This window comes from Malaya genurostris, chromosome 2, assembly GCF_030247185.1.
Source record: "Malaya genurostris strain Urasoe2022 chromosome 2, Malgen_1.1, whole genome shotgun sequence".
In the NCBI taxonomy this organism is placed as follows: Eukaryota; Metazoa; Arthropoda; class Insecta; order Diptera; family Culicidae; genus Malaya; species Malaya genurostris.
Genome location: NC_080571.1, coordinates 327,690,743 through 327,762,831, shown reverse-complemented (window position 1 = coordinate 327,762,831; position 72,089 = coordinate 327,690,743). Strand labels below are relative to the sequence as shown.

General features: G+C 38.0%; 1 protein-coding gene across 1 annotated transcript; it reads right to left on the bottom strand.

Moving 5' to 3' along the window:
* Positions 1-38,607: 38,607 nt before the first annotated feature.
* LOC131429338 (uncharacterized) lies at positions 38,608-45,242 on the bottom strand. The gene is made up of 5 exons (XM_058593411.1): positions 45,060-45,242; positions 44,858-44,983; positions 38,987-39,222; positions 38,812-38,922; positions 38,608-38,746 (listed from the first exon to the last, which is right to left on the bottom strand). Exons 1-5 carry the CDS (start codon positions 45,240-45,242, stop codon positions 38,608-38,610), a joined length of 795 nt encoding a protein of 264 aa, XP_058449394.1.
* Between the last annotated feature and the right edge of the window lie 26,847 nt (positions 45,243-72,089).

The window sequence follows — 72,089 nt, the reverse complement described above, 5'->3', positions numbered from 1 at the left end:
AAGTTACATATTTACGACACACAAAAACGCTCCATTAATTACCCTTTTACAGTTTGATGATTAACCAATAGCATATTCTGGCAGGTATCAAAGTAGTCCCTAACGCTACAAATCACGATTGAAGTATAGCAAACACCGAAGAAATGTGCAGTGAAGACAATTCAAAAAGATTCGACATCTTTCTTATAAGCTTTATACAGGAATAAAATTTTATCCTGGGCGGTCATTCAGTTGTACCGCCATACGTCGCAGAGAACGAATCACCGTGAGTAGAAAATTCGACTCAACGCGAGTTATCAGCACCGCCGAATAGCTTTCTACCTAAATGCTTCGAAACGAACTCACTGTGAGTCAACAGAGTGCATATAATACCCCTGACAGACATGTGATTTCCGTACAATGATTTCTGTACAACGCTGTACGCGTACAACGACGAGGTGACAGACATGTTTTGCGCTCAGAAAGAATATGCAGCGAAACGAAACAACTCAATACTTTTCTTAATTTCCCAGCTCCGATGATCGATAATATAGAAAACAAAAATATTTGCGGTTTGAAGTGTATTCCTAGTAACTGATTTATGACAGATATAATCAAATGAGAGTGGCAATTAAAACTAATTCTGTGTGTGAGTGTTCTTTGGATGACAATTTCACTCATATCAAATTTTAAGGTTTTAAAATACATTCATGACTCGTTTGTTCTGGGATACATGATTTTTACCTTCATTATTTAAATGTAATTAGCATTAGGGAAAATTTGATGTCCACAATTTTGATGTTCCACCGTAAAATCAAATAAAAAAAAATGGAGGAAGTATGAAAGGCTTTTAGAACTAATTTTCGGAACACTAGCACTATCTTTTATGCAACGAAGCTGATTTGTACCGAAAAGGTGATTAATCACCAAATTTTGTTTGTAAATCATGCCGACTTTTGCAAAATCCGCAAAAATTTCGAGTTGTTCAGTAATAATTCCTTTTTTACCCGCATATTCACAATAAAAATAATAGCGCATTAACTTTTTACATTGAGCCTCAAAATAGTAAATAAATTTAAGATATTCTTATTATGTAACCAATGAAAACTGCATGGCGCAAACATATTGCAAAAAAATGCAGTTTATTCATTACGAAATTTTCTTAAAAAGGATTATGTATATCATAAAGCTGATTTTAAAAACTTCTTGAATTTGAAATCATTCCGAAATAGATTTGACATAGGTTTGATACTTCGTTTTACTTCACGCCTATGAAAAATGGTCTACTTGGCTGTAGGATTTTGAGGAGTTTAAAGTTGTGACTGCACAATTGGTTTATTGATGTATTTATCGTTAATTATTACCATATGTGCACTCGAAATATGAATCATTATGTGTTCTATATCCATTTCAACAATAAATTTACTTGTTATTGAAAAGAGAACAATAACTCAATTGTGCTAATTTTATGTACAAATATGAATATATTGTTTTCCTTATTTGTATTTAAAAACTTCACCAAATTTATGAACATTTCTTGGTTTGACTGCTTTTTGAAGATAAGCTAAAACGTTGATAAATTGTATAAGTTTTATGCTGCTGGTTAGCATTTTACAGAGATTGTTTTTTCAAAATAAAACAAAGGTTGTTTATTATTTGGTACTCAGAAGAAGGAAATATTGTTTCGTGAGTTCACCATCGCTCGTCATTGGCACTGGTAGCAGTAAACAGTGATGTGATTTTGCACAGTACAACGATAAATGACCGTAGTACGGAAATCACCGTTGTATCATGATGCTCGCGTGATACCACCGTGATTCAGGGTGACAGACATGTGATTTCACGGTGTACAGTGATTCCGATATCACATGTCTGTCATAAGCATAAGATGCTTGCTTGCTTTGCCAAGCGGTTCAATTCTCTGAGTGGAAGGAAAGAATGAATAAAGCAGACACGGAATATATACAAACTGCTCGCCGCACGGGTAGAGCATCGCCGGTGAAAAGAATAGTTCACGAGTAATGTTTCATTGATAGGATCAGCAACCTTGATTAGTATAATTTATAACAATAAAAATAGTTTTATTGTAACTGAGAATAATAAATAAAATCAAAATTATAAAATGCTAGTACTCAAGGTAGAGCAAGGATGTGAAGATATACAACAAAAAGGTGAAGCGTGACAATGGTCATTTGAGCAAGCAGAAATCTTTTAGTGACTTAACTTTTACCTTCAACCAAAAGGGGTCGAGTTTAAGCTTCTCATTCATTCAAATCACTCTAGAGTCTGGTATGCCGGAAAGTACCGAAAAAGGTCTTTTACCATTTACTATACAGTTTCAGCGATTACCTCTTCATTGTTTCTAAATTTTTTACCAGCGACCATTCTCTTGAGGTCTGAGAACAGGAAAAAGTCACTGGGGGCCAAATCTGGAGAATACGGTGGATGAGGGAGCAATTCGAAGCCCAATTCGTTCAATTTCAGCATGGTTTTCATCGACTTGTGACACGGTACATTGTGTGGATGAAACAAAACTTTTTTCTTCTTCAAATGAGGTCGTTTTTATTAAATTTCGTCCTTCAAACGCTCTAATAACGCTATATAATAGTCACTGTTGATGGTTTTTCCCTTTTCAAGGTAGTCGATGAAAATTATACCATGCGAATCCCAAAATACAGACGCCATAAACTTACCGGCCGATTGTTGAGTCTTTCCACGCTTTGGGTTCGGTTCATCGCGTGCAGTCCACTCAGCTGACTTTCGATTGGACTCCGGAGTGAAGTGATGGAGCCATGTTTCGTCCATTGTTATATATCGACGAAAAAAAGCGGTTTTATTTCGATATAACAGCTCCAAACACTGCTCAGAATCATCAATTCGTTGTTGTTTTTGATCGATTGTGAGCTCACGCGGCACCCATTTTGCACAAAGCTTTCTCATGTCCAAATATTCGTGAATAATATGTTCAACACGTTCCTTTGATATATTTAGGGTGTCAGCTATCTCGATCAACTTCACTTTACGGTCATTGAAAATCATTTTGTAGATTTTTTTCACGTTTTCATCGGTAACAGCCTCTTTTGGACGTCCACTGCGTTCATCGTCTTCGGTGCTCATATGACCAGTACGAAATTTTGCAAACCACTTACGAATTGTTACTTCGCCCGGTGCAGAGTCAGGATAACACTCATCAAGCCATTTTTTGGTATCGGCGGCACTTTTTTCATCAAAAAGTAGTGTTCCATCAACACACGAAATTCCTTTTTTTAAATTTTTTTCACAATAACAAAAGTAGCTTCACTCAAAATGCAATATCTCACAAACTAATAATCAGACAGCTGTCAAATTTATACACGTATTTTTTGAAGGTTGGTACTAACTGAAAATGGTATGGATTTAATTCTAGTGGCGCCCTCTCATAGAAACGATACGAACTTTTCAGCCGATCTGGTAACTAGGAAAATAACATTTCTTGAGCAAAATTTCTTTATTTACTATCTAAATTTTTCTTATCATACTTATAGAATGATTTGTCCATGGGCTTGAAATAGGCTTCAGTTGCGGCGATTACTCTCTCAGATCATCAAATGACCAGTAGTCTCTGGGGGCTAGGTTATTGAGAATATGGTGAGTGAAGAAACAGATCGGTGCCCAATACGTTTAATTTGGCCATTATTTTCATTGACTTGTGGCACGGTCTTGGTTAAAGGTGATTTTTTCTGCTTCATATGAGCCCGTTTTTTACGATTCCGTACTTTAAACGCATTAATAACTAAAAACTTTTGTTGGTACTTCCTTTTCAAGATAGTCGACGTTGATTATACCTCGAGCATCTAAAAACTAACGCCATACTTGTTGCAGCTACCTGTTGTGTTTTCCCCGTCTAAATGTTGAAACAACTCCGGAGAAAAAAGATAGATCCATGTTTCGTCCATTGTTTCATACCAACGCAAAAAAACCTTTTTATTGCAACTAAACAGTGCCTACCAGCTCTCTGGATTGTTGATGCGTTTTTGCTTTTGATAGATTGTGAGCGAACGAGGCCTCTATTTGGAAAAGATTCATTCCATGCCCAGATTTTCGCATACGATCATAAAAGCACTTCCAGTTCAGTCGGACTTTGATTTTGTGTTCATTCATAACGATTATCAAAACTTGCTCACATTTTTTTCCGGATGACTGCTTAATTTGGTCACGTTAAAATCAGAAAAACAAAATATCGAAAACGTTTCAAGCTTCGAATTTACGTGTCTCATGCAAAGTTATATCGAAACAACATATTATTTAAAAATCGATCAAATAATACTTCAAAATAGTAGGTCGTTCTCCCTGCTACGAAAAATTACCCACCTGGGCTTAACATGTTTCATCGGCTCTGGCTGAATGAATTTAAAAAAAGAGCATCAAATTGCAAGTTCTACAATTTTTGGATTTTTTCCATTTCAACCACACTACGCGCACTGAACATGCTCAGAAAGCATTTTACAAAGGGTATAACGGATATGAATACTCATTTCCTAAAAATCTTCTGTTCGAGAATCATATCTATCAATATTTCATGCGCGAACTTCTTTCTAAAATATCATCGAAGATTCTCTTCGTTAGTGAATTCGCTAATAAATTTTTTACAGCTGATTTTTTGTCAGCAGTAGTGAACTTTGCTTCAGTGAGTTTTCAGATTGATGATTTTTTGACCGAAAAACACTTGCGAAAAGAAAAATTTCAGTCATGATTTTAGAAATTAAGATTTTTCGCCCAAAATGGCTTTCGAGTAGTACGTCTTGATCTACGTGAGCCCAAAACAGGCTTTAAAAATGGAATTATTTTCTGCGTATATCACTTAGACTGAATAATCCGTATTTTTTCGTTTTATTTAGACTGTGTCTGGTTGGAAATATTCCCAGTTGGTCATAAAGACATTAGACAAAGCTTAACTTTTATCAGTACCCATCGGAGCAACAGTTTGGAAAATGACTGACGAAGGGAAAACAGAAGTAGAATTTTAAGCAAAAATTACCACAAAACGGATCTCGAACCGATAACTTTTTTATATCCGGTAATCGTTAACTAATTATGGAGATCACAATCTTTCTTGTTTGCTGATGATACTGTTCTGTTCATTACGGCTAAAGATTTCAATGAAGCTGTTGCACATTTGAACGAGGATCTAAGTTCGCTGGTTCGATGGTTAAAATTTAAGCAACTGAAACTAAACGTCGCGAAAACTAAATATATGGTTATTTCTTCTGTTAGCACCGGTCATGACGCCAATGTGGAAATTGATGGTGAAACTATTGATCGCGTTAGAGAAATGAAGTATCTTGGAGTCATAATTGATGAAAAGTTAACATTCAAATCTCATATCAATAACGTCATCAAGAAGATTGCCAAAAAGTATGGTGTATTATGTCGTTTGAAAAATGACTTAACGACCCATAGTAAGATTCTTTTGTATAAAACAGTCATTTCACCACACATTGACTTTTGCCCATCCATTCTGTTTCTTGCTAATAACACACAAATCTTGAGATTACAGCGACTGCAAAATAAAATCATGCGAATTATTCTAAAATGTATTAGATATACCTCGTCAGGTTTTTTACTGAACGCATTACAATGGCTTTCAGTTAAACAGAGAATTTACTACTTAACCATGGTATTTATTTTCAAGATATTAAACGGCATGCTGCCTCGATATTTGTGTGATCGAATTGAAAGAGGAACTGATTTGCATAGGTACAATACTAGAAACGCATCTGATGCTAGAACACCAAGCTTTCTGTTAGCCAGATCGCAAAACTCATTGTTGTACAAGGGAATAAGTTTTTTCAATTCGATGCCAAGAGAAATCAAACGCGCAGCGACATTGGTGGAGTTCAAAAGGTTATGTATTTCACACATAAAGTCCGCTTTGTAAGCAAATATTTAGTTAGTTAGTTCAAATTTTTTAGATTTTTTATTTTTTTTACGTATTACGAAGATTGTATTTTCTTTTTCTTTTTGTTTATATATATATATATATATATATATATATATATATATATATATATATATATATATATATATATATATATATATATATATATATATATATATATATATATATATATATATATATATATATATATATATATATATATATATATATATATATATATTATTGTGAGACGAATTAAGTTACTATGTTCGGTATGATGATGATGGATTTTTAGTTTGTTTGAGAGTTAAAAATAATGAGCAGTCTACAAACGTTTGAGCCTCGCGCGCGAAGCAGGTAGTGACTATTTGGAAAGCGAATAGGACTGGCCGAAGAGCCTTAGCATTCAGTGTGTTAAGTTTGCTCTTGACCTTGATCGCAAGGTTTGATTAATAATTTAAGGAATTGATTCGGGAGATTAATTGGGATCGACAGTTGTTGATGGAATTGGGCTTGGCTCTGCTCATCCGCAGTCTCGTTACTCCATCGTAGCTGATGTGTGTAGCGATGAACTGGTCCGGCGGGAAGGGCCAGGTGAATTACTGTCTGATACTGGTAAAGATATCGGGTTCGATTCCTGATGTGATCAAGGATCTTTCCGGGTTGGAAATTTTCTTGATTAACCCTGGATAGTAAATCCGAGATATTTGAATGTTATTTTGTGGTCAGTCGTTCTTTTGAAGAAGAATCAATACCTGCTAGATTAATCAGATCGTTTTCTTTTGTTTACTGGTTAAGATATGTGCAAAAATATTAATTATCATTTAGATAACTCGTTCTGCTCACACCTTTGTAGGGGTATGAGGTGGGACCATCATCATCATCATCATCATCATCATCACTGCCACTCTCACATATCGAACGAGATCATTTAGATAACAATAAAATCAATTGGAAAACGATTCCCCTCTGATAGAAAAAAAGGTTTTAATCTGGGCAAATTTTCGCTTCTGTAATATGTTAATCTTTTTTCAAATTGTTTTCTTCCTTTTAGCGAAGATAAAATTTAATATTGATAACCAATTACAAACAAAAAAAATCGCCTAGTATTAAAACAGATAACAAATTTCGAAAATAGTGAGCATTCAAAAAGAAAAACACATCAGAAACTGATGAGCTCATTCTTACAACAAAGAGAAACTGCAGAAGATTTGAGAGAAAATTGCCTAATATTTCAACAGCTATATATTCGAATGCAGCAACGATTTGATCGGCACCTATATGCTATATTCGACAGCACACCAGCTATCACCCAACGATCGCACATTCAAACCGTCTCAGACCGCAAGCATTGAAATCAAAGGCTTTCACCGGTGTCGACATGATGTACTTAACTTCGAGTAATCCTCCCACCCATCTATCTACTAATTGAAATTGCGCCCACGGCCCTCGGCATCAAGCGATCGATAAATCACCATATTTCCTAGCATATTTGCAGGTGTTTTCCCTTTTTGCACAAATGCAGCAGTCCCGACGATGGCAGCCACCGACCGATTTTGTCGGGGCAGTTTCGAAGTTATTAAAGCAAAAGAGAAACCGCGTTGTTGGTGGTGTACGCGGCGATCCGTCCAATTCGCTGCTGGAACTGAACTCATCTGTTTCGCTTCGGTGCTCACCCACTGCCATTTTCCAGTAGGACACATCGGGCGCGGCTGACCACCATCGCGGCTTGCAGCGCATATCAAATAGAGTATCCGAGCTGGAAAGCTCTAAATTAGCATAATGATATTAATTATCTTGCTGCAAACGACTTCGAGAGAGAGAGATAGATCGTGTAAAAGTAAAAATAAAATGGCGATTCCTGACGGGCGAAGTGCTCCAGCCGTTTCGAAGTGGTTACTTAAAGTGCAGACATTAGACGATGCTTGTGGTGGGGAATCACAACCGTGTCGTTTCCAAAAGCGATTCATCGGCTCGAGTGGAAATCAAACAAAGCGAAACCGGACAATATGTGTGTGAAGGATGGTCTCGGCCAGCATCGGGCAATGATTACGTATTCCGAGCGTATCATCAAACGCGGGCTCGCTGTTCGTTGGTGTTTCAAAGCCTCCTCCCCCTCCGTTCAGTTGAAGCTTTGCTCGTCTAGCCGAGTGTTGGTGGTTTCGCTGTCCGAGGCGCGTCTGCGTGTGCCGTATGTGGGTAAACACCTGTTGAATTTTTATTTCGATTTTTTCCCTCCGCTCGGCCTATGCTCGAAGACCATTGGTCAGTCGGAATCGAAACGAAATAACGTACGACCCACCAAAAACTGAGCGGTATTGCACACGCATGCATCAACGACTGCTGGAGGTGTAGTTTCCAATATTCACTGTTTGTGGACGTCGGAACGGTATGTGTTTTGTGTATGTGCAAGCATCTTGTTGTTTGTCCATCGCATTCGCGACAAACCGTTTCATGAGTAAAATTAAACAAAGTTGTCAAAAATATTATGGAGTGTCACTTTGCTAGCTTAGGGGTTATATACAACTTTAGAGGGTCCATATAAAGTTGTGGATAAAAAAAATGTACGGGTGTGTAATGTCAGAGACATAACTGGACGTCGTGAATACGTATAAAACTGACACTCTTTCTTTATACTTCCGAATATCAGTTAGTTGATAGATTGTGTGGATTGTATCAGCTTTACCCTTCTTCACTCCTAGAATTTGAAACGATACACCTAAACTAAAGTGCAGATTAGTTACATGAAACTTTTTGACATACAATTAATTATTACGGAATAACCAGTATAGTTCTTTATGATATAAACGATATTAAACACTGTTGCGAATTTTGTACTGCGAAAATTGCACAAAGATAATACAATTATCCTAGATTTGTCCTACACTGATGGTTTTAATTTCCGAATTTGCAAAGAAGCAATCTTTATAGTTCTTTGGATAACATTAGGAGCCATTTGAAGGGCTGTATTTGCAAAATATTCCACATTGTTGTCCATTTTTCTCCAATGCAAACAACCAATAGCAGAAAAATGCAGTCGATCTTTATTGAATGGAAAAGTCTGGAACCTGTGCGTTTGAGGTTTTGTACCACGCAAAACGTCTGCTCTCATTACTGTCGACTGCTGCTCCCGACGATCGAAGTCGGAATAAAAGCAATGAAAGAACCTCACCTCGACATCCAGTTCCGTCTGAAGCACTAGAAGAAATGGATGATTTTCAAATAAAATTCAAACTTTATACTCGTCCAGTAGATAGTCAGAACTGATATGTGCCTTACTACCTCAAAACCGTCGTCCGGCTGCGAAAAAAGCAAGCAATCGTGATGAATTTTCATCATTATTTCCAAAGTTTTAGAAAACTAGTGTTTGTCAGTTATTTATGGTTATCCCACGCTGTTGAAAATTTAATCACAAATTCCTGATTATATTTCCGATAGCTTGTAGAAAAAATTATGTTGTTGGGTTAAGTACATCAAGAGATATTCGCGATAAAGTTCTGCCCATTCTTGTACAGGGTAAATTCTGAAAAGGCGCCCCATAGTAAAGTGAGTCGTATTCACGACAAAAATCGAAAATTTTTAATAATTACTCGGTCATAAACCATTTTAACAACAAATGTGTTTTTATTTAACAACGAATGTGTTTTTATTTCCTACATTAATTTTATCATAGAATTCAATACGAACGATCAGCGTACCTGTGTTTTAGAATGTAGGAGAGACGAAACAGGTTAATCGTAATTTTTCGAACACTTAATGTCAAATTTCATTGGTTAAGCCCTCTATACGGGAGCCCGAGCATTAGCTACAATTGGGTCATTGATCAAGTTCAAAGATCAAAAGGCTATGATGGTATAAGTGGCGTAACCGACAAACATTATTTAAAAAAAATCGAAATAACACTAAATCTCCACGTTTCATTCAATTCTAAGACAATTGGGCTCCAAAAAGTCTTAGAATTGAATTGTTCAACCTCCCTCCCCCCCATTGGTAATATTTCAAGATCTACGAAAATTCAACTAAGTGAAGATTATCATCACTTCGCTAATACAAAACGGCACCGAAAATGTCAAATATGTGACATAAACGCTGAAGCATGTTTTTGCGAACTGCTCGAATCAATCTGAATAAATTAGTGTCAAAAATGAGCCCAAATTATTGTCAGAAATTATCTTATTAAAAAGGCAAAAAAAATTTTAGTTTGACTGTTTTGATAAAAGAGAAAGGCCACTAGGTGGATTATGAATAGGTTTTTCAAGTGAACATTAGAAAGGATACAGAATTATGAGACTAGTTGCCAAAATACCAAATGCCGATGTCAAGAGAAATGAAATACTCGATATGATTCCATTTTGAAGGTGTCAACTGGAGCTGCAAATTGTCAGTCATATCAAATGACCTTGACAGGCCGACTAAAATCATCGTCAGCTGTAATCAGTACGGTCAAATTGTCTGTCAAATGAGATACTCGATAGTTCTATGACCAAGTAGAAGTATACTCAGTCAAAGACAGACGACTTTTTTGTTGTCTCTCTCATTCTTCTATTCCCTGTAGAAGTAAACAAAATCCATGAGAGTACAAACATAAACATAAATTCTGTATAACATGTTCATTTCGACCTAAGTAACAATGAGAGATTCACTTTGTTTACTTTCTCTTTTGATTATTATGGTACTCTTAGCAATCCTTCTCTCCAATTAATTGCCGGTAATAATAACTAATCATCTTTGTATACGCACTGAAAAAATTACCGAAAAATATTTCGCAATAATCGAAAGAGAAAGCAAACAAAGAGAATCTCTCATTGTTATTTAGGTCGAAATGAACATTTTATACTGAATTGATAAAGTTCATTGTTCTTTACAAAAAATCATCGGACTTCGGAGTTTATTGGTGTAAATGAATTTCATTTAATATTTATGCTGCTTGATTCATATTTAGTCACATCGTAATCAAGCAGTGACAGGAGAAATGAAAATAATATCAATCGCAACGGCAATCGATGAGCGTCTTGGTGAGTGTAATATCAAGAGAATTTAAGTTATGACAGATCGGCTCTCAGACACTCAATATATGAGCTTTTTGCAATATTGACATGTGGCCATCTGATTGTCATAGGTAACAAGTGATTTGCACGGAATTCTTGTATCTTGACCGAAAATCACATAAGAAGGTATAGCCTTCTTCAAGTGTATGCGCAATAAACGTACGCCATTTAAAATACCGGGGAAAAAATTCTTCCATTTTTCTTTTTAGATAGAGAGAATCTCTCCGTATTGGGACATAGTTTTGCGAATATATGAATCAGTGACGCTTGAGGGAAGATCATGGACACGCATTTCTATAGCACTATCATCCATATATACTGGAATGTTGTAATTAATGTTCTCGTGCTCCACATAATGCACATTATTATTGTCTTTTGCGAATTGAATTGCATCCAACTCTTTATGAAACTGGATGTAAACAACATTATTTGTCTTATTGCATTGAAGTAAATGCACACCTTTAATATCAATATGCATTTGTTCTTTAAGCAAATCTTTAAGTTCTAGTATCGAAGGTCGAATTTTGCACTGCCTGAAGTCAACAGCAATTATATTCTTTCGTGTCGGTGGTAGCTTTTGTTCGTTTGGTTTACTCATTTCGAGGTCGTTCTATTGTTCACTACACAATACTGTACTTGGTTTCTTCCGTCTCGAACGTAAGCGGTTTTGTTTTATCGACTGACTTGGGTGAGATGTGAAAGCGAACTGGGCTACTGGGTTTGGTATATTCTACAATAATGTTTCGGTTTCATGTAGGCTTCAAGAACCTGCATCTGTTTATATAGCAGAGTTAGCAGCAGTTCATTATAGTTTTAATGTAATCGTCACATTATCTCCAAACCATTATTTTCTCATCACAGATAGTTTGAGTGCAATTGAAACCATTCGCTCAAACGCTGCTGGCAAAAATGATCCGTTTTTCTTGGGCAAAATAAAACAGACCGATTGCTTTCAACGAATTCTATAGCGCGACTCGCCAAAAAAAACTTGCCAGCTGGCAAGCTTCTTGGGATAGAGATGATCTGGGTCGGTGGATGCACTCAAGTGGGCCGATATACTGGTAGCTGTCTTGCCGGTTCACGTTTTTTTTGATCGACAGGTTCAGCGCGATTCTTTTGCGGTGTTGTGGGTGGTTGGGCGCACCTCTGGCTGTGCGATTGATCAAGGTAGGTGTGCTCCATTATTCTTGTCGACAATTTGGCCAGTGCCGGTTGCCGTGCTTTGGTCATTGGTTTGCAGTTCGGCGATTTTCTCTAACAATAAATATTAGTTTAATTAGTTGGTTTTTTTCCCCTCCTGGGGTTTTTTTACCATATTTGGTGTGCATTTCATTCAGTTTTTTTTTATTGTTGTAATCAAATATATCGTCATCTGTGTTTATTGTGTGCTTGCGTCTAGATTGCTGATCATTGTAATGGATCAGGATGGTATGGCTGATGAAATGTCCTGTGGAATTTGTCATCAGCCTGAGACCGACAAGAATGATCTTTCGACATGTTTGTACTGTTTTACGTCTGTTCATCTTAAATGTCGGGGTATAGTGGGTGTAGCGGCTCGACGAGCCAAACAAAACCCCTATTTTTGTTCAGTCAAGTGTACTGACATTTACAAACGTATCACTGATATGCATAAAAATGAAAAATCGTTTATCTCATCAATGAGCAATAAACTTAATGCTACTATCTCTGCCGCGGTGGCTGAGCAGATGCAACAAGTTCGGGATGAAGTTAGGGTTATTACTAGTGCTGTGGAGTCTTCGCAGAATTTCTTGTCTGAGAAGTTCGATTCAATAGTTTCGGATTTCAAGGACTTGAAGTCTGAGAATGAGCGTCTACAACTAGAAATCGATACATTGAAGCTTTCACTATCTTCGCTGACTGCTACTGTTAATAAAATTGAAAATTATTATGCTAAGGAAAACAAAAAAACAGTAGCTAATAACGCGATGATATTCGGCTTGCCCTCACTCCCCAATGAAAATGTGGGGGAGCTTGTGCTAAAAACATTCAAATGTCTTGGTGTTAGTTTGTCCCGTGATTCCGTTGTTTCGTCATCCCGATTGTATGCGGGTAATAAAAACAGCGGCGCTCCAATTCCAATACGAGTGGTCTTCAAAGACGAAGCCATTAGAGAGACAGTTCTAGACAAGAAGCAGGAACACGGCCCTCTGATTGCTACTGCTGTTGACAAATCCTTCAAGACTAATGGAACTGAAATGAAAGTGGCAGTTCGTGAGGAGCTGTCAACTGCTTCTTTGGAACTGTTAAAAAACATGCGAGAATCTCAAAAATTATTAAATATTAAGTATGTATGGCCAGGTCGTGGAGGAGTTATATTAGTAAAAAAGGATGACTATTCTAAATTGGAAAAAATTCGTAACAAAATAGATCTGGATCGTGTTATACATTTTTACCGATCCACACAATTGACGTCTCCTTCCCCAGATCAAGTAACACTCAAGCGTAAAAGAACTTAATTTAGTTATTATATTGATGTTACATGTGTTGTTATTTGTTTCTCTTTTAAATGGATAATACGACTACCAAAAATTTTTTTCACGAAAATATTTATAAGTTCAATAACAACTATACAGTAAACGACAAAAAAACACTTAAGATTTTGCAATGGAATGTAAGAGGTATTAACGATATTTCAAAATTTGATGATATATTAATTGATATTGACAATTTTAAAACTCCTATAGATGTTATAGTAATCGGAGAAACATGGTTGAAAAATGAAAATTGTGCTCTCTATAAAATACCGCATTATACAGCCTTTTATGCTTGTAGAGAACATTCTAGTGGAGGCCTAGCAATATATGTCAAACAAGATATTGAACATGGACTGATTAAGAATTACACGTCCGATGGATTTCACCATATAAACATCGAGCTTTGTATCAAAGGACATTTTTATAATATTCATGGTGTGTATCGTCCCCCTAGCTTTGATTTTAACGAATTTTCCGTTTACCTAGAAAGCTTGATGTGTTCAATTCAACCGAAGCATACGTGTTTTATTGTAGGTGATATAAATGTTCCTATAAATCTCATTCATAACAATATTGTGACAAGATATAAGGCTCTGCTAGAATCATATGACTTTTCGTGTACAAATTGTTTTAGTACAAGACCAATTAGCGACAATATACTTGACCATATTATTTGTAAACTTGACGACGTTAATCGTATTCGCAACGACACAATATTTAATGAACTAAGCGACCACTCTCAAATCTTAACAACTTTCAAAATACTGGCTGATAAAGAACCTATGACGTTAACGAAAAAAATGATTAACTATCGTCAGGTAAATCTTGATTTTTCCAATTTTATTAATAGTATTGATGTCATTGAGGACGCTGAAACAGTTCTTCAATCTATAGTTTTCGTATATAACTCTCTACTCGAACAACATACAAGAATAATAACTAAAACAGTCACAGTGAAAGGTAATCATTGCCCATGGATGAGCTTTGATTTATGGAAACTAGTGAAAATAAAAAGCAATTACCTCAAACGTATCAAGGCAAGCCCCCACGATCAGCATCTCAAACAAATGCTATCACATATATCTAAAAAGGTCGACTCCATGAAAAAGGCGAATAAAAAAAATTATTACGAAAACCTTCTCATTAACGTACCTCATTCGAAATTTTGGACAAATCTTAAATCTACGTTCGGAATAACAAAAGAAAAGGATAAGATACGCTTGATCGACAGGGGCAAAAACATTAATGACAACAAGGAAGTTTGTGATATTTTCAACAAATTCTTTTCAAATATCGGTAACGAATTAGCTAAAGCTATTCCTGTAAACTCATCTTTTTGTCCAATAAGTAACGTTCGTCGTGTTTGTGATTCTATTTTTCTACGTCCTTCATCTGTAAATGAAGTGATACTGTTAATACAAGGTTTGGATAATAAGAAGAGTAACGGCCCTGATAACGTCTCTGTCAGTGTACTAAAACATAATTCATTTGCATTCGCAAAAATACTCTCTCAGTGCTTTAACGTAATTATTCAGACCGGTTACTACCCTGATTGCTTCAAGGTGGCTAAAGTCATTCCTGTGTTCAAATCGGGTGACCGTTGTGATTGTAATAATTACCGTCCTATATCTACATTGTCCGTATTCAACAAAATATTTGAAAAACTTCTAGTCACTAGACTTATCGAATTCCTTAGTAAGCATAATATCCTCTTTAGATTCCAATATGGCTTCAGACAAGGTTCTAGCACCCAAACCGCTATAATTGAATTAGTTGACGAAATTATAAGCGAGATCGATAGTAAAAATATAGTTGGTGCATTATTTTTAGACCTTAAAAAAGCTTTTGACACATTAGATCATAGTATACTTTTGGACAAACTCGATTGCTATGGGATCAGGGGCATTGCTAATTCAATTATCCGTAGTTACTTGACTAATAGAAAACAATTTGTATCCATCGAAAGTGACAGTAGCAACCTTGCTCCAATAAACATTGGTGTTCCACAAGGAAGTAATATTGGTCCACTATTGTTTCTTTTATATATTAATGATATAGGTAATTTACATCTTAAAGGAACTCCACGACTATTCGCCGACGACACAGCTCTGTTCTATCCTGACAGTGACATCAATGCTATTATTAACTCAATGGAAAGTGATTTAAGAACTCTTGATCAATATTTCAATGCGAACTTATTATCATTAAATGCCACAAAGACTAAGTATATGATTTTCCGTTCCACAAGGAAAATTATACCAACGCATAATCATCCCCAGCTTGGACACAATATTATTGAAAAAGTTGACTATTTCAAGTATCTGGGCATATATTTCGACCCCACATTAACCTGGGCTCACCACATAAAGTTTGTTGCCAAGCACGTGGCGTCGTACTGCGGTGTTTTATGGAGAGTCAAGTCCTTTGTTCCCCAGCGTGTGCTGTTAAATTTTTATTTTGCTTATATCCATTCACAGCTCAACTACTTGGTATCGGTGTGGGGGCGAGCCGCTAGTTCTCATCTGAAGAAACTCCAAACTCTACAGAACAGATGCCTAAAAATCATTTTCAATAAACCCTTACTATTCTCGAGTCTTTTGTTATACTCTGACAGAAACCATAATGTTTTACCAATAACATACTTATGTGATGTCCAAACGTTGCTATTCATCCATGATAATTTGTATAAATCCACAGTACACCATAACCTACAGTTCCCAACTATATCCCATTCTAGAACAACACGCCGTAGTAACAATTTGTTTCGTGTTCGAGCAGCTACAAGCCTTGGTCAAAGACGGATCCTTTTTGTTGGTCCAACTAAATATAATGCACTTCCGCCTGACATGCGAGGAATAAGCAATCGTGCCACATTTGCGGCTAGACTAAAGTACCATTTTAAGCACAGACTGAACGAGATATTTAGCTAATTTAGTTTTTTGTTTTATAATGTAATGTATTTATCGTCAACAGTATTTCATATTAATAACTAATTACCTAATTTAATTTGTACTTTCTTTCCAACATAGCGTAGTAATTAAATTGTGGATCCCTTAAAAGGAAATCTTTTCCACTGGGATTCCACTTTAATAAATTGCACATCAAACCATGAATAAATAGAATCTCAGCGGACTTTGAATCAAAATTAAATTTGTATTTCTAGTATTATTATTGCCAGTGTCTATTTGTTTCTTGTTTTTCCGCTGAGACTAGTTGCGTCCACTACCAGGGGGCTTCAAATTGAAGCTTTTTGGTGTGGGGGAGTGTGGTGGGAAAAAAAAAAAAAAAAAAAAAAAATTATCCTAAAATATCGACAAAGGCATGGTTCAACGGACTGGATGTGAGTAGGGATTTCATTCGTGTGATATCCAGACCCATGTCCAATCACTACACGTTAGATGCACACCTTCTTCGAATTGGACTTTCCGAAACTAATCATTGTGCTTGTGGCGAAGGCTATCGCGATATTGATCATGTCGTTTGGACATGCGTGGAGTATCGTGATGTCAGATCTCAACTATTAAATTCCTTGCGTACCCAAGGTAGACTATCCAATGTCCCAGTTCTAGACATTCTTGCTTGTCGTGACCTTTCTTACATGAAACTTCTTTATCATTTCATAAAGACAATTGAAGTTTCAGTTTAATATTTGACCCTTTTGAGGGTTAGTACTGACTCCTACTGCGTCCATTAGTATATCCAATAGCAAAATTTTAATAAAAATGATGTGTTGATAAAAACAAACCCAAAATAGGTTACGAAATCAACAACAAAACGTATAGAAAATTTCAGCTTATTTTATAATTTATGGCAGTTAATCGTTTGGTTCAAATAATCTTCTTAAGTAGATTTAATAATAAATAACGATATACCTAATATAATATTTAAAAAATAAGAGGAATATGTTTTATCAAACTCAAATCGTTGTGACTATATTAGTATTATATTAGAATAAGAATTCTATGTAAAAAAGATGCTACGGCGAAGAAAAACTTATGTAAATTGCCTTAAGAAATAAATGTATTTTTGGAAAAAAAAGTTATGTAGAGTTCTATTAAAAAAAGTACAGGTGTGTAATGTCAGAGACATAACTGGATGTCGTGAATACGAATAAAACTGACACTCTTACTTTATACTTTAGAATATAAATTAGTTGATCGATAGTGTGAATTGTGCAAGTTTTACCCTTTTACACTACTAGAATTCGAAACGATATACCTAAAGTACAGTACATATTAGTTGAAAAATGGGCCGTATCCAGTATAGTGAAGTAAAATTTCGCATAATTCATTGGGTATAATATTATGGTTCTAAATGGCACCTTAGAGAATTTTGATGTCGATTATTTCATTTCGGATTTCAATATTGACCCATTAGAAGGGCTGATTTTGCAGAATGTTCCATATTGTTGTCCATTTTCCGTTGTATTTTGCTCCAATGAAAACGACCACCAACAGGATGATGTAATCGATCTTCTTCGAAGGGAAACTGGCTCTGCGACCTGACGACTGCTCCACCTGACGACCGAAGCCCAAATGAAAGCATTGATGACTGCTCCACTGGGCGACTGAAGTCCAAATGAGAGTTGCGACCTGAGCGTTTGAGGTTTTTAACCACGCAGAAGGTACACTCTCCGAAGCTGCTGGTTGATTAAATCATTTCCACGACGTCTGCTTCCATCCAACGCACAAGAAGAAATGATCGAGTTTCGACCACGGGTCCCCTTATATACGCAGGCAGTTGAAGATACGTGCCTGACTACCTCAAAATCGTCGTCCTTGGGCGAAAAACCTAAGCGAAAGTAAAGGATTTTCGCGTTGTTTTCAAATTTTGAGAAAACCTAATTTTTGAGTTGTTTGTGGTTATCTCACACTGTTCAAAATATTATCCTAAATTCCTAATCAAATTTTTGATGAAATAGTGAAAGAATTATGTTGCTGCAATTAATACAAGTCGAGATATTCACGATTAAGTTCTGCCCATTCTTCCATATGGCTAATTTTGAAAAGGCACCCCATAGTAAAGTAAGTCGTATTCACGACAAAACTAGTTCTCGAGAGCCGTTCGTTCTTTCTTTTCATAGTTAGTTTGCTTGCTTGAATTGGATCCCAATCAGAACTTAGGTTTCGTAGATTTCTTATTAATAAACAAAAAGTTCCACGACATAAGAACTACTGTTCTCAAAAAAAAAACTATTGGACATTCATTCTTTCAAAAGAACTTTAGTTCTTTTGAACCGTTCGCGAACGAATTGCCTATCTCTAGTGTACACGAACCAGTTCTTGCTTGGTTGTAGGAGTATGCTTAGAAACTTCACATTTAATGAAGTCTCAAACATTTTCCATGGGATACATGTCTGGAGATTGTTCCGGTCAGTCAAGAACGGAGACTTTTTTGGTTCCTAGACACGTGCACCGAGATTTTAAAACCATTTTTTTCATTGTTGGAAGTAACTTCAATATTTCAAAGGATTATTAATTTTTCACCATTGATCATATAATATGGCAAGGGACTGTTATACACTTTTATGTCTAGATTACCTGAGACACCGTTATAGCACAACTAGCTAACTAATCTTGTTTTTAATTTTTTTTTCTGTTTAGTCATAAAACGATAGTGAAGGGAGTCCAATCGATCACAAATCAGTGCAATTTCCTGATCAATTAAGATATTACAAGCCCCACACTTTAAAGCAATTTGCACCCATCTGCTCTCGCATAAAAGTAGAATCGACAGTAATTGATTCACTAGTCAATCTCCTAAGAACCTTAGATCAACGGAACTTGCGTTTCGATTGTGATACGAGTGGAACAACATCCCACAGTAGTGCTTCATTCGTTGCTCTGTGTCAGAACGTTCTGCTGCACAGTCATCATTGGAAGAACGAGGAATATCCAGTGGTAATTTTCCATAGCATTGCGGTTGTTAAACTGCGAGACTAATTGGCGCTTACCGTACAGTGCCGTTGGCTTTCCCAGTAATAACCCTCGCGACGTGATGATGGCCACCAAGAGAGACTTCCGAGTGGGAGTCCTTTCGAACGCGTATACCACGTGCTTATGTAGGTAGCTTGAAATCACTGAAACACTAGTTCGAGCGTTCGAGGGAGAAGGTCTGGTTGAGGAAGTGCACCTATAACTCACCTGTCACAGCGGTTGTGTTGTGTCATAGTAAAGTCATCACCGTGTTCACTCTCCGAGGGGGTCACAAGTTAATTACGCTAGTCGCTGCGAAGGGGAACCGTCCACTCATCAGTCTCAATTTAAAAATAGTACATCATGGTTTGAGATGTATCGGGCGTTCCGATCCGGTATGACGGACACCGAGGAAAACAAACCAGCTCAATTAGCACGTCTCTTGGCCCATGTATGTGTTGGAGCCTCCCGCGCACAAAGCCACACAACTCGATCGCACTCATCAACGGAATTTGTCGACGGAGGTAGCGAAAAGAGAGTATCAAATGGAAGTCACGTCAGGTGCCTCATTCACTCTCGTTTGTTCTGCTGTTTGTACGCCGTTGTTGTCTAGGTAATTGCACCGCTCCTGTGAAGAGGGGTTCCGATCTTACGGGGCTGGCACTTGAAGCGATCACCGATGTAACAGGTTGGTGTCGAGCGAGAGATAAATATGTTAATAATTAGCATTCGATTATCGCTTTTTTTACTGCTGGGCTTTCATACAAACTGCCCGGATGGTTGCTGCGGTGATACGAGGGGGAGTTGTCATACTGATGATACCCGCCCTCGAAAGGGGTCTCGAATCATCGTTGTTGCTGTCGTTGTCGTTGTCGTCGCCGTCTTGGTGTGCCGAACAGAGCCGGGACATCCAATCAACGTCACTTAGCGTAGCGGGAGGGGACTGCAATGGATCGTGATCATCATAGCGCACACAGAGCATCCGAGCAAACCACCCGTGAATCTCGCCGTGTTTTGTGACATAGCAGAAGGGGGAATCAGCAAGCAACAGGTGCCGTGGCGAGAGCCGTTGTTGGGCCGCGTTTGCTTCAACACAAATTACCAATTGAGCCACTAATAGGCGGGACTGTGTGCTCGCGCTCATGTACAACTTGTTTCGAGAAGGTGGATGGTAGTGTTTACATTTGTTCGATTATTGCTGCGATTCCATATAATGCTTTTTTTTTGGTAAATGGATGAGTTTACAGTGTGTGTGTAAGAGATATTGAGGTATTTGTTTTACTTTCATAACAATTCTCAATTATGATAATCAACAGAACCCGCAGCACTTACGATAATTGATATTGACTGTTTACGTTTCACCATCTAATCAGCACAAACTAGCACAAAACGAACAAATCAATAATAATTCACTTTTGCGGTCAACTGGGTGGTAATCGATAACCAAAGATCACAACCCGCTACCACCTCCGCGCCAGTGGCATTTTGCCCGGCGTTCCGCGCAACCGACTGATAATCGTTGTGTGGTAATCAAAATGAGGAAAATTTTCTTGACACACTTCACCGGCCCAGTAGCTTCCGTCCCCATCGGTGATGATTGCTGGGTTGAGGTTACATGGTTGGACGGGTCCGGTCGCGCTGGATGCTGAATGCCGGGGTGACTCCTAGAGTCAAATAGCAGTCACTATCCATAGACCGACCCGGGCACGGGTAACTCTTGAGCAATAAATCGCGCGTGCCTCTGCCTCTCTGCGCGCTACCATTAGACCTCACCGATCTGAAAACGCTTTTGCCCTCTTGAGATCGACGCCCAAAAGCTCAACTGGCCAGAAGCAGCCTGAAGTGGCAGCCGTAGCGGGTGCAGTCTAGGCACGTATCAATCAAAGGTGAATTCGAAATCGTGGTCTATGGCGCACGTGATTGCTGCAAGGATGAGGAAAGCCATCCAAAGTGTGCCCCCAGTCAACACAAAACTCCCAATCATGGCGACGATGATGGCAATGATGATGAAAAAGTCATGGTTGAAAATTTTCCATCGAACGATCCGATCATGAAGAAAGAAAGCCGCTGTCTGGCAAAAGCATTACTCTGGGACCTAGATTTCGTGATAATTAAATCGATCTGTTTGTCTTTCGATGAAGTAATGGAACCTTTTGGGTTGAGTTTGATAAATCACCCACTTGAAGGCAATTACATCGATTTCTAGCTGACCCGTTTGGCAGAACAGGAAAAGTCTCCTGGAGGAAAGTCATTTAATCAACGCCAGTCGTCAAGCACCGAACGGGAGGTTTATTTTCGTGCAGAACCGATGCGATCCTACCAGCTTGGTGTCTCTATTATTTCATGCACTGCAATCGGTGCAGCAGCAGCAGCAGCAGCAACGGAAGGGTGCCACATTTAATTAGCCAGAAAATTTCAACCCCCGGAGGGTGCTTAAGATTTAGACTGTATCGAAACGATTGATTAATCACGTATGATTTTTTTTTTGCTGCCGGGTAGAAGGAAAACCCGACCGAGGAATTTTGTGTTGTGTGCGCAACTTTAAACATTTTCAATCGTTGCTGTGAGCAATGTTACAGTTTGCGGAGCAACTCGATAGTCGTAATTATTGATGTTTGCTCATTTATTTTATAGCAACCAGAGTCCCTGTCGAAGGTTGTGCAATATGTGCTGCGTAAAATGTTGTTAATTCGCTTAATGAATCAAACCGTTGACCACCTAAACTTGTACTGATTGACTTGATTTCTCAGGGATCTCGTAATGTTTATGTGCTATTTTCATGTTTCATTTATATCTAAACATTTATAAAGAACGAAACAGAACTCAGAAAATATACTCAGAATCGATGTTTGGAAGGTTGTGCGCCGTTTTCATTCGATTGAGTTTGTTAAGAAGGAAAAATTCTTTTGAGAGATTACGGCTAAACCGAACACTTCTTGGAAAAAGGAAAAAGAAAACACCCATTGCAACATGCCTGCTCATGTAAGCGCGTTAACAAAGTAAATCTATTGATCGAGATAATTGTTGGTTTAAAAGATATTCGAGCTGCTGGCTAAGCCCAGTGCCCGGTTTAGCCCTGATCTCCCCTCCATTGCTCCATGAAGCTTGCCAACTTTCGAGTGTCTCTTGACGAGAAATGCTGAAAAATTCGTTGAAGCAGATTGGTCTTTCGTAAATATCACCTTCTAATGCGCCCACTTTAGCCAATGAGTCTGCCTTTTCATTGCCCGGAATAGAGTAATGCGAAGGGACCCAGACTAACGATATTAAATAAGACCACTCAGATAAAGCTCTCAAATGTTCCCGTATTTCCCCCGGGAAATATGGGGGATACTTTCCTGGTTTCATCGCCCGGAGAGCTTCTATTGAACTTAGACTGTCCGTGACGATGAAGTAATGGTCTTTGGGCAAGGTTTTCAATGATCTCGATGGTGTACTGAATAGCAGCTAATTCTGCGACGTAAATTGAAGCCGGATCATTGAGTTTTAGCGAAACGTTGATGTTCTGATTGAAGATTCCAAAGTCAGTGGATCCATTGAGAAATGATCCGTCAGTGTAAAACATTTTTTCACAGTTGGCTGCTCTAAATTTATTGTGAAAAATATTGGGGATCACCTGAGGACGTACATGATCCGGAATTCCACGAATCTCTTCTTTCATGGATGTGTCGAAAAACACAGTAGAATTAGAAGTATCCAAGAAATGAGCACGGTTGGGAATATATGAAGAAGGATTGATATTTTGAGCTATGCAATCAAAGTACAAGGACATGAAACGGGTCTGAGAATTGAGCTCGACAAGCCTATCGAAGTTTTCAATCACCATCGGATTCAAGATATCGCATCGGATTAGCAATCGATATGAGAGATCCCAGAATCGATTCTTCAACAGTAAGACGCCCGCGAGCACTTCGAGACTCATCGTATGAGTCGACTGCATGCAACCTAAGGCAATACGCAAACAACAATACTGAATTCTTTCCAGTTCAATGAAATGGGTGTTCGCGGCGGATCGGAAGCAGAAGCATCCATATTCCATTACGGACAATATCGTTGTTTGGTACAGCCTGATCAGGTATCCTGGGTGAGCTCCCCACCAAGTTTCAGTTATTCATCAGTGTTGTTCACGTAAAAATGGTATAAAAGGGGGCTTAAGCATGAGCCCTGAAGAAGACCCATGTAACTGAATCGTATTGTCGACAAATCACCATGCGCGAAATATATGTGTTTCTCGGACAATAGATTATACAAAAAGTTATTCATAATAGGTGAAAGACCATGCTGATGCAACTTCTCAGACAGGATATTTATAGAAACTGATTCGAAAGCCCCCTTGATATCTAGGAAAACTGATGCCATTTGTTCTTTACGAGTAAATGCCGTCCGAATTTCTGTTGAGAGCAACGCAAGACAATCGTTCGTTCCTTTGCCCTTGCGGAAGCCAAATTGTGTATCTGAAAGCAAACCATTAGTCTCGGCCCAATTGTCTAGGCGAAATAGAATCATATTTTCGAACAATTTTCGGATACAGGAAAGCATAGCAATCGGCCTATACGAATTGTGATCGGAGGTTGGTTTTCCTGGTTTTTGAATGGCGTTCACTCTCACTTGTCTCCAGTCGTGTGGGACAATATTACCCTCTAGGAACTCGTTGAATAAATTCAGCAAGCGTCTTTTGGCGGTGTCAGGCAGATTCTTCAACAAGTTGAATTCGATTCAGTCTAGCCCCGGAGCTTTATTGTTACATGACAGGAGCGCAAGTGAGAACTCTACCATTGAAAACGATGTTTCGTTCCTGTTTGATGACGTGACGCGGGTGATCTTCTGCTCCGGAACAGAGTCAGGACATACTTTTTTTTTTAGCGAAATCGAATATCCAGCGGTGAGAATATTCCTCATTTTCGTTCGTGGTATTATGGTTGCGCATTCGTCGGGCCGTATTCCAAAGAGTGCTCATTGATGTTTTTCTCGACAATCCCTTTACGAAACGACCCCAATAACCGCGTTTCTTAGCTTTAATTATGCTTTTCATTTTAAAATCTAACAACGCGTATTTTCAATAGTTATCTGGTGTTCCATTTTTTCGAAACGCGATGAAAGCTGAAGTTTTTTCTACTTTCAGTTCTGAGCCCTCTTTGTACCACCACGGGTTGGGAGGATGGATGTAAGTTTTCGCGCCGGGTACACGTTTGGTCTGAGGTTGAATCGCGGTATCGAGAATCAAGCCAGCCAGAAATGTGTACTCTTCCTCCGGAGGAAGTTCTTGTGTTGTAGCTAGTTTCTCAGATATCGAATTTACGTAGTATTTCCAATCAATATTTCGTGTGTGGTCATACGAAACATTGATTGTCTCCAATGATCTCAATCCGCTGGTGAATGAAATTACGATCGGCAAATGATCGCTACCGTGGGGATCAGGGATTACCTTCCACTTGCAATCCAACCTTAGCGATGTCGAACAAATGGAAAGATCCAGTGCACTTGGTCTCGCTGGTGGTGCAGGAATCCGTGTAATTTCTCCCGTATTCAAAATGTTCATATTGAAGTTATCGCAAAGATCATAGATCAAAGTTGATTTGTTATCATCATGAAGACAGCCCCATCCCGTACCATGAGAGTTAAAGTCTCCTTTAAACTAACATTGGTGCAGGAAGGAGAGCTATGAGGTCGCAAAACCGTCGGTGTCCAATCGAGGCTCTTGGGGGAATGTAGACGGAAGCAATGCAAGGGTCTTTGCCTTTCAATGTGACTTGACATGCGACAACTTCAATATCTGGTATCGAGGGGAGGTTAATACGATGGAAGGAATAGCACTTTTTGATCCCTAAAAGTACTCCTCCGTACGGGGTTTCTCGATCCCAGCGAATAATGTTAAAATCGTGGAAGTTGAGGGGTATTTCAGAAGTTAACCATGATTCACATAAAGCAAATTCGTCACATTGTAAGTTGTTTATTAGGAATTTAAAAGAATCTATTTTAGGAATGATACTTCTGCAATTCCACTGTAGAACAGTGATCAAATCCTCAATCTCTTTCAATGATTTAGCCATTGAAGGATATGATCGCTGAAAGGAGGGCCATTTTGCAGTCAACTGCTTCAAAAATGATTCAACTGTGGGTATAACAGCTATCACAATGCTTTTAAAAGGATCAGGCATGTTGGAAGTAGATAGGATCCACTCCACAATGTCGGAAAATTTTATAAACCCAGCACTGGTCTGATTCTCTGACTGATCTCGTGGAACACTGAGGGGTTTTGATGTTCCAGGAAGTGCTGGATACTCCTTGTCGGATCTAAGATTTCCTAGACCTGGAGCAATTTGCTTTGATTTTTTTGGAGCACTAAGTTTAGATGTTATATTTGATGGTCCCTGAGAAGATCGCCCTTATTATGAATAACGACGTATTGATTTTTCGATCGAATCATAGCTACCTTTGATTTTGCTAGCGTTATGGGGAATACAAATGAAATACGAGGGAAAAAACGTAATATTTTTTCGCTTCCTAAAACTTCTAGGCACAGTAGAAGATGTACCTTCTTGGGGATCGTCAGACTCACATTCGTCAGCTGACAAGCAAGTAAAGAGATTAGTATTGGTCGGTGGTGTAGCATTTCAGCATATGAACGCTTGGAACGCTCTTTCAGAGACTTTTTCAGTATATCTGCGCGTGATTTATATGTTGGACATGAAGAGATATCATGAGGAGTATTCCCACAGTAGACACATTTTTCAGAATTTCTGCTGCACGATTCGTCCTTATGATTTTCTCCACATTTACCACACCTATCTTTATTACCACAGTGAGAAGCGGTGTGACCTAATTGTTTGCATTTTATGCAGTTCATAACACGTGGCACAAATAGAAGAACAGGAAGACGAACCCTGACCAAGAGGACGAAGTTAGGTAAAGCAGACCCGGCGAAAGTTACTCGAAGCGACGCTGACGGGAGATAAGACTTGGTTCCGTCTTCAGTGATTGATACTGAGCTCAATTGCTTGCAATCGAGTACATTCACTTTCTGAAGTAAAGAACAGAACAGTGGAACAAACAGCTCGAATCTAACAATATCGTTTGCCTGTTGTACATTGGAAACAACGACTTTCAATTTATCTGGTCTGATTTTTCCAATTTTGGTCACGGCCGAAAATCGTTTCGTAAGATCTTGCGAAATTTTCAACATGTTCAATGGTTTTCCTTTGGTCCGGGAATGCACCACCCATAGTCCGGTTGATATAGAGGGATAAATTTTTAGTCTAGGTTTTTAGATAGAATCCATCGGTACCATTGAATCTAAACCCATTATAATGATTTCAGCATGGATTTAGATGGATTCACGTAAAAATAAATAAAATGAAAGTAATTCACGTGAAATTCATAAAATGAAAGTAAAGAACAAATACTAAACTTAAAGATAACACAAAAATAAGGAAACAAAGAATACTTAATTAAAGATACACTAAATTGAATTTGATTCGTCTTCCAGTCACGGTGAGTTAACTTTGTTAACTCTCATCCAAATGATCAGGAACGATAACAGCAATGTTCCGAAGAGGTAACGATCCAATCGAATCTGCAAAAATCAAAGCTAGACGTCTCTGCTCTGCTTGCTGCTTCTGCAATACGTCCAAGTCGATACTGTTCCGATATCCAAACACAGGCTGTTCCACGGTTCTTGATTTTTTTTCTGTCGTGAAATTTCGCAGAAAAACTTGACAGACAAATTTTTATCGCGCCCAGTTTTGGCGAGGCCTACTGAGAATGTGATTATTGCTACTTATTGTTTAATTTGTAATAAAATGAACACTAGGTGAAGGGATATGAAAGCTAGATGAAGGTTTAATGAAAATAATCAGTTTTGATCGCAATCACATTGACAATGTTAGTTTAACAGTTTTCACTGCGCAAAAGCAATTCGTAATACAACATTAGTAGAAAAACGTATCACACCAAATAGTGGTTATAGCGACAAAAGAATTTGTTTTACTTCCAGCTGGTTGATGCTGATGATGATGTTCGTGTACAATTTAGATTATACCCAACGAAACGTTATTTGGCATAAATTCGATTTGAAAAAGTAAGGAACGCAGCATTTGGCGCAGCGTTTCAGTGATGCGTTTGCATTGGTGTAGTCAAATCCTGCACTCCTGTTACATCTGTGTATGATATTCAAGCTAATTATGGTAATATTAATCAACTCCATAGCTGGCTTTGTGATTGGACATGTTTTTCTGATAGGTGGCTGTACCGGCTGAGGCTGGTCAAAATACATAGATGATAATGTCTTTAAAGTGAGTGAGCATGATTCAGAAAGAAGGAAACTGGGTGCCGTACGAGTTGAAACTGAGGGACATCAAGCGCCGTCTATTTGTATGTGAGCAACTGCTTCAAAGAAAAAATCGTAAGGGGTTTTTACATCGAATCGTAACCTGTGATGAAAAGTGGGTTCGATACGATAATCCTAAACGCAGAAAATCATGGGGAAAGCCCGGGCATGCTACTTCGTCGAAGGTAAAACTGATTATTCAAGGAGACAAGGTTATGATTTGTATTTGGTGAGATCAGCTCGGTGTGATTTACTACGAGCTCTTAAAACCGGGTGAAACTATCACAGGAGATCGCTACCGAACGCAACTGATGCGCCTTAGTCGCGCGATGAAAAAAGCGGCCACGATATCAAGAGCGACATGACAAAGTTATTCTTCAACACGACAAAGCTCGGCCTCACGTCGCAAAAGTGGTCAAAAAGTACCTGGAAACGCTGAAATGGGAAGTCTTGCCCCACCCGCCACTGGGGAGTGGTCGCCCCTTCTGACTTTCACCTATTCCGTTCGATGGCACACGGCCTGGCAGATCAACATTTTCAATCCTTCGAAGAGTTGGAAAAATGGATTGCTTCATGAATAGCGTCAAAAGAGGACTCCTTTTTTCGAGCCGGGATCCGAAAATTGCCGGAAAGATGGGAGAAAGTTGTCGCTAGCGACGGAAAATATTTTGAATAATACATCTGTAAGCACTTTTTCGCAATAAAGCTTTTCTTTTTGGAAGAAAAAGTCGGAAGCAAAGTTGTACACCTGATATGTTACTATCATTAGCTGTTTTAATTGATTATATTACTCCACCAAGACGGTATTACTGTATAAATTTCAAATACATCACGAAACATGGGTCGAGCCTTAAATTATTGATATCGGATAATCCATATCCTAAAAAAATTTTCACGTTAACGTCACTTATACCATTATATCACCGGAACCGTAAGCAACAGAGATTTGAACTTCAAACCTGTTTAATGAACAGAGAGTAGCATTAAAACGAGCCGAACTTTGTTGAAATGTTGGTTCCAAATCAAACAGTAATACTGATAACGACGAAGTGATTTATAGATTCTAAGTAAAACCAAAATTTATCTTATCAAAAATCATTCGTTGCAAAATTCATTATAAGATGATGACACAAGATATAAGATGATACTAACTATTTTTATTTACTGTGAATCGAAAACTTTGCTTATTTCAACCTCTGGTACAGATATCATTCATTAGGGACAAACGACCGATGCAAATATACTGGAATGAGCTTGATGATATAAAATATCCCCATCAATCAACATGAGCGCGATTTGCGTTGTTAAGTTAAGGCCATCTAACTGAATTTGGATATTTTTTGTAGCAATATTGGAAAATTCACATCTGCTGAGCTCGTCTCCCCTAAAACGAAACCGAGTTAAGACTTTAATTGCGTGTGGAGTTTCGCATTCCCAGCGAATCGCGATCGATTGAATATGTTCGAGTAAATACCAAATCTGGCACACGTTGGCCCGCGAGTAAGCATTTAATCGTCCATCGGATCGTTTTTGCATACGAAGAATCCCGTACCACCTGAAGGCGATCTTGATTGCAGTACGGTACCGTCATCAGTCGCGTACCGTCGGTTGTTCGTCTGTGGCAAATGTGCGTCCATGTACATAAAATGTGCCATAATTATGCCATGCTAAAGAAGGGAGACCGGTAACGCTTCAGTTTCACGTTTCAGCCCGTTGAAATCGAAACGTGGCAGAAATGTAAGCATCGTAGTACAGGATCTTTCATCGTCACTTTTTCGCTTTTGCCTAATTACCATACCAACTAGACCATTTGATGGCGCTGGAGCCTGCATGCATTTCCCCGCAGAGCCAATAAGGATGGTTTCGTCAGCAATCTCTTGAAGATTTAGATTGGATCTCGTTGGAACGCGGAAGTGTGTGAGATTCAGCGCGTAAAGCGGCTGGCGGCTGATGTACTAGTCTTCGTACGAATTAAGCGACCTATTTCTTTACAGTTTAGCACAATCTGGGACGTAAAAAAAATGGGAGTAAGATATTATCGATCGTAGTCTGTTTCTTCGAATAACTCATAATACGTAAAGGTCTCGCAGAGCACCCGGGGTTTAGTTGAATGTCTCTTCCATGCACGACAGCCCCGAGGGCATCTGATCTATCAGAAACACGAAGATATAAAACCGCTAACACTTCCAGCTTCGCACTGATGACCACTTTGCATTAGAAGTTTGCTCGCCGTGAATGGATTCAGTAGCAGTCGGTGAACACCTCAATTCGATTTCACCCCCATCGGGAAACGACCCCTTTTTTCGGCGAGTAACTTGAGACATTTTCTTCTGACGATTTCGAAATCATCCGACAATATCAAAGCTGCTCGTTTCGCTTCACTTTTCAAATATCATCCCACCCGTAAAAGGAATTCGACCTCGGCCCGTCAAAATCAAATCTCCGTCTGGTTTCGGTTCGGGAATGTAGGAATAGGCTATGGCGCATGGTTCGCGGCGATAGATCTGCGCAATGCAATGTGCGTGGCGGAGCTAATAAGAGGACTCACGCTGTCATTAATAACGAGATGTCACTGTTTCCAGCGAGAGCAGCCCGAAAACCCGCTTCGGCTGTGCTCCGATGCTGATGGGCGGGTGGGAATCCGGTAACCGGGGAAAACATGTAAACATGGTACACACGCCGTCGCAGTCGCGGCCGTGGCTTGAGCTCGGTACGATGAATTTTCGATTCTAATCTCTTAATCTCCTTAACAAGTTTGGCCTCTCGTCATTTTTTTTTCCTGCTTATTTTTTTTATTGGACTTAGTGCGCTCGCGATGGATTCAACCGAATTGGTGGTTTCACTGTTGAACGAAAGACTCCTCTGCCGTAACGAAATGATTTTAAGATCGCGCATTTTTTTTATTATGAATGCAGCACACTGTTGTTCTGCCGACTGGTTAATAATCTGTACATCTTGGGTTTATCTTTCGTGTCGGGTAATGAAAAGATTTTTGATAGTCAATGTGCCGTATGAACTGTGTTGTTTCCAATCTGTTGTGATCAGTAGCCTAAGCAGAAACATTTCGGATCGTCTCTAGTTTCGAAGCGTCAACACATTTCGGGATTGGTTTGGTTGAATTCTCTGTAATTTGGTTAAAAATGTAAAATGTTTGGTATATGTTAGATTTTATTACGATGATAACTTTCTCATATAATTCATTCTTTTATTTACGAAATGCTTGAAATCACTCTAAATAAAAAATTAAGAGGGTTGTATTCAAGACACGACCGAGCACAATAACATTAAAAATGGAACGTTTCTAGGGTCTTCATAATAAATACAAAAATAAAGATAATAATGATGATGATACACTAAACTATAAACTTATTCAATTGACTAATTACAAACTTGCTCCAGTTTAAGCGCTTAGACTGTTGGCGAATGATAAAATTGACGATTAGATTCTTTCTTGATAGTTGATTCTATTTAATTTTGATCACTTTCCACACATTTTTACATTGTTAAGTTTTTGAATAACGTCCTTTAACTAGAAGTCAATTATGATGAATTCAAAGTTACCTGAAAGCTCAATTTTAGATACAAACAACCTAACGATTTAAACCTGAACAAATGAAACTATTTTATTTTACGATAATAGTTTTCGAGAAAGGTACAAACTTAATAATTTTATAAACAGTTAATCGATCCAAGAGAAGATTTTATTTATTTCAACGAAAAATGTTGTACCAGTAAACTCAGTAATAGTGTAATTTTATTAACCCTTCTTCAAAATCGTCGATAATCTTCGGAAAGTGTTGGTAAATAATATAGCAACAATACGAGAAAGAAAACATGTGAAGCAGTCCGCATAAAACATTTAGTTACTTACATTGATTTTCGCTTTGGCATATCACGAATATACGGAATGAATACGCAACAAAATTCCGAAATGTTGTTCATATTGTAATTTGATATTATTAACACCGGAATGAACATTGTCATAGTTATATCGTGTGCAGCCATCAGACGCTTATTGTTTTGAAGCAAATAATAATTGAACTGAAACTGGCGGTTAACCAAATTCTACGAGGGTTCCTATACGAACGATACATGTAAAATCGCAGGTAAACTTACCTTGAGCTTATCTTTGATACTACATGATATTCCATCTAATTGTTTGTTTTTTTTCTAATATTGCAGAACATGTTCATACCTTCTTCCAATCTTGAGGCATGTTCCGATGTGCAAATTCCAGTCGAGCTTCCTTGTGGTGAGGTAGTAAACGAAGAGCACTTTTTAGTTTTGCTCGAACTATGTTGGGCGAATGCCCTCCAAACCGTCGAAACAGAAGCTTCCAACTTAAGTTCAGTGCGGATTTGTGAACAACTTAGGATAGAATTCGAAGATTTGTTGACAATTCGACGAGTATCTCTCTCTGACAGTTTCTTTATGCGTCCTGCATTTTTATTCTGACCATAAGGAGTGTATCGAAAAGTAGTTAGCAACATTGATTATTGAATAAAAAAGCGAAAAAAACATAATTTGACATCAGTTTTCGATATATTGTAGAAAAATTACATTTTTATGCATTTCACTCATTATATTGAAGAAAATCCACTTTGGAATTGACATTCTTCATTAAATTCTGCACAGTTACTTTTGTGACTTTCCTGGTGGCAGTTGTCCAGATGTTTTTGAACTCCTGCATGTTTTGGGACACTGTACCTTCCTTCCGAAAGTGCCGCTTAAGAATTGCCCAATACCTTTCAATTGGCCGAAGATCCGGGCAGTTCGATGGGTTGATGTCTTTTTTTCACGAATTGTACATTATTTTTTGACAACCACTGTAGAACGGAGTTGGCGTAGTGGGCTGAAGCCAAATCCGGCCAGAAGAGAGGAGAAGCCTTATGCTTTCTGTACAGTGGCAGCATTCTCTTCTTCAAACATTCTTCCTCGTACACCTTGACTGCAAAAAATCAAGCCGTTTCAGAGTAATAACCTTTTGAATGTTGCTAATTTTATGATAAAATTTTCAGTCGTGTGACATAATATCAAATAATTCAAAATTAAACTTTTCTGAAGTGTTTGGTATCAACGAGTATCAAAGAGGAAAACACATGACGCTTGTTTGCTTTTCTCATATTTTGAAAGCTCATATCTCAGTGATCTGTGAAAGGATTTATATAACCTAACTACCAATAGATTCGAAATTTTCCAACTTGAACGTATATAGCAAAAACATTGAAGTTTTTCAGTAGTACACTATTGAAAAACCTGTCTGATTTGATCCATTTCAGCACCAGCGTTCTGAGGAAAAGAACAAAATATGTGCTTCTCCAGCGATAAAAAAGCTGATTTAGCCACTTTTGATGTGGAACACATCTTTATTATTTTCTATATAGGGGCGCAAATCAGAAACTCAAGGAAGCATACACTTAGAAATGCGGTCAGGTTTCAAACACTTACAGCTCAGTATATTTTGTATCAATTAATTATATTAATACATCATTTCATTGGAAATATTTCTACGACTCGATTTGAATGTATCAAGCCACGTATTTTCAATTATGTATGATTGAAATTTTGATTAGTAGGGAGCAGTGTCCGATTTTGTCTTCTAAAAATCTCCGGCATATCGGATTTCCCTGCCATAGACGACGATTTTGAAGGAGTAAGCGATATATCAAAGGGAAAGCATCGCTCTGATTGGTCAATCGATGCAAAAGCGAAGCTGTTGGAAGCACGCGAATCTATAAATAGAAGCGAAATTATAGCTAACGTTTCAGTCCTACGCTTAGCATGCTAGAGATAGGTTGTTGCTAAACAGCAAGACAAAAAGTGCCATAAAACGATTTGAAGCTTTAATTGGTATGATCTGATCTTGTGTCATGCAAGCTCGGATGAAATTCCATGGTATGTCGTTTCGCCTGAGAAATACCCAGGGTAAATTTTGAGTGCTTAAGGTAAATTTCTAATTTATATAAGATGAGAGTTTATCGCTTTAACCGAAATCGCAAAATGTTGGAGAAACTTAATGCTATAAAAAAACTGCTTGCATACAAAACATGAATGCAAGCTTGGCGAAGGGAAGCTTAAATACTAAAGTCGTATCGCAAGTATGTACAAAGATATAATTTCATACATTTGGGATATTGGAGTAATTTTGTCGACTATAAAATAAAAACTGTTCGGTGTTGGTTCTTAATCAAGATCAAGATCAAGATGCAGATTCTCGTACAATTGATGATTCAAAAGTGTGACGATTGATTGAACTGTTTGATTGTAGATCATTAGAAATTTTGGTTGCTTTGTTCCACATCTATGGCTCGAACAACCCCGTGGGGCTGATCCTTATAGTTTTTCTATCATTTTGTGAACAACGGTTACAGAAGGAAGACACACACGAGAGTAACATCGGGCCGGCCACACAACGAAACCACACCAGAAGCCTGCCAGCTGAAGTCATCAGTGTACACGCAAAGAACCATCTCAGATCTAAATGCAGATCCTGTTGGTCGTGACAATTCAAACAACTTTTCAGTGCTACACATAAAGAATTAGTGGAATTTTCTCTTTCGTACCAAAAGCATCAGATTTATCAAAATGGAAGTAGACAAAGTTTGTACCGTCACTAACACATTCGATTACGTCTCAGGCAATGCACGCCTTCATAATAGGTTCTTTCCAGAGCCACCATTATTTTATTATAAAGAACTATTCTGGTTATTTCATAATATTTGTGTTTCAGAATGTTTAATGTAACTTATCTAAACTTTAGTTTAGGTGTATCGTTTCAAATTATAGTAGCGAAAAAGGGGAATACTTACATAATTTATACAATTGATCAACTTATTGATATTCGGAAGTGTTAAGGAACATGCCAGTTGTTTTCGTACTCACGACATCCAGTTATGTCTCTGACACTACCCATCTGCCTTTTTGCCTTTCTCTATAGAAAGGTATTAGAATTGCTGGAAAAACCGACTTTCGAACGGAACATCGGAGACCCATAGTGTTATATACCATTCGACTCAGTTTTTTTTTTCGATTTCGGAAATTTCATGTACCCGACAAAACACGTTGATTTTTATCGCCAAAATTTTGGGATCACCTCTATTTACTTTAAGCTCTGCTCAAAAGTTTAAGCACCTCGAAAAAATCCCTCATGCAAAATTTGAGCTAAATCGGACATGGGTAAGGGGTGCTGCCCAGCGGTTGAAGTTTGAAAATTTTCGATCTTGAAAAAGTACCATAGGGGAGAGTACATGAAATTTCCAAAATCGACTTTTTTTTTCGATGCCGAAACTCTTAAAACTGCATGAAACATCTAAATTTAGTGTCATCTCCAAAAAAATTTTTTTTTTGATAAAATCAACTTTCTGGGACTTTGGGACTTTTGATATTTTGTCTAATTCCCAAAAAGTCGATTTTTTCAAAAAAAATTTTTTCGAGATGACACTAAATCTCGGCGTTTCATGCAATTCTAAGCCTTTTTGGCATCAAATTTTTTTTTCGATTTCGAAAATTTCATGTACTCTCCCCTATGGTGATTTTTCAAGATATATGAAAATTCCACTAAGTGGACTGAGAAGGGTTTTTTTAGATTAGCATCACTGTTCTCATACAAATAGGAATCGCAAATGTCAAGCACTAGTTTGAAAAAATGATGCTGACTGTGTGACATAAACACTAAAGCATGCTTTTGTGAACTACTCGAATCAATCTGAATCAATTGGTGTCAAAATTAGTATCCGACATTATTTAATAAAAGTATGAAATATATTTTCATGAGACTGTTACGAAAGAAGAGAAAGGCATTATCACACCACTAGGTGGATTAAGAAGGGTTTTTATTTCTATGAATCAAATTTATAGTTTATAACGTTTTATTCTGTGTAATTTAAATAGTACAGAGTAATTAGCCAGCTGGAATTAAAACAGTCTTTCGTCACTATGAGCAGTGTTTGGAATGTGGGAAAAATATTGTTGTTCATATTGACCACCCTACGTGCATCGAAAGTATTGCAGTCATTATTTATCGGTTGCAGATCTATTCAGTGGAAATTTTATTATGGCTGAAAATATAATAATTAAATCTTGCACGAATCACTTCGGTGTCAAACTGAAGCGTAGAGGATCATCGCATATAAATATCATCGGATACTCTTCTCTCTTTCTATTATATTTTTAGTGATATTTCTGTGGGCAAAAATTCATCATTAAGGTTCGGTAACACATAAAATCAATTGTGAACTTTGAGGTTCTGAGTTTTGTTGATGCTTGTTCCATGAATGAGAATCTCGGAAGTGATTTTTCAGTCACTTTTTAGTTTTTTTTAGAAAACCTCTTGAGCTGATTTTCTCACGAGTGATACTGAAATGCACTTTTTCTGATCATGATATTCCCAACACTGCAAGAAAGGCAGCGAATGTTTAGAGAAAACCTTTTATTGGAGTCATGGTCAGAATAATCAGTTTGGCAGATATCACCGACTTATTTCTTTCCTTCGATATTCTCCATTGGAAGTTTCGTAATTAATAAAATGAGCCGGTTTTGCTTAAGGGGCGGGTAGGATCTATCACTTTTGAAAAATCATTTTTTATTTTCTTTATATTTTCTTATAGTAAAACATTTGAAGAATCGAGAAAAATCTATCAGAAACGTTGGGGTCTAGAAAAACTTCTACTCTAACTATGCTGCGTTCATTTGTTCATTTCTGATTAGTCTGCGCTGAGATACAGTGGACATCGCAAATCATGATTTTCAAGAAGCGTTCTCAAAAATACCTCTTCACCAACTTATTTCTCAATATTTTTCCACAAAAAAATTACAAAATGTTGCAAACATTTAAATTTATTTTGTTGAACGATAATTCTGGAAAAAAAATCGCAAAAAATTATGATTTTTTTCATCGTTTAGACCCTAGCCTCAACCTTCCCCCCTCCCCTTAATGTCGAAGAAATTAAATAACTCGGAACTTGTTCAGATCAACGAATCGTTCGCAATGAATTGTTTACGATATGTATTGTCATCCATTGGACAATTTAAACAAACGAATCTGCGAACGATAGAAAACGCGTGTCAGTTTTATTCGCATTAAAGTCAGTATGTCTTTCAAACAAATCACACGCATGCTTTTACGAAAGAAAAAAAATAGAGTAAATAAGAAAATCTGATTCATGACAACATAAACAACTAAAATGACAACTCAATTAAATGCTACAAAGCTCACGATTTTGGGTGCCGTAAAACAGATCGACAAATTAGCGAGAACAGGTTAATACTCGAATTTTGACATAATGTCAAAATATATAAGTGTATTCATACGGCCAAGACAAAATGTTTCCTAAGCCGGCATGCGGTATAATCTCTTTTGATGACATTAAAACGTTGATTGTACTAATGCAACAGCACAAACATATTACGCAAATCGCGATCGTGCATACATTAACTTCATACCGATCAACCGATAAATCGACCACCCTTCAATCACCATCAGTTATCGCAAGGAAGTTCCGTAACATCTCGGAGCCAAGAACTGGATCAGATGCGGAGTGTCTGCTCGACAAAACCAGTCCTGGCTCGATCGGACCTCGGCCCGGTCGCCCATCCACAACTTTCGATTTCAACGGACGCAGCGCAGCGCAGCACAGCGCGCGAATTCCGACGGGCGAGCAAAAACACATCACATTGGCGTGGTACTGGTCAACTGACACACATCCATTTTTGTTTTTCCAGCAGCCACACTACGGTTGCTTCGAATCTCCTGTCCTGTGTTGTCGGAGTGCCGCCTGTCTTCGGTGTTTTGCTCCTTGCTGGCCGAGCGAGGTGTGGTGAGGTCCAACCACTTCATCAATCTATTTTCATAAACATCATTATCGCGTTGGAGACCCCGCCCCGTACCGTCTATTGACCACAATTTAGTAGCAGCTAGAGCGAATTGATCTCGGTTGTGGGCCATCGAAGCACATTAAATATTGCATAAAAAACGAGAGCACCACCACGGCGAAGCTGCACACACGGGGAGATATTGCATAATCCGGTCACTCTGCGGCCACCGCGGCCGCGCGCATCTGTGTTGCCGGTGGTGACGGAGCGTAAGGAGCCTAAGGAGCGGTCCGAGGGAAAACAAGTTGTGGTTAGAGAAGGTATTCTCTCTTTCGGTCTAGCAATAATTACTACCCTTTTCGAAGCGGTTGAAGAGCTAATGCGTGCGTGGATGTTGTCGTTCGAAACTGGAGCAAAACAAGATATGGAAGACGCCTTGTCCTGGCAAAGATGCTTGCCGGTTGAAAGTGAAACTTGTTTGCGTCTGTCGGCTACCAAGAATTTCTAATGTCTCAAATCAAAATCAACTGATTATGGTGTATCATAACATCTGAAAGAAGCAATTTACCAAAGGCAATCTACTTCTTCGCATTGGGATCCAACTCCCGCGACGCCATATTATATTATCTCCTGGGTAGTTACTGAAGTGTAGCGATCTCTGCGGCCACCTAGAGGATTAATTGATAATTCACACCATTCACCACGCGTGACAGGTTGACGTCGAATCACACGCACGCATTTTCAAGCTGTTTGATGATTGGTACATTTGTATCAACCACGCTAGTTGATTTATTAAAACCCTACTGCGTATGCGGAATGATACATCAAATCAAACCAAAAACGAGAGCTTTCTTGCTTTGCTTAGAAATAGTGGCGGCGGCGGCAGCGATTTTGCCCCGTGCGCTGTTTATTAGGCCTTTTATGAATTGAAGCTCTCCTAATGAGCTGCTGCCACTGTTGCTGCCGCCGTAGGCTACAGCTTTGCCAAGTCGAGACTCGCGGGTTGACCGGAATATGGGGAAAATAAATGCGACCGGGGTGTTTGCCTAATAGGACGAGTGTAATTAGATGTTGGAATGTGATTTTTTCACTCAATCGCTTGTTTTCGGTAACAATTTTATTCCATCAGAAAACTGAACAGATCTAGAACATTTAGCTTACAGTGCTTTCGGTACTTTCTACAGTTGCCTTCGAGACCCAATATTTCCGCCTTGTGGAACTCTGCTGGGAGATGTTCATCTTCCGATGTGGATGGACTGGAATTTAGAAAAAAAACATTATTCATTTGAAATTTTAAACTTGGAAGTAAGTCGAACTAAACCTGAGAATGATATGAATCAAATCACCGATAACGCCATTGTTATCAACCATCGGAATCTCGGCCGCTTCGCATATCGTTCGCAGGAGACATTTTTTCCCATTAAGACCGTTCCTAAAAACACAATATTTCATCAGCAAAAACCAAAACAAAACAAAAACATTATCCTCGCACACACTTTTTAAGTTGTTCTTCAATCGCGTGGTAAATCTTCTTACGGGTTATAAACTTCTTGGGGTATCGATCAAACAAATCTCGTGGTGATCTTCGTTGCATCTGGGCCAGAGTGCTGGTATCGAGTTGTACATCCTCGCTGGTGGTGATTTCGGTAGCATCTTCGACTTCTGGGTTTCCTTTTAAGGCACGGTTTATTTTTAGCACAGGCGATTCCAGGGGCGGTGCTATGCCTCGAATCTATGGCGTAAAGTTACATTGTTATACATATTCAAGCATATCTTATGATAAAAAATAGAACCGGAATTTTATTTAAAAAACGCAAAATTTCAATTTTTAATAAATTTATTTATTATCGCCTTCAAAGTACTCCTCCTGCGGCAATACACGCATGCGAACGCTTGATCCAATTTTCCATACAAGTTTTATAGGCCGCCGAAGGTATGGCCTTTAGTTCACGCAGCGAATTCTCTTTTATGGTCTCTATGGTCTCAAAACGCGTTCCCCGCAATGGCAATTTGAGTCTGGGGAAGAGGAAAAAATCACACGGGGCCATATCTGGAGAGTACGGTGCTTGGTTGATGATATTGGTTGAGTTTTTGGCCAAAAACTGCGACACAACCAACGCTGTGTGAGCCGGCGCATTGAATGAAATTCAGCTTTTTTTGGCACCAGCCGAGAAGCGACGCGTTTCAAACCCAAAACATCAGTTAAAATGTGTTCGGCTGATCCATAAGAGATGCCCAACAACACAGCAATCTCTCTAATCGGTACAGAACGATTTTGCAACACGATATGCATCGCCGATTCAATGTTTTCTTCAGTAACAGATGTTGTTGGGCGGTCAGGGATATCATCATGATCCAAGCTTATACGACCACCTTTGAAGCGTTTATACCACTCGTATGCCTGTGTTTTTCCTAGACACGATTCACCAAAGGCCTTTTCTAACATTTTCAACGTTTCGGAACGCTTAAATCCATTTGCAACACAAAATTTGATGCACGCACGTTGTTCTAAATTTTCATTTATTATAAAAATCGCCACACGAAAATTTTTCAACTTCTTTGTATAGACGCCAAATAAAAATTAATCGTACGATATGCGTCAAAATTTGACAGAATGTGTATAAAAGTGTTGCTAACGTTGAGAGAATAAAAGTTTACCGATTGGACAAACGCGGGAATTTTAAAATGAAATTCCGGTTCTTTTTTCATCATAAGGTATCTTCATACAAGTTTGCTTTCTAGTTAACAATCTTCATACAGAGAAAGTTGATTTTACCATTGTTTCGGGTCATGATTTATAACATTTTATTTGTTTGAACATGAAGTCATCATCAACTAAGTTCATTTTATTATCAATACCCAACGAACAAGTTTCGAAAAAAACAGTAGAATGAAATTACAAAAATGATATTGTCAAAACTAGAATATTTTTGGGGCAAAGTCCGGACTTGAACGTTTACGTGATTCCGAACAATCGGTTTGTTATCCCAGGTATTTTAGCCTTTCTAATATAGAAAGGCTATACAATCACTACAAAAAATGTCGTCGAATGTCGTATACCATTCGATTCAGCTCGATGAACAGAGCAAATGTATGTGTGTGTGTGTGTGTGTGTGTGTGTGTGTGTGTGTGTGTGTGTGTGTGTGTGTGTGTGTGTGTGTGTGTGTGTGTGTGTGTGTGTGTGTGTGTGTGTGTGTGTGTTGACTGTGTGTGTGTGTGTCTGTGTGTGTCTGTGTCTCTGTGTGTGTGTATATGTGTGTGTCTGTGTGTGTGTGTGTGTGTATGTGTGTGTGTGTGTGTGTGTGTGTGTGTGTGTGTGTGTGTGTGTGTGTGTGTGTGTGTGTGTGTGTGTGTGTGTGTGTGTGTGTGTGTGTGTGTGTGTGTGTGTGTGTGTGTGTGTGTGTGTGTGTGTGTGTGTGTGTGTGTGGAAATAATGTCACTCACTTTTCTAGGAGATGGAAGTTCTTAAGATGTTGTAAGAATATCCCAATATTCATTCGGATCAAACCCCTCGTTTCGGAGATATTGTGCTCAGTATGAAAAGGTCAATTTCAGGAATATTTTGTTCATAAGCTACCTTTTTATATTGGCTAGTGATTTTCTCTAGTTTGCAGATCATGTTACTCTGTAACCAAATAAACCATTGATAGTCCCATAAATGATTTGCTGAATTTTATCCAAGTCCGACTACCGGTATATCGTATATCAAATCGTCATAGAGAACCGTAAATACGTTTGTAGTTTATGTTAGTGTATGGTTGACTGAACCGAATGTCACTATGCCGATATCCAGCTTTTGGTTCCGGAAGTACCGATAATAAAAATCAAATATTATAAAATGGAGCTCACTTCACTTTCTCACATATGATTCAATAGATTTTCACTAATTTAAATTCAAATGTAATGTATAAATATAGTAGTATTAGGAAACAGAAATCTTCAAAACTATTTTCTGAACTTCTCAAATTGTAGTATTTCGGGGAATTTCTGCTGTAATACACTGAAGTCTTTTTTTATGCGAATTTACGTACCGTATAAAAAAACCGCATAAAAAAACCGCATGACTCTGAAACTTCGCAAAAAAAACCGCATAATTTTGAAACTTCGTATAAAAAAACCGCAGAAGGGAAACCGCATAACTCTGAAAATTCGTATAAAAGAACCGCATATATCTGAATGTTCGCATAAAAAAGTCGCATAAAAAAGACCTCAGTGTATACAGGAGAAAATGAAAATGAGAAAGGCATCATTATACCACTAGGTGGATTAAAACAGGTTTTCTTTGAATTAACAGGGTGATTCAATTGACAGAACAGAGATTGTTTCAAGACTCAGACCCATACAAATTTTAGAAAGTAGCAACACAAAGGTTAGTAAACTAGAATTGCCTTTCGTCGATTTTATGCAGGTTTGTATATGGTTTAGTGTGACAAACAATTATTTGTGAACAGATGAAGGGACTAATTGTGCTGAAGATTGATCTTGAATAGAGGCGACTGATTTTATATGTGTTTATCGTTGTAATTTGAAATCTGTGAGAAATATAAAATTGATGCCAAAGGAAAAGTTGAAAGAAATCTTTGAGCATTCTAAAAATACGCACCGAAAAAAAAGTTGAATACTTATTTGATAATTCTAGAAATTATATTTAAAATTGAAAAAAAACGAAGCGTTTTTCTAACAACAGTATATTTGCTCGAGCTGAGCTTTCTTCTAGAAGTATCGAACTACAAAAATATTTCGATATTGAACTCAAAAGTCTCAGCTTTTTGATGAGTTGCAAATATTTTTTTCTTCTTTTGTACCAACAGATTTTGTATAATTCATTTAGAACTTTCTGTATGTTCCCAATCACATTTCAAATAAAAGCTTGAAATAAAATATTTGGAATTGATTTTGAACATCATCAGGAATTCATTTTGATATTAATTTTAAGGCTTCTGAGAGAGCATGAATGCCTGATCGTCTAGCAAATTTTGAATTAGACAGTAGTAGCTACGGTTTGAAAAAAGTGCATGCCAAAATATATTCGCCCTCTTCAAAAAATCAGTCTTGATTAAAATTGGGTTCGAAGAGAGGTGAGGGTAAATCAAATGATTTACCATACTGGAGACGTATGCAAAGTTCAATTTTAATTGGAGTATGCGTACTTAGTCTGATGACTTGTTACTCATTTATGGATAGGTTCTCTAGTTTATTAGATATGTTTTATTTTGCAAGATTTCGTTTTTTTTTTAATATTATTCAGCCGTCTTATTTTCATTCGTTGGGTATTATTTGACGGAATTATTTTCAATGAAATAAAATATAGGTTTGTTAATAATGTAATAACTGCGGCCAACTTTGATTTTTTTTATAATCCCAATCCCAATCCCAATCCCAATCCCAATCCCAATCCCAATTCACAATTTGGCACACTTTACCCTGTAATTCCGGACCCGGAAGTCAAATTTGAATAAAATTCCGTAGCAACATATGAAACTGTATGACCCTTTATTTAAGCCAAGGCTTGTGGAAATCGGGATAATTCTTGTTAAATCGATGTGAGCTCCATTTTACTTCTGAAAACGAAATCTGGTGTAGGCAAAACCATTTCATTTGACTTTCAGCTAACAAGATTTACACGTAGTTTTAAGCAAAGCTAAGGTTCTAAACTTTCAATAGTTCTCATCTCATAACTAACTAGTAGTCGGATCTAAAAATTTCATAGCAACCAATGGATTTATACAATCCTTCATTAGACTTTAAGTTTGTAAAAATCAGTCCAACCATCTCCAGAAAACGGTGTCCCATTTTGAAGTTCAATTCCGAATTGCTGGTAGATTTGACAAAGAATGGGTTTGTTCGCCCTTCAACTAACTACAAACAATCTGCAAATCAGAAATTAATAATAAATTTCAAAAAGCTTCTTCTGTTTATTTTGCACTTACTACCCTGTTACTCCGGAACTGGAAGGCGAATCTAAACCAAATTCTGAATTTTTCTGTAAGATCTTTTCTTTTAAAGTATGTGAAAATCTGTTCAATCATCTTCGAGAAAAATCAGTGTATTTTCGTATGTCATTCCGGAGCTGAAAGTCGGATCCGGATAAAACTCAGACACTTTGTATGGAACCACAGCACTTCTCATTTTATTTTAAGTCATCTTGATTAGAAGATAATTTTTAATTCATTTTTATTATGCTCTTGTCTCCGACTAGAAAAAGAACTTAAACTGTCATTCGTGAGGTTGAATTAAGTGCTGAAATAGCTGAATTAAAAGAAATTACCATAAATTTGTCACTTGCATGAGCAGAGTAATATATTAAATGTAAAATATAGAGACTAAACTTAAATTCTATTTGAATTATCTTTGAGGAAATATAATTGACGGTTTCGTAGAATTTCTTAAACCCGTACCCGTTAAAGATAAACAAAATCGTCACCCGTATCCGATTCGAATCCGACAAAAATATTTTTTCTGAAACCGAACCCTACACAGAACGAAAAGATGAAACTTTCACGATATGTAAACCAATAGTACTATTAAACAGACATCAGTTGAAACGAAAATCTGATTTAAAACCATGATTGATGTAAAATTACATTGAAATGCATTTACTTTTTCATAGAACAAGCCTGTATATTTACAAATCGCTTAGTTTTGTAATGTAACTTTCCATTCAATTACCTGCTCCAAATATGTGCATGAAAATAAATGTAAATTCACAAAATATTTTTATCTGTGCACAAATACCCGTCGAATTTGGGTTTGGGTTGAGTTTCGGATGCAAATACCCGAAACCTGTATACTGACATTATGAATGACATTATGAAATAAATGATGAATAACTATTTTACTAAGTGTTTACATTTTATAATCTAAAATTTTGATTAATATTTCAAAAAAAACGTGTTCTTATTGAATTTTCACTAAATTCACTATAAATTTCTAAAAAATTCTATAGAAATTATCAAAATTTTCTAACAATTTATTAAGTACGTTGGTCTTATACCTACGTAAGTTATATTATCTCTAAATTGCGGAATAATAGCAAAACAAGTTATTATACCAATTTGAAGCGTTAGTTTGCCATTTCAATAAGAAAAGAATGCCCAAATAAGCAGTGATAGTAAAGTGAGCTTTTACTATGATATTAGTTTGATATCGCTTTTTATTCAGGATCTTTCATATTTTGCGATCTCAGCAAATTGATTTGAATAGTATATGACACTCAGCTCCCAGGGCCTAAATTTCAAAGTCGGTTAGCACAGTGATCATATATCGTATATGAAAAAGACAGATATCGAACCGTGCAGATAAATCTCAGAACTATAACAGAAACATCGCAAACATTCCAATACAAAAGCAGTATATCAGCTACTCACATAATTGAAGAATCCCTCGGTGAAAATGTTCGATTGCGTTGGATTGTTATAGTTGATTTCAAAATTGTACGACACAAAAATGTTCCGATCCGGTACACCCAACGGTACTGCAATGGCAGCAATAAGCTGAAAACAGATATGAGCACATACGCGGCAAATTAATACGACTTCCGGAAATAGTGCCACCACCGTAGAAACTCACTCCCTGGGCAGCATTGTACGGGAAAAATAGCGATCGTTTGTCTCGATTTTTCGCCCCATCATTTAAATCACCCGGATGAGTTCCAGTCTGATTCCGCACACCGAAATTGGCACCGGCACCGCACACAAAACTAATGATTGTGATTATCCCAATGGCACAAGTACAGTCGGTTGATGGTTTCATCTTCGGGTTCCAGGCCAAAATACTGATTGAGAGACAACGACGATCACAGCTCTTAACTGAAACTGAAACAAAACGGTCTCCGGTGCTGACTCGAACGTGGTCGAGCCGATCGGAACTAACGGAACCGTCGATTTACTCCAATTGGAGTGATTTTCGGCACCACAGTGACACAGATGATAATCAGTTAGACGCGAGAATGATGTGTGAGAAACACCGCCGGTGATGTTGGTCCAAACTTATCTTCTGCCGACCGGTTCGTGTTTATTCTTCCTGGTACGGATGGGTGAAGTTTTTCGAACGGCAGTGGGCTAGAATTAGGTCAAAGCGTAATAGAAATGTGAGGAGGAATAAGTAACAAGTGGGTTATGAAAATAAATGGTTGGGCAAACTCATGCAACATTCTCTTTTTAGGAAATAAAGTAACATCAAAATCCGAGCAATCAGTGTTTACTATAGATTCTAATTAATCAAAATCATAGATTGAATGTTTCCATATTTTACCAAGTAGTCTGAAGCAGATCAATATCATACATCATATAGATCGATCACGGCTTTGTTCATCACATGTATTATGTTGACACCCGGGAACACAACCAGCTATCGCATAGCTCCCTCGTGTCTATCGGTGCAATCCCAGTAGCAATTTATTGCCATATCTTGGGTCCATCTGAATCCGAGCAATGCGCACTGCTCAATGAGACGGACTGACGCATACACTCGAATAGGAATTTCACTCGTTCGACTAGGACTGGCGTCGTCAAGGAAAACGCAACAGCATCCTATTCTCGGCAAACATCGATCAAGATCGGAATCGTTCACTTTTAATTAGCGATCTTTCGTTCGTTGGTTCGTTCGGTGGATTCAAACTCAAAACGATCGGATGCCCGGCGTTACTGGCTGGTGTTGTAGGTGGCGAACGGAACGTTGGTTGGAGCGCAGTTGGAGAGTGAAACGAGTCGCTAATCGGATTTGTGTCAGTGTTCCCTGGATTTGAGCGTACATGCGCATGGGTCGATAAATACTAGTCAGGTCTCATTCTCCTTCCGATGACCGCTTCCATACTCTCATGTGGCCATTTTAATTATGAAAATTAATCTCATAATGCCTACCGGAGCGCGTACCGATGGGTTTCATAAAGCGAACTCTTCTGTAAGCTCATTGAAGCGATTTTTTTTTATCGGCTTGCACTGTCCGAGGAAACGGAAATGCAAGAAACTTTATCGATGAACAATTTGTCAACGTTTTTATATTGGTCATAGAAACAGGTTTTACTATCTCTTCAAAGTTCGACTTATAAATTACGGGATGTGTGTCGTGTTCATCTCCTGTCGCTCATTCGTCTAAGTAGATTTTCGTAGCTTGTTGGAAAAGAATACTAAACCTTTCAAATATTATATCCGCTTGAAATTGACAATAGCCCTTCTTTCAAATTTTATCTTCATGATCACCCAGACATTTTCGACAGAATTTGTGTCAGATGGAATGCCAGTGAAAATGCTTATTTACTTACTCCTTCATGACACGATTTTTTGAGCCATTGCACAGTGGTTTGAATCGACAAAAACGTGAACTTAATTCTCTAGTTGCTAAACCGTTGATCCGATATACACAGTTCCTTTGGAGAACTCATTCAAAAAATATACGTCGGAAACAAAAGGGCAGTCAACAACGGAACCACAACCATCCACATCGCAATACGAATAAGAGGAAGTACCTTCAGCAGCTCCAATCAACTCAGCATCTTCTGAAGCATCAGTCGCGGCGGAGTATTCAAGAGCACACAACATTGAACTCTTCAACAAGGGCATCGCAGGAATCATCGTGTCTCCGATATCAACGAAGAAAACCCGGAATGTTAATTATCCTCGAGAAAAATATTTGGATATTTCAAGAGGTATAAAAAAGCAAATATTCGGTTTCCCGGCGAATGAAGAAGATCCAGAATTACTCAAAACGAAAGCAGCAGAGTTGGATGAAGTGATTACTAAAATGATAGAGCAGTTTGCTAAGCCTGATTGCACTAGGGATAAAAAAGCGCGTTTGTTGTCAGTCTTGCCAAACTCGTGGTCAAAGGAGAATATAGCCACCCAATTCAAGGCGAAAAAATACCTTGTGTCAGAGGCAAGAGAATCAACGGACGAAAAAAAAGCCAAGAAACAAACGGGACGCAGCAGGAATGAAACGATAGAAAACGAGGTGCTTCAATATTTAAACAGCGATGACGCCAGCAGAGTAATGCCGGGATCAAGAGATTGCGTCACAGTCAAAATGAATGGTAAGTATGAACGCAAACAAAAACGATTGCTTTATTCATCATCGAAAAAAAATTATTTGGATTATAAGGAGGAATTTCCAGATCGAAATATTGGATTTAGTACATTTGCAGCATTAAGACCAAAACACTGCAAGTTGGTTGGAAGTTCTGGGTCACATAACATATGTGTTTGCATAATCCATGAGAATGTTTCATTAATGATTCATGCTGTTGAAAAATATTTCAAGTATGATGATAAGAATTATTATTTAAAAAAGCTATTATGTAACTCATCAAAAATATCCTGCTACCTCCGTGGATGCAAAAGTTGTCCAGCGACACAAGATCTGGAGAAAAGTGTTTTAGACAATTTCGAGGAACATGATTTGACTGAGATAAGATTTGAACCAGAGGTGGAAATAAACTCATTTTGCGCATGAAAATGTGAATTAAGATTTCCGATTGTGAATTAAAAAACCGAACACCGTGAATTAAAAAATAGGGCAGCAAAACTAAAATTAAAATTATTTTCTAGATTGAGTGTCAGCAGACCTTATGCATACGCGGTCCTTTTATTGCGCTTAGACAAATTTGTTCTCTTTCTTAGAAGACAACCAAGCGCAAACGAAGAGCTTTAGCTGCTCTCTCAGAAACTCGTTCGCGCAAGTATGTACCGCGGCAGAAATGACGTTTCGAATGGTTTAGTGTAGCGCATTTAGCCAAGAACGAGGCTCGAGAGACTTAACTCTCCGATAAGTCCCTAAAAATAATATAACATTTATACAACTTTGTGATAATAATAAATCCTACATTTTTTGGCAGTTGTGTTTTCTGAGACTTGTTTATTTACTTTCCTTGGCACAAATGTTAATAATTAGGTTTTCAAAAGTGGGAAAAAGCTTCTAAAACTTTTTTATCTACACAGAAAAAAAGAGTTTTACTGGTGAAATAATATTCTACTGCTTAAATGATTATCTTTCAACGAGAACTTGAAATTTCGAATATATCTGTAAATTGTTTTAGCTGTAATTTCTTCATTTTTCAAAAGGCACGGATGGGATAGCCATCAATCTGTAAGTTTTAATAAGAGCTTTAAAATAAAAATTATCAAAAAAATCGATACCCTATTTATTTTTTTAATTTAATTTTTTTATTCATTTCGAAATTATTGAGAAAAAAAAAATCAAAAAATTTTTCCAGTGTATATTTTTTTAGAGTGCCCTATCGATTTCCTACAACTTCTTCCCGAACGCCATTTTTGTACAATTAACGGTTTCCGGGTTACAACGATTTGAAAAAGGCAATTTTTGTGAATTGCAAAAATACATACGCCCTTTTTAAAAATTAGTTGTGAGTCGTATTGACCTCTCCATCGGTTAAAAAATTATGGTTTTGTCATACTGCAGCCATGTGCCAAGTTTCATCCAAATCGGAGAAGGTCGATTCTGATTTTGTCTACTCATTCCTGGAATTGCTCAGGACAAAAATTTTATCGACGGACTTTACAAAGTTGTGCAGTTGTGAAGCAAATTATACCACATTGATTGTATAGTTGATTGAAAAGTTGAGTATTTTCTTTGCACTCAAATTATGCACAAAATGTTTCCAGCAATCAGCAAACCAAAATGTAAACTTTTGCTGGTGAGAGCGCCCCTTTTTTACTGAATGATGATAGTGCGCTAAACAAAATCGGTACTGTTTCTCTACCAGACACGCTTCATTCGAACCCACGCTCAAAAAAATACATTTTCCAAGAAAAACGTTTTTCGATCACTCACAATCTTCGTACATTTTTTCTAGTTCAGTCGTTTTCCTATTTAAATGGTGCTAAACAGAGGATTATAATGGTATTTCAAATTGGCTTGTTGAAATAGTCGCCTAATAGTGTTGAGGCTGACATAAACTCTCCGTTTGGTAAGTTTAACGTTCACACGAGCGCTGAATGTGGGTTATTTTTAACGATCATTGTATTTCTCTGGTTGTTGTTTTTCTTTTTCTTATGTTCAGCATAGTTATTAATGATTATTGTTTCTTTGTACCCTTTCATTTATTTTTCGAAAAACTTTCAACTGTTTAATGATTTTCTCAGTGAAAATTTCAATTTAATTTAAGTCTTTTTTACGATTTTCGTTTTCGAAGTTTCGAGCAACGCTGCAATAAATATGCTGCTCAGTCGCAGTTGTCCTGTTATATGATCCAGGAACATAAATGGGATAAGGATATTATGAAAACCTTGGCTTATTTCTAATGAAAAAACTATACTCAAATGCAGTGCTGTAGTTGTTCAAATTTCATTGGTAAGTCGCTGACTTTGTTGATGGGGCGCCTTGATTTCCATGGTACAGGGGCGCGTTGCAATTGACTGAAGTTAGATTTCTATAACGGGGTTTGTTGTTTCTTCATCTTCGTATTTTTCTATACAACAGTTATATAGTACTAGTATCAGACTTATTTGATGCGAACAGGCGCCGTATTTTCCTCAACAACTCCTTTTTAACTCTTTTTTAAGTTTCCTGAAGCTCTATAATTGTCACACAAATCAACCATGAAGACTCATTTGCAATAGACATAATGTGTTATCATAATCTGAATGTTTCTAAGTACCCAGGTATCAATATTTTCACTTTCTGTATATATTATTCTTTTAAAAAATAGAAGATTATGTGACTGTGAGATAGAGTTCTAAATCTACTTCTTCAAAACTGAGTTTTTCTATATCTATCCAGGCTTTTGATTGTATTGAAAACATTTTGCTACGAAAGTGGCGAAATTCCTATTGAATATTTCAACATAGACACCGTTCGAAAAAAAACTTGTGATTTTAGCGTCGTACATGAATTTATATTCAAAAACATGGAAAATTGTGTGATTTGAGAATTACATTGGGATAAAAAACTAAATATCGATAGAAACAGCGCGACTTGAACCGAGAAACATTAGATCACAAAGCATATCATTTAATGCAGGGGTTCCCAAAGTGGTCGACATAAACCCCTTGGGGTCGATATTCTTTTTGCGGGAGTCGACGAGGTCTACAAGAATTGTATTTTCAAATTTCAAACAAGAAGTTGATTTTAGTAAAGAGGTCCATGACCCGAAATAGTTTGGGAACCCCTAATTTAATGAATTGAGCTTTCACTTGCGCCCTGGAATAAATTATATGGGCGCCCTTTTCATTTCTCCTATCTTGATTCTGCGCCATGGAATCAATCCTAAGGCCCCCTTTCAAATTATCCGTACAAGATGTTATTTATTTAGTTAGAAAAAATAATAATGATTTACGCCCTCTGTTGAATTATTTGATGTATTTTACAATACTTTAACCCTGGAATGTAGAATGCACCCTGGAATAAATTATATGGGCGCCCCTTTCACTTCTCCTGTTGTGATTCTGCACCCTGGAATAATTCCTAAGGCGCCATTGAAAATTATTCTTACTTCCAAAAACAAATTTTCTCGATTCCTGAGAAGTTGAAGTTTTCATGAGCTGGTTAGTCACTGACTAACTGTGCCTAACCGCAACTACAGCACTGCTCAAATGGCATTACTCTCAGATGTAGGAATTTTTGTTCGGTTTTAAAAGATTTTACAGCTAATAACCAAGACTAATTGCACCCAAGCATCCGTTTATGTAAACTGTTGTTACGTTACCTTTTCTACGTAACTCTTTATACAAACAAAATCCCAAATAACGTAATCTTTTCTTACGAACCTACATCGTAACAAGAGGTTTTTGCATACAATGAAAATGATTTCCTGCTCATTTATATTCCACGGAAATTACGACAATATGGGTATTTTCAGAAAAGGGTTGATGAGTAGATGTTAGTAAACGATGTTTGAGGTGATTCTGAATTCCAAGAGGGCATAACCATATGCTCTAGTTCTTTGTATCTAAAATTTCACTTTATTTAGAGCACTTGTTCAGCTTAAAATGCCTTGATGATCTGGAACTGATTTGATTGGTATTTTAGTATTTTTACCAAATCCGGTTATAATTTAGATCTGCCGCAGATATTATACTACTGCTTCAGAAATGTAAGCCTACTCATGAAAACCGTTCCGAAAATATGCATATTTTGAAGGTATTCGAGCAATTCGAGTAATATCGACACAAATTGTAAGGCTTTTCAAGAAACAGTACTTAACCGGAAGCCACCAATTTGGATTTCGGAACGACCTTAAGCATCGTTTTCCGACATCGAGTTCGGGTTTACATCTCATCCAAGTCAGTCGATAAGGGACAGAAGAAACCAAATACTGTATTGTGTATTGAACAATAGACCTCGAAAATGAGTGAACCAAACGAACAAAAGCTACCGCCGACACGAAAAAATACAATTATTGTTGACTTCATACAGTGCAAAATTCGACCTTCGATACGAGAAGTTGAAGGTTTGCTTAAGGAGCAAATGCATCTTGACATTAAACGTGTGCATTTACTTCAATGCAATAAGACCAATAATGTTGTTTATATCCAGTTCTATAAAGAGTTGGATGCAATTCAATTTGCTAAAGACAATAATAATGTGCACTATGTGGAGCATGAAAATATCAAGTACAACATTCCAGTATATATGGAAGATAGTGCTATAGAAGTGCGTGTGCATGATCTTCCCTCAAGCGTCATCGATCCCTATATTCGCGCAACTATGTCCCAATACGGAAAGATTCTCTCTATCGAAAAAGAAAAGTGGAAGAATTTTTTGCCCGGTATTCTAAATGGCGTACGTTTGTTACGCATGTGCTTGAGGAGGCCTATACCTTCTTATGTGACATTCGGTCAGGATACAAGAATACCATGCAAATCACTTGTTACATATGACAATCAGATGGCCACATGTCAATATTGCCAAAAAGCTCTTCACTACGGTAAGCCATGTGATAAACCGGACAAGGAGACAACTATACCAAAGGACAACGGTGCTTCCTTTACACCAACCCCAAGCAACCCCAGTACACCTGTGACAGTCACAAACAACAGTGAAGCATCCCCTTCAACGAAACCATCCAACGTATCCCCTATAGAACAAAGTACACCAGCTTCAGTTAACAGCTTACCATCCAACCAACCAGCAACTGCAAACAATGTATAACAAGGCCCATCTACAGCAACTAGCAACGAAATCAACAACAATACCACGACAATGGATGACGAGACGAACCACGAACAAACTGCCACTCAATCCTCGCAGGAGTAAAATGGAAGCTTCTCTCCCCCTAGAAAAAGGGTGACAACGAGATCCAATACAAAAATAATTTATCTAAAAACTCAGCTAAATCGGCCACGTAAAGCTTGTACGCAAATAGGCCTGCATAAAATATCTTTTAAATAAAAAAAAATCGTTTTCCGACATCTACTCATCAAACCCGTTCCGAAAATATCCATATTCTGATGGTTTGTACCGAATATCGGAAGTCGCCATCTTGGAAATTGATGCGACTTAGAACATCCTTTTCCTGCAAATAGTGATAATTTTCGTTACAAAATTATCCATTATATTGCGCCTATCCAATAATACAAAAGCAAAACTTTTTTTGGGTGAAAATTCCAAAAAAACTTAAACCTTTTTATGTTGAACATTACAAATAACGTAACTTTTTTACGTCATAGTTCGATTTGCGAACCCTCGATAATTGGGTAAATAGAGGTTTGGGTACAGGTAATGTTGAGGACTGGGGACCAGTGGGAGATTGATAGTACCGACTATCTTTCTCCGGACAGGACCAGTCTAGAGGCCGTGTGGAATTTAGTGAAAAGTAGATCCACTGGGTTCCTGCTTTCATGTCGTAAAAGGCCGCAATTGCAGGAGCTCCTAATTTTCTACGTTCCAGAATACTTTTCACTTTAGTATCACTTGGCTCGAGTTTTGAATAATAGTCTAATCAGGACGACGTATTTTACTTCTTTCGTGTTATTTCTCGCTCTTCAAAACTATAGGGTGTGGTGAGCTCAATTCATACGCGTTTCTCGTCGCTTAATCTTAGGTGGTGATTCGAAAGTGAAGCTTTCATTGAAAGTGTTTCGCTTAGTTGTTTGTAGTTTTCTCTATTCCACATGCTTTTTTTACTAACATAAATTTTGGATTTAGTTTTAGAATTCAAAGCCGTTCTAAACCGACTACATGGTGATGTGCCAAGTTTGTCCGCGTCCTTTGTCTCTTTTTCGAATATGGCAATTCGTCAGCAATAAAATTGTTCCACTAGAACAATATGCGTTACATGTAACATACGAACAGCATATATCTCTCTCGACAACCGGCTGCCTAGAGATTTAGAAACAATAACTATAAGTTTATAAAGCTAACATTTTGTTAGAAATCAACCAATGCATCTCGACTAATTCAAATTAGGCACCTGTTATAAATAAGCTGTCGTTTCCATTTATGTGGACTGTTCTTATAAAATAATTGTCCTCGGTATCGCGTTTCGAGGTACGATTGAGTATTCGGTTGGTTTTAAATTGATTGACTATCGTCCTGGAAATTTGAACTGTACCTTTAACATGTCACTTCTAAATAGAAATATTGCATTTCAAAAATATCGCGGAGTTAGGCGTCGTCGTGAATCGGCATTTAAAATAATATGTATAATCTATTCGTGTTTAGGTCGGTCCACATAATATCTAATGCGGCTTCGCCACATCGCTTGACTACCGCTGGACCTTACTAAGACAAAAAATCTTGCTTTGAGTAGACAAGGATAACGACGTGGTTACAGGTTTGTATGAGAGAGGCCACAGCTTCCGAAGGCCTTCCCATTCGGTAAACTACTTTCGGCAACTACTTTCATAGAAATGGCACTCATCGAAACGGCTTTCGGCGAAATGGCTTCGGCCAAACGACCCGCTTCCAATTAGACATATACACTTCGCACAAAACGCCATCAGCAACCATAACCCCTAAATGATTACTATCGGTTGACGGCTAGAAATTCGTCACTTTTTTCGTTCGGCACATCAGTAAGGTTTCTGCAACTTGGTGTAAAAACAATGTTTTGCAAATAGCATAAGCTTTACGTCTGCTTAACAGTTAATCTTGTTCCGCTAGGTAACAATTTTCCTTCGATTATCTCGCCAGTTCATTTTGGTAAAATTGGTTTTAATGTAAGAGATGTATAATACTGCTGAGGTTGTTAAGCGTCGTGCAAGTGAGGCCACCGTCGGAGCGATCCTCTCCATTCCCACGTCCGGAAACGACCATCTGCCGACCCACGATTTCACGGAAGTTCATCAGTGCGTTTCTCAATCTTCTGCGCGACCTGCCGACGTTTCGGCGGGACTGACATGTGCCAAGCGGCCAAGATTTCAACGATAGATACCGTAACGAACTCCAACGTGAACCCGTGGCGGCATGTTGCAACGATTGATGCAGTTTCACAGTGCACCCAAACGCTTCGAGTATCGACATCGGCGCTCATTGCGTCGATTGGTCGGTGCTTTGATTTGTTTCAATTAAGACGTTGAAATTTGATCAAAATCTTCGATTGACAGGGCCGCTGCTGCCGTCGTTTTTTCCATCAGCCGTTCGACCGAAGCGGGAAGGAAACGTCACTTTGACCGGGGTCGCGTCGAGCCCAGCTAATTAGGTGCGGATGTACGTGTGTCTGGCGCAGTGCGTGGCGATACGAAAGGATCCAAGCACACACATCCAATGCGGGCCGTCGAGCAGCGGGCGAAGTTATTATTTTAAACATAATTTATGTAACGAAGAAAATGGTACCTTTCACTTTTTGACCTGGTTATGAATCGAATTTTTGACACTGGCCATTAAAGGCTAATTTTTTTCCTTTCGGTGGTGATCCTTTGTCGGATGCTGTGGTGCTGCTAAAAATTCGAAAGTCGATTTGGGGAATGAAGTGACCTCAGCTCTCGACGCGGTTTGAAGTTTATGGGCAGTTTTATAGTCCCGCAAGAATGAGGAACGATCTGGCAATGAAAAGTTTGATGACTGGAAGCGTACTTAATGGCTTGTAAACTGGTTTGTCTACACGATAAGCAGGACAACAATTTAGGCGACTAAATTTGCGACCCTGATTTGCTGATAACAACCAAAATCCACAGCAATAAACTGTCAACGGGATGGTATTGCCGTCATATAAACTGATGAAGTGATGAGCTGGGATGCCAACAAATTGGTCAATCAAACGATTTGGTGTGTTCAATATAAGCCAATGGCAATGGGAGGATATCAAATTCGTTGTGCTGATCTAGATAGGAAACTGTGCGGTTAGCCAATAAGCACGATTTATGTAAATTGGTTTGCATCTGGGCTTGGAAGAGTACAATCAATACGAAAGGATGATAATTCGTTTCAGCTAGTATGAAACCGATTGCTATCTTTTCTAAGGAAAAATAGCAAAGCCTTGATATTACATTCCATTTGAAGAATTTGAGCTTCTGTTTTAATATACTTCAAAACTGATTCTTAGCGCATGAAACCATTTTATGTCTAGTGCTTCGATTCTACTGACACTAAGTACCCTTCCTGTTCGGTACTCAAACATACGAAAACTGGTTCGTAAGACCAGTGCCTATGCTTTGAGTCTGTAAAATTTTCTGAAAAACTGATGGAAGAATACAGAAAAACTGAAATCATGTATGTTCTTTGACGTATAATTTAACGAAAGAGAGCAAAATTTTTTTTTCATCAGATGATGCTTTAATTGGTATTTTCACTACAGTTTCGATTCATTAATTATCGGATACAAATTGAGATCTTCATGACTAGTTTTTTTTAAATGATTCACACCAAAAAAATTGAACTTTACAGAAAACCTTATCCAACAAATGCAATTCATTGAGACCTAATTTGTGAAATGACGGAAAATTCCAGTTGTAATGAATTAATATTGGATGAGACTGAGTTTTACTGATTTTCTCACCCAATAGGTGCGTGCTGTGGCTGTGGCTCAATAGATTGACGGACGTACTTTGTGATCCAATGATTCTCGGCTCAAGTCGCCACTTTTCAATCAGTATTTTTTATTTCAATGAATCTCATGTAGGTGTTCTCTTAAACGTATATTTACATGAACCGCATTTATGTGCATCTTATGAGCTGTAAAATCACAAGATTTTTATTAAGTGCGTAAAAGGATGCATTATTAGGAAAATTTTATGACAGCCAAGCAATCTTAAATGGTTATGATAAAAATCAACATCTTTTCGGAACTTGTTGGAGAATTTTTCTGAGCTGTTGCTGGGTTTACATTATAAATATACTAAACTGAATCTTTTGGTGAAAGGAAAAAAAGAATTTAACCCTAACTTAGGCTTGCAAATTGAAGCAACGAATATTAACAAAAAGAGTTTTAGCCTCTCTGCTATTCTTACACATTCGTATGTAGGGTAAAATTTTGAATTTTAAAACCCGTTGAAATATCTTTTCAAATAAGTTTACGACCTTATTTATGAGAGTACGCAGAATGTACACGCTACCATTTTTGTTATCTTTTGGCCTTTGTTTTAAGATGGATTGCTTCAGCAAATTCTGCTGATTTAACAATGCAATAGGGGTTTTTAACGCGAATTTCCGATGCTATGCGGTTTTTCTTCAAGGCGAATTTCCGAAGTTGCGCGTTTTTTACGCAGATTTCCGAAGCTACGCGATTTTTTCTACGCGGATTTCTCAAGTTACGCGGTTTTCTTGTTTCGTCTTAGTCTTAGGGATCTGGTGTTATCCCGAATTTTTTTAAGTCAACTCTTTGACACAAATCTATGATAATTTTCAAAAAACAAATATGTTCAGATTACACCAGATCTGGACGTTTCATGCATTTCTAAGACATTTTTCATTAAAAAAATCTTCCATTTTGCGGTTTTTTTCCTACGCGGATTTCCGAAGTTACGCGGTCTTAAATTTCCAAAGTCGATTTTTACAAAAAAAAATTTTCTTCCATTTAGCGATTTTTTTTCTATGCGGATATCCAAAATTACGCGGTCTCAAATTGTAATTCCCAAAGTCGACAATACCAAAATTTTTTTTTTTATTACACCAGATCTGGACGTTTATTTGGCATAAAAAAAATTTCCGAAGTTACGCGGTTTTTTTACGTGGATTTCCGAAGTTACGAAGTTATCTCCACGTAACAAGAGACCTCAGTGTATTACTTTCCGTGAGATTTCAGTAGCTACAGTACTTGCTAAAATAAATTGTACAACAGTCTTTTTCAGTTACCTGCGTGATTTATGTCAGATTCTAGACAGATACAATACCGGTTAATCAGGACTAAATATAGGCCCTTATTACGGGTATCACTTGGCGGTGGAAATCAAGCGAAGAAAAAAAATTTTTTCACTACAATTATCGTTACACGGTGCGTGATAGTGGCAGTAGGTAAAATCAAGTGAAGTGATATGTAAGTGAAGTAAGAGTGGAAGTGGAAGTGAGATCGGTAATAAGGGCTATAGTCTCCAAGTGAAGAATGGAATAGCGAAAAATGTGGCATATTAAAAATCAAATGTTCAAAAAACTTTGAGTAGGTAATGTCAGAGACATAACCGCTAGCTTGACGTAGTACTGCATTCGAGATGTGGACAGGCATTAATTGATTTGATACCGTTGACCGTTTGAGATTTTGTAGTACTGAAAAGGACCATATGGTTTCAAAAGATTGCGCTTGTACTCGGGCGGCGATATAAGACAGTTTTCTAAATAAGTTTTTTACGTAACTTTTGGGATCCTCAAAAGGACCGTTAGTGGCTTTGTAGTTCTGGAAAAGACTATTTGTTTACGGATGATTACGTTTGTGTTCCAGGAAGTAGGGTGCCATTCCAAGGTATTTGTAAGTTTGAGCCTTGAATTAGGAAAAATCATTACATAAATATAATCGTAACACAAGTCATACAATCGCTCATATATTTCAATATTCCATACATCTCAATATTTGAGTGAAAGAAATTATCAAAATGCTGTACGGGATTCGTTTCCGGCTTTCAGAAGGCCAAATTATTCGATTCAATTCAAGTGTTAGTTTTATATGCGCTCGTTTGGTGCGAATTTTACACGGCAAAAAATGCACAAAGCTTTTTTCTTGATTTGCTGATGATTTTTACCTTTGATTTGCAAAGAATTAATCTTAATAATTCTTTATATAAGATTTAGAGCCATTAGAATGGATGATTTATTAAAATTGTCCATTTTTCGTTTTCTGTTTCAACGACCAGCAGCTGGATGACGCAATCGCTCTTGTTTGAAGCGAAACTCATACTGCGAACGTCCAGCAGCAGATATGCTCACAAAAGAACTAGATTATGTTTTTCTGCGTTTAGACTTGAGGAACGGAACCTCATGTTCACCATTGACTGAAGCACCAGTTTAGTAATCCCGAGTGTAGTTCCATTGTCTTGACGTAGTTGGAGGTCTGCGTACTTGATGTGTCTAATCATGTCTTCATGGATTATCGTAGAATGTTTTCGTAATAAACGTGGTAAAACAACAATCTTCTTCCATTCGTTTCGTGAAAGAATTAGAGAAAATACTTACACAGGGAAAAAGTTATTAAGAAATCAAATCTGGAGTAATTGCGTTAAACTTTGTGTTGTGAATTTTGAAAATGCACCCAGGTGAGCACAGTAATGAAAGACATAGTCCCACGACGAAAATTATAATTCGTCGTTTGAGCCTGGCCAAAAAGAAAGCCTTATAACAAAACACTTAATGATTCTGATTACTGACTTGAATTTAGTACTTGTTTTAAACTACTTGACGGATTAATTTGAACTGCTTTAAACACTGATGAGCGAAAGCCAAACGTGGTGAAATTGATTTTTAGGATGTGTTTAGTCAAGTTTTTAAGTCTATCAAAGCAAAAATCTAGAAGTTATGGACTCAATTTATTTCCTTTTATCTCATAGTGCTATAAAGGAGAGCTAATCGTCAAGTTTTTGGAGCATGTTAGCGAGAGACATAGAACAGAGAGAAAAAGAATAAGACGGAGACTTGAAAACAAGTAGCAGAAGAAAACGAAGTTGCTGATGGGAATGTACTTTATGGAGCTGGGATTGATGATTCGGGATGAGTTGAAATAAATAAATTGTTTCCATCGATTTTGGAGACAATAAACTTTGAACGCGTTTCACTCGAAAGCACCCTCAGGCGAGTCAACATCGAATCTCGTACATATAAGTAGAGGAGAGAAGTGTCAAATTCGTGCGCGACAAAATAGCAGCATTTCGCACCCATTCAATTGATATGAAATGTTGAATGTGATGCCAGGCGATAGTGTTGTTGAACTGAATTTCTTTTTTTTTTACTTTGTGAAGGCGAAAAATGACGTTTTTTCATGAAAAATCGCAGTCTTGGCTTCATATGACCACCAAAGTTTCTAAAATTAAAACCAAAATGCTAATAAAAATGTAGGAGTCTAGGAAAACATCCACTAAAACTAGGTTGCTTTGATTTTTTGACTTCAGATAATTCTGCACTGAGATACTGTCGCCACCGAAAATCATGATGTCAAAAAGGCATCCTCGAAAGTAACATGTGCTGAAAAGTCCCGGGCTTAACACATATATGGTGCTAGTTTTGTTGCAGTCACCTTTCTTCTGTCAATACTAACCTTCAAAAGACAGCTGTTGATATTTCATGATATTCTATGCATAAGTTTGTGAGTTATTGTGCCGAGAATGACGCTACTATTGCAATTTCCAGAACAATGGATCAAAAACAATTTCGTGATTTAAATTTACACTGCTGCTTGATGGGGAAAAACCGCTAAAGCGAAGCAATGGCTTGAAAAGAGTCAGAATCCTTTCCATCAGAAAACCGAAAACGAGAACGTGTTGATGACTATGAGCAGAGTTTGGCCATGTTTAAACGTAAAAAACCGGAATTGTTGCTTCTATATGTGACAATGGATGAAACATGGATTCATCACCTCGCTCCGGAATCAAAACGATCGTCATCTGAGTGGACAGCAACTGGTGAACCACGACCAAAGCGCTCGAAAGCACAACAATCGGCTGGAAAGGTTGCGGATATGCGTGGTGTAATATTTATCGAATATCTTGAGAAAGGAAGTACCATTAAGGGGCGAGTAAGGTCTAAATGAAGAAAAAAAATCATCATTTATGCGATTTTGTTCAGAAGTATCGTTTAATAAAATAAATTCAAATGTTTTGCATGATAAAAAGCATCATTTGAACCACATTTCATAATTTTTTCGTGGAAAAATATTGAGAAATAAGTAGGAGAAGAAGTATTTTTGAGGACGCTTGGTAAAAATCATGATTTGCGGTGTCCCCTGTATCTCAGCGCAGACTAATCAGAAGTGAACAAATCGAAGAAGAATAGATATAGTAGAATTTTTTCTAGACCCCAACGTTCAACCTGTTTAATTTTTTGAATTTTTGGTGGTTGTTCAAAGTGAAAATTATGATTTTTCACGAAAAAATTCGCCGTTTTGTAGCAGTAAAACCTCACCAAAATAACAAACAATTTAAAAGGAAAAACGTTGAAGTCTGTTTTTTTATACGTAGAAAGTGTGTGCAAAATTTGAAAAAATTGATGCAGTAGTTTTTAAATGACAATGGAAACGGACTTTCAAAACGTGCTTTCGAGAAAAACGCGTTTAAAATTTTTTGTTTATAAAATCAATGGAAACAATTAATTACTCCAGGGAGCCCGTAGGATCTAACATTTTCAAAAAATCACATTTTTCCTTTTATAATTTGTTGTAATGAAACATTTCAAGAATGTTTTGTCAAGTTTTGAAGTCAATCGAAGTAGAAATCTTGGGCCTGTGCGCCGAGCTTTTGCTTCTTCGTAGAATGAGTTAGCCATAGATAAAGGTGTATAACTTCCAGAGTTTCGTTCCAATAGGCTTGAAAATTTCAAAGAAAATACTTTAAATGTTTCACTATAAGAAAATATAAAGATAATAATAACTGATTTTTCAAAAGTGTTAGATCCGACCCGCTTCTTAACAGTGAATTTTAAATAGTGTTATTGAAGCGTTTGAATGCTGAAATTGCAAATAAAAGACCGCATATGATAAAGAAAAAAATTTTGTTTCATCAAAACAACGCACCGTGTCACAAGTCAATGCTTCCACATCCACCGTATTCGCCAGATATGGCTCCCAGCGACTATTGGCTGTTCGCAGACCTGAAAAATATTCTTCCCACTAAGAAATTTTGCACGAATGAAGATGTTATCGCTAAAACTTAGGCTTATTCTGTGTTACTCCTTCATGGCTTTGCCGATTAGGTCATGAATTAAATGGTTGTCCGTAAAATGGCACGAGAATTGAAAATGCAATGATAGTTGAAAAAGGGAAAGTATTTGACATGCTAGTTTAGTGTACTAGAAAAACACACTAGAAAATCATTCAAACATAATCACGTTAGATCTATTTGGCCCTTAAAAAATAATATGCTTATAGACTAATGAGTGAAATGTCGTATGATGCTACCATCGGTGATGATAGCATATGATGAATCTGTTTCTGAGTCAGTGAAGGAGTGATAATAGACTGGTCAAGTGGTCAAGTATACAGCTCGGATCGATATTCACGTATTCATTTACATCAAAGTAGATTGAAATAATACCGTGAATTTATATCAGACTACTGAATTTATTTCAATTAAGTTTAATATATTATATTAGCTCGAACGAAATAAACTGCTTTCTTTTGATCTGCCAGCACCACAAAATGTTCCAAATCGAATCCTTGATTTTATTCACCATCCGCTTGAAACTTTCAAATCACGGCTTACATGCTACGTATTCAGCATTTGCTGAAGACATTCATTGTACCGTCGGTGATAACGTTGGTTAAAATCGCTCAACTTGTCTAAAATCGTGAGTTCCTGCTCGATAACACATCGCCCGAGTGCATCGGCTGAGTTTCGTCTTCTCCCAGTGCGCTGATATCTGCAATCTTCGAAGCTCTCGAAAAGCTTGTCGGAGCTGACACCGAAACCAGTTCCCGTCCCTAATTTTCACCCACCCGGTCTCGGTCGGGGCCATGTTTTCCTCCTCCAGCAGCAACAGCATCACTTACGCTAACAGTTTTTATCAATTTACTCTAGTTTTCACTTTTCCTTCGAGATGCAGTTTTTTTTTCTTCTTTCTACTGCCCCGCTCGCCATCCATGCAGCTGCTGCGATTATCTATATCTAGCAGTCTGCATAAGCAAGCAGCGCATAAATAAACATATGAATATCTGACCGGCCAGTACTCTCCGCACCGCCAACACAGCAGTCCCGAGGACGTCAGCAACTTTTTCTTGAGGTCGATCTCGTGCACCGTGCCGTGCTAGGAGCCCACCCCATGTGGAGTGCTTAGGAATCTTTTACCGCCAGGCTAGCAAACATCGCAGAGCAGCTTGTTTTGCGCGTCACTAAAACAATTTCAATGTACCTTAAGACCTCCCCCGTTGCTAGATCCTCGAATGCAACGAAGCACAAGGAGAAGGTATCGTTTTTCCTACCCCAAATGATCGTATCTCTCGACGCTGGACCACTTCGAATGTGCTACAATTTCCTTCCCAGCACAGCCGAACGACCAAAGGCACACATGGTCCCTCGAGATTCGTCCATCGGTTCGGTCAGTTAAGTCAGTGTGTTGACTGTTGAAAGATGCTTTCAGGTGATAATTTCAAAGTTATCAATATTAATGAAATGTTCGGCCAGCAGTATTTGGGGCTGTCGAGTTCCGCAACTGTTTAAGATATAATAAACCGCTGCTGAGAGCAGAATAAATCGTGAAAACTGTAAATACAGAAATTTGTTAGACACTTTAAACATAAGACTGGCCTTTATTCAATAATTGGAAGTAATCTTTCTAAAGAGATCTCCAACAATGCAGCGATCAGTTTTAGCAGACTTTGACATCCGAGACATCACTTTTTTTGCCAAATTATTGAATTTCGCAGGACACGTGAGACACTGATTCGGATTCCTGTTTTTTCAACAATGTAATTCATCTACCCTTCTCTACCCAGGAACCATTTACATGTACAACATTGCTGAAATTGTCGCTGTTTTCAGATAATTAAATTTTTGACACTTCACTGCAGCTGCGCCCGGCTTCGTGGTAAGCCGATTCGATCACTTTACATCAACGTCGTGTGAAACCGCAAGCGTTGTCACGTGGTTAACGAGGTGACAATTTACTCATCGGATCCAATATATCGGCAGTTGTTGCCATTGAACCGTGGAATTTCGATGAGTGAACTGAAGAAAAAACATCTCCCAGTCCGTTTTTGTCGAGCTGATCCCATCGAACTTCCTTCGCGGTGGTTTCACACCTTCATCATTTCAGCGAAATCGATGATGCTGATGAATCTCGCTCGCATCGATCGATGCTGTCGATAAAACGTATCGAATTTCGTTGCATTTTGAAGGTGTACATAATTATCATTTTTGATTACCATACAGAAATTTTCGCATTTCATTGCACGCATTTAGCATGGTTCGTAGCGTCGACTGTAGCGCATTGGGAAGCCATGCAGCGTCAATTCGAAAAATTGGATCTGTTTCAGATCAGAGGACATGACCCTCAACTGTAAAGCATTGAAACCAGCCTTACACATTTGTGTAACGCGAAGAAAAATTCTCTTCGTTAAACTTGCTAAAAGCATAGCAAAATCGTATACATCTACCGCCCTATCAACATAGTTATACTCTCATCAATCTTCCCACAATACGATATAGGTTTATTTTCGTAATTATATAAGTTTAAGAACCATGAGCTTATAATGAAATCGATTATATATTCATTAATCATTCACATCAATATTGTATGAAATTCCAATAACGTAACACTAAGGGTCCAAGGGTTTTTTATAGCGTTGAGTTTCTCTTGTGAATGTGTAACATCTATCTATGATCGCTTTACGGTACTACCAATTTCCAATTTCGGTTGAAGAGATAAACTTTTTTTCATTATTAATCGAGTTCACTTATCTAAATTAGAAATTATTCTCGAGCATTCAAAATTAACCCTGGGGTAGTTGCCGATTTTTATGACGAAAACGACATAATATAGAATTCTATCCAAGCTCGCATGACATTTGAGAGTGAAAGCTTCAAATCGTTTTATAGCGCTTTGTGTGATACTTGTTATGTAGCAGCAACCTTTCTCTGACATGCTTCATGTGAGACTAAAACATTAACTATAATTTCAATTATTTTTAGATTTTTTTTAGATTTTAAGTTAACAAAATAGGATACTGCTCGCTATTCATCAAAATTTCAATCAAATATAATTGAAAATACGTGGCTTTTAATATACAAATCAATAAAGACTGCCCCAGAAAGTATGAACGCAACCAAAAACCGCTGCCATTTCGCAATGGTTCAGAATCTGTCATTTTTTATGGCTCAGGATGCACTTGTTTACACTCTTATCTAACCATTTGTGCAGTTGTTCATTCGTTTTCATTAGTTTGTTTCGAAATGCGTAGACTTTCAGCAGAAGAACGTCGAAAAATTGTGTACAAATGGTGCACAGAACGCGGACTGTCACTGAGAAAGATAGCAAAAATGGAAGGAGTAAGTGAAAAAGCCGTGCGAAATGCAATCAGAAAGTTCGGTGAGGATAACACCTTTGAGGATAAACCGAAAACGGGTCGAAAAAAAGGTCCTGCTAACCTTACGTTTAATAAACGTATACTAAAGGCGTTCGAGCAAAAGAAGGAGGTTTCAGTTCGGGATGTGGCCAAAAAAGTGGGCACTTCGAAGTCAAATGTTCTTCGTGCTAAAGAACGTTTGAATCTTCGAAGCTATAAGAAGCAGAAAGAACCAAAACGTAACAAAAAGCATCGATCAGGCCGAGGGTTCGAAAGCTGTACAATACGATTCATGCGGAAATTTGAACTGCATAATCATGGACGACGAAACCTACGTGAAACTCGATTACAAATCCTTGCCGGGACCACAATATTATACGGTGCGAGAAGGGCAAGTATTAAACCAGTCCGAGACATCGATTGAAGTCGAAAAATGTGGTAAGAAAGCTATGGTCTGGCAAGCAATTTGTAGCTGCGGTAAGATTTCGAAACCCACTGCTTCAATGAACAACGAAATATACATCAAGGAAAGTTTTTCAAAAATGACTTCTACCCATGATTCGAAGCCACAAGGATCCTGTTGTCTTCTGGCTAGATCTTGCTTCTTGCCACTACTCGAAATCAACGGTAGAATGGTATACTACCAAAAATGTCACTTTCTTACCAAAAGACATGAATCCACCAAATTGCCCACAACTTCGACCAATTGAGGAATTTTGGGCATTAACGAAGGCACATCTTAGGAAACATGTCTCGGCAGCCGAAACCATTCAACAGTTCGAAAAAGATTGGAAAAAAGTGTCAAAACTTGTCGCCAAGAAGTCTGTATGAAATTTAATGAGGAAGGTTCGCAAGAAGGTGCGTCAGCTATTCTACAATGGCTAAGTAGCGAATGTTGAGAATAATATTCTATTGTTGTAGTCTAATATTACCAGTATATCGAATAAAATTTGAATATCTAACACTTTTGAATTATTTACAGCGAAATCAAAGTGCGTCCATACTTTCTGGAACTGTCTTTATCTGTTCCCAAACCTCAAGTCATATCTGAGAAATCTATGTGAGAATCGTTTTGGAATATCAGACCGGTACTTCCGAAACCTAAACCCGAAACCAGTATAGAAATTGTTTTACGTTCTCCACGGGAGCTACCTCGGACTTCTTCTTTCCGTGCTTCGCGAATGATCTATGTAGTGAATATACGGCATTTTAGTTAGGAATGTAGATGATTTTAAAATCTATAGCATCATCACAAGTCTTATGGACTGTTGTGCTTTCGAAATGGACATTTAGAAGGTTTTAGACATGTGTGACATAGCATGACAGCAAACGTTAGGAAATGTAAGTATAATAGCCTTCTCTCGGGCACAGTCACGAGTTTTAATAAAAAAAAATGCGCTCGATTTTATCAGTTACCGCATAACCGATTTGCTTCAATTCAGATTCCAATGAAAGACCCTATAGTTCCATAACATGCTATTGAATTTCGTTCTGATCCGACTTCCGGTTCCGGAGTAATGGAAGAAAATGCGTAAAAAACAAATTTCCACAAGCATATTCAAAAGAAACGTCTTACAATTCGATATAACCCTGTCGAAAAATTTACCCGTATACGACTTTCGGTTCCGGAATTGCGGACTGATACATATGAAAATTTCATTTTCGAGAGCGTGTTTTTATATATGACACTGGAAAATCGAGTGAAATACTTTCAACTAGTAGTATAATTCTTCAATTGAACAGATTTGGTTATTTGATGACCGAATACATTGATTTTGGGTATACCGGATCTTCGTTTCCGGTTCCAGAAGTACCGAAAACAGTGATCGTTTACTCCAAACCGGGAATCACTCCGATTTCTCATAAACGACTGGATTGATTTTTACAAACTTAGATTCCAATGAAAGGTTTCATGATTCGATAAGCAAGTGTTGTATTTTGTCCGGATCTTACTACCGGTTCCGGAAATACAGGTTTAGGTATACATGAAATTGTAACGCGTCATTCAGAGCGACAATGCAAAAAATAAGGAAAAATCTTCTAAATTGGCCCCAAATTGTATGTTGTGTTAGTTGCTGGTCAAACGAATCAATTTTAGTTATGTCGGTTTCCAGTTCCTGTTTCCGGAAGTCCCGGAAATAATGGTCAAAAACGTAAAACTCTTTATTTCATCAGTAACGTTTTTTTTTGCACTAACTTTTCTGGAAGATATCTGAATCGATTTTCACAAACTGAGATTTAGATAGAAGCTCTTATGATCCCATACAAAATTCCCAAATTTTGTTTAGATCTGACTTTCGGTTCTGGAGTTACGAAAATAAAAAATATTTGTACTAACTTTTCTTAGAGATGGCGCTACCGATTTTTACAAACTTAGATTCGAATGAATGGTCTTATGGTCCTTCACAAAACTTCTGAATTTCATCCGGATCGGGAATTATAAGATAAAGTATGTTAAAAATTTTATATATGCACTTGAAGGTGCGAAACAAAGCACGTAAAAAATGTCTGAATTGACCTCAAAACTATTTTAATCGGTTATTATTATCAGTAGACAGCAAAACAAACTGAATTCGGCTATACTGGTTCCCAGTTTCTGATTCCGGTTTTCTCAAATGGATGTCACTCACTTTTCTTAGTGATAGTTTGATCGATTTTCACAAACTTAGGTTTTAATGGAAGGTCTTGTGATTTTGTACATAATTCCTGGATTTCATCCGAATCCGACTTGCGGTTCCGGAATTATAGGATAGTCGTTATCAGAAGACAGACAAACAAACAGATTCCGGTTATTCTTTGGAAAAGCGAAGAAAATTATTTTGAAGAATACCACTGTTCTGTATATGATAAAGACTGTCCCAGAAAGTATGGACGCACTTTGATTTCGCTGTAAATAATTCACAAGGGTAAAATATTCAAATTTTATTCGATATACTGATAATATTAGACTACAACAACAGAATATTATTCTGTCTATTGGTAAGAAAGTGACATTTTTGGTAGTATACCATTCTATCGTTGATTTCGAGTAGTGGCAAGAAGCAAGATCTAGCCAGAAGACAACAGGATCCTTGTGGCTTCGAATCATGGGTAGAAGTCATTTTTGAAAAACTTTCCTTGATGTATATTTCGCTGTTTATTGAAGCAGTGGTGATGAAGGGTTTCGAAATCTTACCGCAGCTACAAATTGCTTGCCAGACCATAGCTTTTTTACCAAATTTTTCGACTTCAATCGATGTCTCGGACTGGTTTAACACTTGCCCTTCTCGCACCGTATAATATTGTGGTCCCGACAAGGATTAGTAATCGAGTTTCACGTAGGTTTCGTCGTTCATGATTTTGCAGTTCAAATTTCCAGCAAGAATCGTATTGTACAGCTTTCGAATCCTCGGCCTTATCGATGCATCTTGTTTCGGACTACGTTTTGGTTGTTTCTGCTTGTTATAGGTTCAAAGATTCAAACGTTCTTTAGCACGAAGAACATTCGACTTCAAAGTGCCCACTTTTTAGGCCACATCCCGAACTGAAACCTCCTTCTTTTGTTCGAACGCCTTCAGTATACGTTTATGCAACTGAGGGTTAGCAGGACCTTTTTTTTCGACCCGTTTTCGGTTTATCCACACCGAACTTCCTGATTGCATTTCGCACGACTTTTACACTTATTCCTTCCATTTTTTGCTATCTTTCTCAGTGACAGTCCGCGTTCTGTGCACCTGTGTTCTGCTGAAAGTCCACGCATTTCGAAACAAACTAATGAAAACGAATAAACAACTGCACAAGTCGTTAGAGAAGAGTGTAAACAACAGGACGCAGCAATAAAAATTAACAGATTCTGAACCATTGCGAAAAGGGCAGCGGTTTTTGGTTGCGTCCATACTTTCTGGGACAGTCTTTAAGAAACGAAAAAATGTAATGGTGCTTACTACCATTACAAAGTCCAGCAATTTTTTGGATGAGTTATAGACCCAATGGGTTTCGTTGTATGTGAATTCGTATCATCTGCCATAATTTTTTTGCTGTGTAAGGCGGCGACATCGTAACGCCTTGGTCTCCATTCATTTGGATGCCTAGCATTTTTAAAACCTGCCTTTTCAGAATGGATGGGAATGCAAGCAAGAATAGTTACTTCCAGCGATTCACATATTTAATATTTATTGAAGAAAAAATTCAATACAAAACGTAAGTTTTAGAGAGGCTTGAACACAGTTGAAACAGAAATACTATGATGATAAAACATGAAACGAGTTATCGTGATCAATTTGATCCACCCCCATTTCCTGGCCGGGTGATGTCCGTAATTTACGTCGGGGAAGTGCTACCATTTCGAAAGCAATTATTATCTAAACAAACACGGGCAAACCGCATGCGCACCGGCAAGTGCCACGATCCGCATGGACGTCTCATGTTGGCCTGCGGTACGCGCATTAGGAGCTTCTGGAACTTCTTGCGTAAACATCCGCGAACCTGTTCGGGCCGAACGATATGCACATCCGCAGGTTTGCCGCGAGGCGATGCGAATGGTTGTCGTGATTAATGAATGAATTTTTCCCGGAGGCAAATTCACGTATCTCGCAATCAAGAAGCGATTCACTACTGAGCACTACTCAGAGAGGATACCCAAGGGGATTACCGTCCTGCTTCGGTCCCTTCTGCTCCTATCCCGTTCGGTTTCGTTGGTTTCGTAGCGGTTCAGCAAGGTGATTCAATTAGAACTGACCACACTCCCCATTGGACCAACCATCATCAGGTGAACCAGTTTTCACTCTCAACTACGATTGATCTCTTCGTTGGATGCGGGATGCTGGATGCAACATAAGAGATGCAACGCGTCCAACTGCATCACCGGATTTAATTGCTGCACGCCGCGGAAGGAAGCAGAAAACTTTCTATTTCATTATTTATTGTCCACCGACCGCATAGCGGCGCTTTGCACTATTTCTGCTTCGTCTTCTTCATTATCCAGCTTGGGAACTTGGAAACGGTATCATATAACATCGATTGCACTCGGATATGAACCGTTTCTGATCACTTGTCGTAAAACATGAGTTTATGCTCGATCTCGGTGCGGCCATCTTTTGCACTGCACGGTCACCAGCCGATCGCCGCATCGCCAAACGGCCGTCGGCCGGGTAGAGGAAAAACCAAGGTCCAAGGGAAGGAGACAGAAACGAAGTCGTTGGTTTTGCTGCTACATCATCTTTTTGCCATAAATAGTGAAATTGCCCACTTGCAATGGATGGCAGTTTCGATCTTGTTATGTGACTCGTATTTTCACTAGTTTCCACATGTTTATGGTTGTTACAAAAGCAGTAGATCATTATTTTGTCCAGCCTCAGCAGGAACCGTCCAGTCCATCCAGTCGAACGCCGGTGGTGAGTAGTGTTATGGGTCATAAACTGCCTGAGTGCAATGAAAGCTGAATTGTGTTCCTGCTTGAATTGGAGCAATCGAAGTGGTGGAATAATTGTGATCTGCAATTATGAATTGCTAGAATATGGCTTCCACTTTAGCCCTAAATGACTGCCGCGAAACTCTGAGGGATTGAGTTGTAGAATGCAGCAGTCAGCGAAGACCGTAATACATTTATTACCTCCTCCGTTTGACGCTTTTAAAACGAATGAATTGCTAGGTTCGTCCAAATAATGCCGAAAGTCCAATTAATCAACCCGAACAACGCTCCAGCAATGATACTTACCCGAATATGGATACGAGCAGACAGCTGATTGAACGTTTTTGCTGTCAAGGATCGTAAATTTAATTTTGCTAAGTAGGCAGTCTGTAAGGGAGGACATTCCGGCGTCGGCTGACGAAATAACTTCAGATACATGAGACTTTTGAGAGACCCAAAACGACTTGTAATGATAATTTTTTAATTAAGTACAGATTTTGACTGCTATCAGATACGATCAGCAGAGGTCAATGGCATCCTGTTTCTCTCTCGGCACTGTCACATGGTCCTGTGCGATGTTGCGCCACGGCTTCGTTACGCTGTCCGGTTGTGGCGTATTATCGTAAAATGGGGAAATAAATTAGTTTTGATTAAGGATTAATTTCGGATTTTGTCATCTCGGTTTGAGGTCAGCAAATTCTGCCGACCCGGGCAGAAGTTGAGGTTAAATAAATTAAAAGACAGCGCCACATTCCCAGGCAGACATCTTTCTGCTGAACCGCGGATTGAATAGGGGCGTACAAATCCATCCTACCCAGAACTGGCATGGGACGGGTTCGCGTTTGCTCGTTTTGTGACTCGCCGATTTGGCAGAAGGATGGAATGAATTAATGGTGAACTGGGAGGAAAATTGATTGAAATTAAATAGCCATCAACGGTACAATTTATAACTGATAATTGATACCGAAGCTTAATGAGGCTGTTTTGTAACAGGGTTGTGGTGGTTGTTGTTGGGACCGGCGTTGGTTTTTTATTTCATGAGCAGATGGAACCGTGAAGGTAGTTCTTAAGAGAGTTGGCAATTTGTGGTAATTTGCATCAGCGCACTGTTTGGAAGCAGTATTGCTTCATTTTCAGAAATTGTGGCTAAGCACTTGTTCCCGTTTCTCGAGAAGAGAGAAAGAGAGAGAGAGAGAGAGAGAGAGAGAGAGAGAGAGAAGGAGTAGTGCATTGCAATTATCACAAGTGGATCTGAATTTTTTTTATAATTGATGGTAACCGTTTTTTTTTTGTTCATGATTGCATGTTTACATCAACATAAGTAAAAGCTCCGTATTATTTTATGCACTCCAATTTAATCCATCAGTCGGTTTATTAAATATTTTCTGATTGAAATAATTTTAGAATCAATTTAGAAGTTTCAAGAAAAAGGAATGAGGCAGTCACCTCGAATGAATGTTGAAGCCGGAATGTTTGGTAATGTTTGGTGTTGGAAGCGCTCAAACGTGCTGAATAGATTGTGGGAATGTGTGAAGACCTGTAGACTAACTAAGAACTGAAGAACTGTAGACTAACTAACAACAACTACTCTAACTCTCTTCATCATGACATGTTTTTTTTATACAATCAAACTATATTGACGACTTACGTGACTCTTTCACTCTGGCAGTAACCTTAATCACCGAGA

Bases quoted from the DNA above. Each gene is read 5' to 3' on its own strand.
- LOC131429338 (XM_058593411.1), bottom strand. From the start codon at position 45,242: ATGAAACCATCAACCGACTGTACTTGTGCCATTGGGATAATCACAATC. The intron at 44,984-45,059 runs GTGAGTTTCTAC...ATCTGTTTTCAG, and splicing joins CGTACAATGCTGCCCAGGGA to CTTATTGCTGCCATTGCAGT. The intron at 38,923-38,986 runs GTGTGTGCGAGG...TTGTGTTTTTAG, and splicing joins ATTGAAGAACAACTTAAAAA to GAACGGTCTTAATGGGAAAA.